This window comes from Malus sylvestris, chromosome 8, assembly GCF_916048215.2.
Source record: "Malus sylvestris chromosome 8, drMalSylv7.2, whole genome shotgun sequence".
NCBI lineage: Eukaryota > Viridiplantae > Streptophyta > Magnoliopsida > Rosales > Rosaceae > Malus > Malus sylvestris.
Genome location: NC_062267.1, coordinates 13,319,804 through 13,391,892, shown reverse-complemented (window position 1 = coordinate 13,391,892; position 72,089 = coordinate 13,319,804). Strand labels below are relative to the sequence as shown.

The following is a 72,089-nucleotide window of genomic DNA, read 5'->3' as shown; positions in this document are numbered from 1 at the left end:
AAGTGTAAAGTGAATAGTACTGGGATTGACTTTTTAGTGTAAAAATGTGGTTTTTCGTTAAAGTAAACAGTACCAGGAGCTTTTCATTAAAGTTCCCTTAAAAAAATATTACAAATAAGAGCAGACAAAGTGGGCCGGTTTTGATCCTGAGCCTCAACCCCTAGGATCGGCTTCATGTGGTGGTCCAACGTAGGCCCGGATATCTAGGGACCTTAGTCCTTTTCCTTTTTCGACTCTTCTCAACTCTCACTGGCCCAAAGTTATGATTGACTACCTACCATCTAAATCCATATTAATTTCTCTATCCTAAGTAGGAATCGATAACGGTTATGGCAGACGGGTAACCACGGTTATTTATCCATAACTGTTTATTCTCATACCCGTATAACCATTTACCCATTAGGTAATTGTATAAACGGTTATATACATACCCATAACCATTTATAAACAGTTAACCATACCAATAATCATGTACCCATTTAACCGTAACCGTTTAGTACCTGTTTACCCATTTATTATTTTTAAACCCGTTTATCCTTTCTTTTTTTACCATTTACTCATTTTTCACCCATCTACATGTTTTTTTAACAACTTGAAAATTAAAAAAGAAAAATTTGTCATAATTTTCTTTTTCTAACAATTAAACACTGTTATAGATACATTCATCATACATTTCCGTATTTTAATTTTTTAAGTCCTTATATCATTCCAATAATTGAAATAATAGTTTACAGACAATATTTTTAACTGTTAACAATGAAGGTAATATAAAATTTGCTAAGTATTATTGGGTTACGAAAACTGTTAAAAGACAGTATTCTTAGGTTATTTAACTCAGAATGTAAAATATTAACATAATATATATAATGGACCATGAAATTTAAAGTGGTTAAGAAAAACTATATTATATTAGCTATAAAAATCATGCACTATAGTCAATAACATTGATCTAAGTTTTGTCTGATAGGGAACATGGTTTGTGTTAATTTTATATATTTAAAATAAATGGATAAATGGTTACCCGTTTATAACCGCGGTTAATACTCATAACCGTCCATTTAAATTTCAGGGGTAAACGGTTATACTCATAACTATTTATTTATCTAAACGGTTACCCATAACCGTAACCGTGAAATTTAAATGAGCGGGTAACCGCGGTTACCCATAACTGATGGGTATTTGCCCATCCCTAATCCTAAGTATTTCTCAAGAAGATTATTGTACAATAATAAACAAGGACCTTCCCCTACAGTATCGTCAATGCAGTAAAGTTCAACCACGAAGTTTGGGATGGATTGGTGTGATTTCTCTACGTCTAGGACACCAGAATATCGAACCAGGAACAAAGATAAGCAATCATTTTATGTATAAATTATATATATATATATATAGATATATATATAGATATATATATATATATATCTATATATATATCTATATCTATATATATATATATATTAATGTAGAAGTTATAAAGAGTCGTAGAAAAGAGAAAACTTAGGAGAGTATGTGGGTGAGTTTAAATTGAAACTAAATTACCTTTATGCTCTTTGTTTTAGGAGTAATTATTAAAACTTTTCATTACAAATTTGAAAATTTTGATATTCATTTTTTTTGGTCGACAAAAAAAGTTCTTTTTATATGTTTCCATAATTTTATTGATCCACGTACAATAACGAGGCTCACCTCTATATCAACATGTGTGTCAGTTTTCAGTGTCCATATAAAATTATTATTTTTCTTTGAAAATGAAGCATTACCTCCCTAGTGATTCATGTCCAAAGGCGAGGGTAGGTAGAAATAAGAATGACAAATCCATAGACGAGAAAATCTTTAATAAAATCAGTTGTATACAGTTGGTGATAGGAAAGTCTATTTCCTCGTAGAATCGAAAGGCCACCAAAGAGGAAAATATCTTAATTCAATTAAATGTGTAATCAGTGTACAAAATTAAAGGGATTAACTACAAAACTTGTATATATTTAATACAATCATTATCTAACAGTCTTATATAATCATGTAAATATATATATATATATATATATATTTAATACAACAACTATCTGACCATCTAGATGATGATTGTATTAAATATATACAAGTATTGTAGCCAAATTCAAAATGAAGATGTGAGTCCTTCTAATAAAAGTGTCATGGTCACGATGCGAGATCTATACAATCAATGTGTCACAGTCGTTAAAATATGTGTGACGATCAACTATCAAGTAGCAAAGAAAGAGACTAGAATAACAGCTCATCCATCTAATCATCTTTTTCTTTGTGAGGCTCACTCTCTCCTCTTAGTGTAGATAATATCGTTTGTTAAAAAAAAAATGAAGATGTGAGTTTTCTCATCAAAGAAAAATGTGACTATCTTTATTCCACTAGCCCTAGCTATAATTAGGCTTGGCAATTATTGACATGACCCGATTACTCGACACGACACGACACAACACGAAATTAACAGGTGTTCGGGTTGACACAATAACGAATTGGGTCATTATTGGGTAACTTGATAAGCACATGTTAAGATAACGGGTTGGATCGGGCATACACGTGGGTAACACGATACACGATAAGCAAAATATTAATTTTATAATCCTAAAAAAATACTATAATAATTATATATATTAATTTAACAATTTTATACCCCTAAAACTATAATTATACATATATATATTAAATTAAATATTAAAAATTGGTGACCATTGGATCGCCTTAAATATACATACCATTCAATTTCTTAAGTGTTATACGTACAAAATAAATAAATCTAAATCTACTTAATAAATATATATATATATACACACACCATTGAACTTGATGGGATATGAATTCTATGAAACTAATTTCAACGATCCAACCATCAAACTTGTTTGTATATGCTTCGAGATCGCATCAGCAAAAAATCGAAAAAACAAACATTCAGAAATCAAGTATCAGTATAAAACTTTTCGACGGTTATCAACGAAAAATCACGATTTAACGGTTATTTTAACTCCGATTTTGATGATTTTTTACAACTACACTCTTTAACCCTATATGAATATAATTAATGAACTCAATCTTCAATTTAAAATATTTACACTAGTGCATACCAAAAAATATTATGTTATACTTAATGAAAATATGAATAAATTCTTAAGTGTTAGTGAATCTATTGTTTTGATGGGATACGCATTCTACGAAACTAGTTTCAATGATCCAACAGTCAAACATGTTTGTATATACTTCAAGATCGCATAAGCCAAAAATTGAAAAAAATAAACATTCAGAAATCAAGTAACGGGACAAAACTTTTCGACAGTTGTCAACGAAAAATCACAATTTAACGGTTATTTTAACTCAATTTTGATGATTTTTTTACAGCTACTCTCCTTGATCCTATATGAATACAATGAATGAATTCGATCTTCAATTTAAAATATTTACACTAATGGATACCACAAAATCTTATGTTACACTTAATGAAAGTATGAATAAACTCTTAAATGTTAGTGAATCTATCGTTTTGATGAGATACGCATTCACGAAACTAATTTTAATGATCTAACCGTCAAACTTGTTTGTATATGCTTCGAGATCATATACGCTACAAATCGCAAAAAACAAACATTCAGAGATCAAGTAACAAAACAAAACTTTTTGACGGTTATCAACAAAAAATCACGATTTAACGGTATTTTAACTCCGATTTTGATGATTTTTTTACAGCTACACTCATTGACCCTATATGAATACAATGTGTTTATACCATATTTAGGGCCTCGTATATTTGGGCCTTGGGCCTTGTATTTAGGCCTCACACTAAAGCCCATACTTTGTAAAGGAAGAGGAGCCCCTTATTCTATAAAAGGGGACTCCTACCCTCGTTCTAGGAGAGCCAAAAGAGCCAAGCCTAAGAAGGCTAAGAGAAGCTATCATTACATTCAGGAGAGACCTCACACCACCGAGGCTCTCCTCTCCCTTCTCTTCTTTCTCTCTGGGGGACTTCCCCTCAAACACTTGTATCCATACAATTACAGAGAAACAGAATCAACTACAGTGTGGACGTAGCCCAAACATTGGGGTGAACCACGATAAAATCCTTGTGTTCTTTGTGTTCTGAGTGTTCTTGAGCGTTTGTGCAGATTCACGGTCGGATTTACGTTGTTCCAAGACCGCCCCGGTTTTGTGCATCAACATTTGGCGCCGTCTATGGGAATCGATCAGGTGAATATGATGATACTGATTGTGAGGGGAGCAAAACAAGGAGAAAAGAATCCCTATCCGAATCAGCTGCACCTCCGATTTCTCCACCGAACCATTGCTTTGCACTCTTCGCTGTCTCCGTCTCTGCTCTCATCGCCAGTCATCTTCTCTCATTCTTTAAACCTGCAAAATTTCCAAATTTCAGCTTCCGCCTGCAAATCGCTAGGGTTTCCATTGATTTCGCTGCAGAAGGAGGTTTCTGGTTCCCCGATCGTCCCCTTCCTCTTTTTCTCCCTCCCGCGAGATTTTCAATTTTTCAGATCGGGCAGTGGCAGATCGCGTAATTTTTTCGAAATTTCGGCGAAAGTGTACGGATGAGCAAGGGAAGAGGAATCAAATCTTTCCTCTCTCTATCTTGTCCCTCTGTCTTGATCGGTGAGCGAGTGATCATCGCCTCTCTTCTCTGACTTCTACCTTCTTTCTTCGACACTACAGAGAGTTGACCTTCATCGGAGGAGAAGAGCTTTGCCAGTGCTCCCTCTTGTGCTTGCTTATGTTGCTCGTCAGATTTCTAGTCGCCGACTTCAAGTTTATTGCATACAGCACTTCCCAAGGCATAGTCCCCGACCAAATCAATGTCCATTTGGGTTTTGGATCCAATAGTTTGTTCAGCGATGGCAGGATTCCAGTTGGGACCAAATGCATCGGGCGGTCACTGAAGAGTCCCCACGGTGATGTCTCTCGACTCACCCAGTCACTCATTCTATCACCGAGTCACTCACTCACGGTGCGTTGGGAGATCTGCGAAATTTTGGTTTTCTGCGGAGTCGTGGTGGATAAAGATATTGAGAGAGAAAGAACGAGAAAGAGGAGCGACACGACGCCATAAATGACATGGAGAGAAACCTATAGGAGCTGCACCAGGTGTTCCTGGACATGGCAGTGCTGGTGCAAGCGCAAGGAGCAACAGATCTCGAACACGTGGACTGCAATCCGACCCAGATCGCCGAGTCGGGTTTCATGGGGGCTTCACAGAAGGTCCAATAACCGGGAACCACCCAAAGATGGGTCTCTCCAGGGGTGATTTTTCTCGGCTGGGATTTTGGCGTTTTCGAGGATCTCGGCGCCGAAGACGTCTTGATCTTTGACCTGAAACCCGAGGTTAGTCACGGATGAGCCAGCGGGATAAAGAAATGTTCCTTCCACTGTGGATTCTGGGAGTTCCGCATGGCACGTGTCCGGGCAACGTGCCCCTTCATTTTTTACCTCAACAAAGGCAAGCGCACCAGAAGATGCCCCATCATTTTGTCGGCACCAAACGTCTCCACTTTCCAGTGTGGGAGAATATTATGGAGCCTTGGGTGGATTCGTGGACCATGCAGCAAAAAAAAAAAAAAAAAAAAAAAGAAAGTGGAAAGCAAAAGCAAAGCAAAGTAAAAGAGCAAAGCAGAAAGCATGGCTACCCTTTCAACATGAGATTTGCGGTGGAAAAGAGCAAAGCAGAAAATATGGCTACCCACTGAGATAATTACAAAAGAAAAGTAGAAAAGAAAGAGAAAAACAAAAGTAAGGAATAAACATTCTACCAGAATGATGTAATTTATTATCTTTCGGAGACATATGTATAAACCCCATCCGAGGGTAATATGTATAAACCTCATCAGAGGGTAAAAAAAAAAAAAAAAAAAAAAAAAAAAAGAAGAACAACGACAAGCCCAAAATAAATGGGTTGGACTGGAATGTTGTGGAGGGCGAAGGCCCATAAGCCCAAAATCGCTCCAACCAGGCGATCAAAAGTACGCCCAGTATTCCAAATTATACATGAGCATTACTCATGTCATTCATACATAAACATTCATGAGCATCACTCATGACAATCATACATAAACACTCATGACCATCATTCATGTCAACATTCATGAGCATCACTCATGTTAACATTCACGAGCATCACTCATGACAACATTCATGAGCATCACTCATGTCAATCAACATAAACATTCATGAGCATCACTCATGTCAATCAACTTCAAAAGCTTCATTTACAGAGCTCTAGCTTCAAAAGCTTCATTTATAAAAGCTCCAGCTTCGAAAGCTTCATTTACAGAGCTCTAGCTTCAAAGTTTCACCTGCAAAGCTTCACCTACAAAGCTTCAGTGCAGGGTATACAAATACCGCCTTTGAACAACCGCTACTTCGGCCCATACATGGATTCAAATTGAAGTCTCCAGCCAACAGACTCTATTGACTAAAGACTTGGGGGACTACATTATGTACCATATATTGGGCCTCAACTGGGCCTCATAAAAAATACTTGGGGGACTCTAGCCCATCACTTATGTATTGAGGAGTGAGCCCTTATTCTATAAAAGGGACTCCCTCACTTTCATTAAAAGATCACCCATGATTTATGTATTGAGAAGCGATCCCTTATTTTATAAAAGGGACTCCCTCACTATCATTAGAGAGCATCAACTCTAGCCCATCATCTATGTATTGAGGAGTGAGCCCTTATTCTATAAAAGGGACTCCCTCACCTTCAACGCCACAAGCCGAGCCAACCAAGGCAACATAAGCTACAAGCAGATCGGCCTCGCAACATGTGCTACTTCTAGTTGAGCATCATTTCAGATTGGGCACCGCCTCATATCAAGCATTAGTTCTAGACGGTATCTAGTTACTTCGGCCCACACATGGACTGAATTTCAAGTCTCCAGCCAAAAGACTCTCTTGACTGAAGACTTGGGGGACTACTGTTTATACCATATTTAGGGCCTCCGTATTTAGACCTCGTATAAATACTCGGGGGACTCAAATGTAATTATGCAATAAGGGAAGGGGCAAATATGTAATAAGTGAAGAGTCCTTATTCTATAAAAGGACTCCTCATCCTCACAATTAGGGAGAGGCCAATCCTGAGAGGCCAATTCCTAGGCCTGAGATCCCCTCTCTCACCCTCAGAAACTCTCAGAAGCTCTCACCCTCTCCCTCTCTATTCCCTCAAATAAATACATAATCAGTGTGGACGTAGCCCAAACCTTGGGGTGAACCACGATAACTCTTGTGTCATTTACATTTCATGCAGATTCACGGTCGGATTTACGTTGTTCCAAGACCATCCGGTTTTGTGCATCAACACAATGAATAAACTCGATCTTCAATTTAAAATATTTACACTAGTGGATACCACAAAATCTTATGTTATACTTAATGAAAATATGAATAAACTCTCAAGTGTTAGTGAATCTATTGTTTTGATGGGATACGCATTTTACGAAACTAGTTTCAACGATCCAACCGTCAAACATTTTGTATATACTTCGAGATCGCATACGCCAAAAATTGAAAAAAATAAACATTCAGAGATCAAGTAACAGGACAAAACTTTTCGACGGTTATAAAAAAAAAATCACGATTTAACGGTTATTTTACCTCCGATTTTGATGATTTTTTACAGCTACACTCCTTGACCCTATATGAATACAATTAATAAATTTGATCTTCAATTTAAAATATTTACACTATGTTATACTTAATGAAAGTATAAATAAACTCAAAGTGTTAGTGAATCTATGGTTTTGATGGGATACGCATTCTACGAAACTAATTTCAACGATTCAACCGTCAAACTTGTTTGTATATGCGTCAAGATCGCATACGCCAAAAATCGCAAAAAACAAACATTCAAAGATCAAGTAACAAGACAAAACTTTTCAACGGTTATCAACACAAAATCACGATTTAATAGTTATTTTAACTCCGATTTTGATGATTTTTTTACAGCTATACTCCTTGACCCTATATGAATACAATGAATGAATTCAATCTTCAATTTAAAATATTTACACTAGTGAATACCATAAAATCTTATGTCATGATGATCGATGAAAATTGAGAATTTTGTAAAAGAATAACATGCAAGCTTTGAATTCTATTGGCAAAGTTTAAACTTTTGAGAAATGATTCACAACCTTGAAAACAAAAATTCCTTCATTTTGCATATCCTTGCACATTTAATATTTTGTAGTGTATGGATGTTTGTTTATTAGGCTTTTATTTTCGAGTGTAGATGTAATACTTAAACAAAAAAATGTGTTTTGATGTTTTGAAATAATATTTATGTGGTAATGTGTGGTATGTGCAAATTTAAGGAATTTTTTTTTTCTTAACGGGTCATAACGGGTTGGGTCACTTTACCCGACCTGTTAAAGACCCGTTAAAATAACGGATGTGACACGACACGATCCGTTAAAATAACAAGTGTTACACGAAAACGCCAACAACACAATAGACACGACCCGTTTGCCAGGCCTAGCTATAATGCTAAATGCAAATCTTGGGATACGTTGAAATTTAACTAGATTATATATCCTTAAATTTCCTATTAATCACAATAATAAAGTTTATTAGTCAATACTAAAACAATGTGAACTTGGAACTAGATCTACTTAATGGGTCCAAATGTCTCATTCAACAAATTTGGTTGTTTTCTTAGATATGCGACAAGCATAGAAGTAGCCAGCAGCTTCAACTCTCAAACAAATGCCAAAACCAATTGACATGATAAACACAGCATTACCTTTGTCTCCTCGTTCCCAATTCCCACCGCAATAAAACAAGCACGCCTTTTCTTTTCCCAAATTAAACGACTATTCCAATGTCTTTTGGGCACGGGACGAACTGCATGCATGATTAAGTATCATTGTCACTTTGTCACACTCCCTCAGCAATTTGCATGGATTCGTCCCTACGTATCGTTCTAGTTCCAGTAGTATTGTGAGGGAAGAAAAAACTTATACATAGTAAAACATTATTAGATCAAGACGCCACAATGAGAGTTAATATATTCGATATAAGTCTTTCATCTCAATTACAACTATGCAAGTTTCGTTCTAGAGAGAATCAAAGTACCTAATAACTCTCTGCAATAGATAATACTTATCTTTCATGTTTAATTTGGAGATCAAGGTAGGAATTAGAGCAAGAAAACGAAGCTTGACTTTTAGAGTTCATGCATTGTTGCACACTTGTACGTGAAGTTGAAGTGCCATGCATGTAATAGTGTGATAACGACACTGCATTCTGCATATATGCCATCTAGATCTCTTTGCAATTCACACTTGTATTATCAATATTGACATGAATGAATTTAATATACACAAGCATATATTATCCAATGGAAGCCACCACTCATACGGATAATACCCCAAAATTTGAAAAACAATTGTTGTGGTTGATAGAGAATGACAACCAGATGATTTGATCTTGAGCTTGTTTCTGAAATAAATTTCGAATCAAATAGCTGCACTTTCTTTAGCTTACCTGGAAAATGACATGCTAACCTATGCACTTTTATTGGACAGATCGGACGGTGGCTGGTGGCAGCATTTAATGAAGTTGTCTCAAGATAAGATAATGATCGATCTAGATTATTTAACAAAAAAAAAAATTGATCGATCTAGATTCTAGACCACTTCTTTTCAAACAGAAAAATTTAAAATAATGCTAAAAAGATCAAAATTTTAAATCGAATTTTGTAAGTCAAATAATTTGAATTTTGTAAACTAAATGATCCTTTACTATAGTGGTGGAAATGAGTTGTCTTTTTTGCATTCTGGTATGAGTTCAAAATCCGTCGGCTCCTTAATCTAACATCTAACAACTATAAAAAAAATGGATGTGATAATTAGATTATTACTTAAATGTTGATGATTAGATTTTATTTATATGTTGATTAATATGCTTTTGCAATTTTGGTTTAAAAATTTAATCTCCTTAGCATTATTCAAATTTAAAGCTTTAATAAAAGGGAAAAAAAATATTTTTTTTCATAAACAGTTAAATATTAAAGTAAAAAAGAATCTGTAACATATCACATCGTTTAGGGGAGTAGATCCTGCAAGCCTTATATGTATATTCCCATCTCTACCTAGCACGAGCTCTTTTGGGAGCTTACTGATTTCTGGTTCCATCAGAACTCCGAAATTAAGCGAGTTCGATAATGATTGAACCCTTTCAAGGTGCATAATTACTATTCTTTTATCTGAAAAAATATATTATTCTTTTCTACCACCACAGTAAACTACAGTCCGCCAATAAGGAAAGTATTTGACATTTTACTCAGCGTGCTCAATGATTAGGGTTTCGGATTTAGTTTATTGGGCTTAATTGTTTGATTATTTGCAGTGTTCGTTTTAGCTTCATTCAGCGAAATATGTTTTTTTTTGCAAAAGATTGATGACCCAAATTAATAGTTTTAAACTTCAACGATTTGTTTTTGGCAAAGATAACCCTTGAATAAAGACTTAAAGTAAAAGCAATTTCGCTTGTTGAAATACATTACGTGATAAATTATGTCTTGTACCATTAACTTTTGCTATGCGATTATTTGCAGGAACCCTTTTGGCTGGCATGGCTAATGAACCGTCCTTCAAACTACAAGTTGACTTTATATTGAAGCGACTTATAAGAAAATTGTAAACCGAAATATTACATGGGTACGTTAAAGCCAAGTATTTTCCTATTTGCATGCCACTCTCGGGTAATATCAGGAGCAGTCATGCATATATCCAGCAACCGAAGAAAGAGACATGAAATGTACCGTCCATCCTGAATTTAATTCGCCAAAAGCAACTTTACATATGAAGTGAATCTTCAATATTGAATAGCATCTCTTAGATGGTTGTTTTCAACTAATAATTATAAGCTTTCAGATGTGACACAACACAACCCAACCTATTGTTCAATGATACGAAAAAATAATTGGGTTTGACCTAGCCTGCCCAATTTTCTTCAAAACTTCACTGGCCGCCAGATGAGGTTTGGGTTAAGAACTTAAGATTAGGGCTGGGCATTTAAAAAAAAAAGAAACCGAATGAACCGTCCGAACCATATCGACGGCTTATATTGGTTTGGTTTGGTTTTTTTATTTTTGTTTTTTAATTTTCAATGGTTAAACCGAACTGCACTGACCTTAATCGGTTTGACAATCGGTTCTCAAAATTCTTGGGATGAGATTAACTGAACTGACCTGCATATATTTAATTTAAGTTTGTAATCATAATTAATACGTGTAGTAATATAAATGGTTAGTTATTTATGAGTTACCGTGTTTTTACCACATGAAATAAAAAATCTAATTAGTTTAAGAGTCCCTTTGGAGAAGGACAAGGGGACCATTTGGAGAAGGCAGCTGCTGTTGCTTTGGTGCTCTCCATGGGCTGCTTCATTTGTGCTTTCCTTTGAGCAATCACTCAAATTGGTGCTACGTTATGTAGCTTTTGGATGAGAAATTTGTTATGTATTTTCGTCTTCGTACAAACCTAGAACTGATCCAAACCAACCTACCAATGTTAGTTAACCGACCTAATTGGTCTTAGACCTAGCTTGGTCGATTTCGGTTTGCAATTTTGACCCAATTGACTAAATTTGTTTGATTTCGATTTTGGCCCAAAACCGACCAAACCAACTCACGTCCACCCCTACTTAAGATATACGGGTTCATCTGTTTGGGTTCTTAATACTTTATATGGGAGAGAGAGAGGTGTCCTGGTGAAAATCATAACCCTATACGGTGTGGGAGATGCATGATTTAAAGCATGAGCCTCATGGTATCACATGGAATGCTCAATAATAAAGAGGTAGAGCTTCACCCATCGAGAAAATACAAATCAGGCAACGTGTACGTATACGTAAGATGGTTTATTGTTATCAGTTGATGCGACAATTTCTTATTTATCATAAATAATAAGATTTGAATGAGTTCAGATATGCATGAACAAATGAACCTGCTACCACGTCAGTTTGGATAACAAATTGCACATACAATTTGCACCAATTCACCACAACCATCACATCACCAATGCTAGCATATGCAAACAATTCCACTGAACTTTTTCATGGATTCATGAATTGTGAAAACAAGTACCGAAATTAGGTAACATGTTTTAATAGAAACATGAAAGGGCGTGGGCACACATGGAAATGTTCATGGAGAGGCATGCATGTAAGATTGCATGGAAAATGAATGGACGTAAATCACCTTTGTTGAAAGGGGATGACAATTTTGATTGACTATGAAAGTGAAGACCAAACCATGGATCACATCTGTACGTGGGCAGACACCGTCTCTTCTGATAGGTACTTGGTGGAAAGAAACATTTAGCTAAATGTTTACCCATCTAGGTTTTCCAGTATAGAGCTACCAATAATTACAATACATTACGATGAAGGTCTTTTCCTTTCTTTGTTGTTTATCCCCATTTAGATTTTGGATCTTGAACTTCACTTTTTCCGTCCTTTTCTCGGGTTCGACTTCATACCTCATAACATAATATAATTTTTAATGTCGGTAGATTGAAGTTCCTTAATCAGGTCTTCCAATCCAGACTGTCAACTAAATAATTCTAATGTGAAAAAAGTGTCTTCTCAAAAGAATTATTTTATCCCTATTTGAAAGAAAAAGTTGAATTCTTGCACAAGACCAAATCATTTCCATTTTTGCTCATCGTACATAATTCTAGTGTAGCTTAAAGATGGTTTAAAGTTGAATTCAGAGCTAGAAATTTTTTACTGGGTGGGGATGGTTTAAAGATTTAAATCTTTATAACCAAAGAAACTTGATATTGTATTTTTCACAGTATTACCTAGCTTAAGAAAATTTTCACAAGGTGAGCCAAGAATTTTCGTTATCACACAAATACGTGTTAAGATTCTAACAAATCCAAGCAAAGAGAAAAAGAATGTAAGAAAAAAAGATGGTTTGTAAATTGTATTATGTAATTTTATATAATAAAGTGAGAGAATTCGGATTAGTAACTATATATATAGCGGGCTACATTCGAAAATCAATAGAAATTACATGTAAAATTTCAATTTTCACTGAAAGCTACCTGGGCTATAGCCTAAGGTAGCCCTTAACGTGGCTCCGCCAGTGGTCCTAAACCTTTTGGAACGTAACTTTCATAGACAATTTCCAGTCCTAAAGTCATAATGTTGGAACTAAAACCCTGGATTCTAATCTGATTCACTTAAAAAAATCACCACCACGCCTTCTATACCGTGCGAAGAGGAGGATTACTACTTTAGCCAACTTGACTTAACCAAATTTTCAGTTATATGCATCAATTAATTATCGATATAACAATATCATGACACAAAATGTCCTTCCATTTTATTTTTATTTTTATAAAATATAGAAATTATCCCAGCACAAATTAATTGTGGACTAATCCCTCTCTCCATGTAGGCCTGGTTCCGCATGAGACGTACATTTGTCTCGGAAGTCAAATGTACGCCAAAGCAAAAGTAGAATTGGAGGTTCGACGCTGAATTAGGTGTTCCGAACCTTTGCTCACTTTCAACTCGACGCTGAATTGGAGGAAAAAAAATTGTCAATTGAAAGGTCGTGATTGCTATCTAAACCATTTTGTTTCACCAAGCCCAAATAAATTGTAGGTACACTTAGGCCCACGGTCGAGGAGTTTCCATGGCTCACACACAGAAACCATCTTCAACTACACATTTTACAAACCTAAACACCCAGGGCGAAAATATAATAACAAAACTATCACTCTTGGCAATTTAAAATTGATGTAATTTCACAGTTTCGAACTATAAAATTGTAAGCAATCAACATCCACATCCACATTTCGGAACCGCTCCTAGCACAAAGCAACTTACATGACACAAGTAGTAGTGCACAACCAACATGACCCCGTGCCATGTAAGTTGTCCTGCCACTGCATTTCATAGCCAACAATAACCTTGCTACAGCCTACAGAAATAACAAAGGGCAACAAAAGCTAGGCAACCATTCTTGGTGGCCACAGAGATGGCAAACATAGGTACTGAGAGAAACAGCAAAACTCAAATCCATTTTGATCCAATCATATTTTACTCAATACGAGTAGAAGGCAAAAAACGAGCATTATAGAAAGAATTCATGAACCGTTGTAGAGAAAGCAGCTTATTGCAATCAAACGTATTAAAGTTGAAAGTTGGATCACACATTATTATTGGAAAACAGACTCCCAGAATATGACAACCATGAAGTAAGTCTCAATTTCGATCCTCAAATGGCCAACAATTTGGAAAAGCTTCTAGGACAGAACACAATCTTCCCTCAGGTATCGAAACATCTATCATAAACAATGCTAACATTTCATCCCAAGACTCGTTCCAACAGAGAAATAGCTACAAGAGGCAATAGCATGCTTATGGAATGGTGCGCTGATAGAGTGGCAAAGCTCCCAAAGCCTCACGCTCTTCTCTCTCCCTCTTCACCTGCAAACATATGCATAATTAAGCAGTTTGTGACAAATTACGTACCTAACATATTAAGCAGTAGAACATCCATCAATTTCAAATCAATCTCTATATTGGTTATTCAACGTCTTCTGTCAAGGGCATGCCAGAGAACAGAAACCATAACAAAAAGGGAAACTGACGTTTTTTTCCACCCCCAAATTACACACATGTAGCAAATTAGCAAAATACATGTACAGAAATACCCTTCACGTAAACAAATGAATGTTCCATATAAACAAATGAAAACGTGATACACAAAGTACTCTTCCCCATCAACTTGTTTCAAAAAATAAAGAGTCACCGGAAATCTTATGTTTTAGTTAGACAATCAAACACAGTTGGTATATAGGACTTAGGAGCTTCATGGATGACAATACAAACACAAGCTGAAGCACCCAAGAAATAATTGTAGTGAGGGAGGAAATGAACGGTACTTACCAGAGCCAGCATTTCCTGAAGGTAGCTCCTGAATGGTGTTTGCTGTGCCTGCAAAATAGACAATGCCATTTTAACAGTAGACAAAAATACGGTGAACACGAACATTACAATATGCATCGGAAAACACATTCAAACACAAGATTCTACACACACTACTACAATATGCATACGAATTCACAAAAAATGATAGAATTGTTAACATAACCATTCGAAATACACAATCTTTGTTTCCAATTAACATTATATCATTCATGATTCTGTTTTGCGTCGTATTAAATCATTATCGATCATAAAAATGCAAAATTGGAATCAAATTTCTCATAAGACAATCCGGTACCAATCAAATTAGGGATTCGATTCTTGAAACGAAATTAATAAGTGAAATGAAAAGAGGTAAAAGCATAAGGCACCTGAAGATGCTCGGGGAGGTATTCGTGCTTCATGGAGAGGTCCATGGCGCGCTTCAGGCGCTGGTTACGAGCGTCCACAATCTCCCTCGGCAGACGACTCAGAGCCTCCTTTATGTCCAAATCGTAGTAGGGATCGTACAGATCGTCGTATCGAAGCCCTAAATTTTCATTACCAATTTAGCATAGTTCAAATCTAATCCAATCAAATCGGTCTATACATACACAGATACATATACATATAGAGAGAGAGAGAAAGAAGATAGGGTTTGTGAAAGAGGAGGTGTACCGTAATGGCGGAGGCGTTGGGAGACGGCCTTCATGTGCTGGCGGGCGAACCAGTTCTTCCTTGGATCCACCAAAGATTTCAGCAACGACGCCATTTTTGCCTTCTCTCTCTCTTGCTCTCTATCTCTTTCTCTCTCTAGGCTGAGTTTCTGGACGAATAGTCGAGTTTCTGAGGGCTGCGATGTTGTGGTGGCTATGGCTATGATGACTCCAGAGTTGACACGTCGTTTTGGATCGGGTCCTAAATCGGGTCGTTTTATGGGCCACCAAATAATCCTATTGTGTAATGCAAGGATATTGGGTCTCAAGAATGGTGTATGTATACATCACAACAAAATGGTGTAGCGAGACGGAAGAATAGAATTTTCACCAGGTAAATTCTAGGGCTGGGCATGGGTTGGGCCCAATTTTGGAGGAATCGGACCGTACCCGTTTTAAATAGTATTGGGTAAAAGGATTTTGAGTTTGGGAATCGAACCTAACCCGGCCCGTTTGAAACGAGGCGGTTTGGGACGGGTTCAATTACTTTTTTTTTTTGATACAGAGCTCCAGAACATTCCACGGTTCCAGATTGCTCCCTTTACTCACACCAGCAGCTGAACGGTGGTGGTCCCCGTCTTTCTTGCTCATCTCCCCCAATCCTAAATCAAGGTCTTTGTCTTTTGACTCTGATTGATGATGATGGCGCGAGGCGAGGAGATAATCTGGGTAAAGTTTTATCAGTGCCATCAGATAACACTCTGGCCAAAACTGGTATCTCATACTGGTAAGCTCTTTCCCACTCTGGATTGCTCATAATATACCTAACCTGAAAATCGATGTTGTGGAGGGAATCAGGGCCGGAAAGTAAGAAAGCGGCCTCAAGTTTTTCTTTAAGGCCATCTCACAAACAGCATTCGGGCTTGGAGTAGAGAATGAGTGCTCGTGAAGGCTTTGAAAAAGAATATGGAACGGCAAAAAAGGTGAAGACCCACCTCACCAGATGAACACCAACTAGAACCTGAAAGACTTGCGGATTGGTTCATGAAGGAAGGCGCGGAAGGCACAAAATGTGCAGATCGGCATCGAGATTTTGTGATTGCGAGATCAATTGCGACGCCGCTCGTGAACCTGAATTGCAGACGATGCAAACGTTGGACCTGATTTGCAGACGGTGTAGTCGTTGGAGTTTCAGGCATTGAAGTTTCAGATGATGTAGATTAACGTCGAGCTTATGATGAATGGAAATCAGGGAGGCACCTTTGTAGTTGAACATGATGAGGAGTGAGGGAGAGAGTGTGGTGTCTGGTGGTGTGATTTTGTTGGATAGGTCATAAGGTAAAACTAACAGTTCAGATTGGATGTAGGTTACTCTTCAATCTCGTCAATCCATTACAATTACAAACGGGCCAGTCCAGGTACCCTTTTTTCTATACATTTGGACTCGCCCTGCCCCTAAAATTTCAAAGCCCCACCCCACCCCGTTTCTCTTTTTAAAAATTAGGAACCAGCCCGTACCCGCCCCAAACCTTGATTACATGCCCTGACCCGCGGTTCCTATACCTGTTTGCCTACCCCTAGTAAATTCCATGTTAAATAGTTCAGAGCTTCCACACAACATGTGGAGTAAAGCTTTATTTACTGCAAACAAAATATTGAATAAGGTTCTGCATACGTAACAAGTCTCTTTAGGAAATCTGGAAAGGAAGAATTTCCCACGTATTGCTATTGAAGCTATTTACAGTTTTGACATATACCAAATGGATGTGAAAGCTATTTTTTTTAAACAGAGCATAGAACAACCTGAGAGTTTTGTGGTAACAAAAAAAAGTGTATAGGCTTGTGAGATCATTATATGGACTCAAACACGCACCAAAGTAATGAAATAAAATTTTGATGATACTAAAATGCATGGCTTTAAGATCAATGAGTGAGACAAATGTCTTCATATTATGAGTAATGAGAACTCTTATGTTATTGTATACTTATATGTTGCTGATATGCTCGTAATACGAACTAGTAAAGGATGTAATTAAATCTACAAAGAAAATGTGTAATTCAAGTTTTGACATAAAAGATCTTGGTCAAGCAATGTCATTGTTTGAATTCAAATAAAGAGAAACAATGATGGATACATACTTACATAATCCCATTATGTAGAAAATGTGTTAAGAATGTAACATCCCACATCGTTCAGGGGAGTGGATCCTGTAAGCCTTATATGTATATTCCCATCTCTACCTAGCACGAGGCCTTTTGGGAGCTCACTAGCTTCGGGTTCAATCGGAACTTCGAAGTTAAGCAAGTTCGCGCGAGAGAAATCCCATGATAGGTGACCCACTGGAAAGTTCTCGTGTGAGTTCCCAGAAACAAAACCGTGAGGGCGTGGTTGGGGCCCAAAGTGGACAATATCATGCTACGACGGAGTAGCCCCTGAGATGTGGTGGGCGCTCGGGCCAGGATGTGACAATTTGGTATCAGAGCCAATCCCTGGCCGGATGTGTGCCAACAAAGACGTCGGGCCCCTAAGGGGGGTGGATTGTAACATCCTACATCACCCAGGGGAGTGGATCATGTAAGCCTTATATGTATATTCCCATCTCTACCTAGCATGAGGCCTTTTGGGAGCTCACTGCTTCGGGTTCCATTGTTAGGGAATATTCCGTCAGTGTGCCAGGCACGTGGGAACTTAGAAATTTTTTCTAAAAATATGGGGATGTTCGTGGGGTTGAGTAGGCCACGATGGTATATTCATATATCCCAATTGAGCAACGTATGAGAAGTTATTTCTTAGTATTGATTATGTGCTTAAAATAATGTTAAAATAATTGTTTCACATATAGGTGAGACGTTTCTTGAGGGCGCTCAGTCAGGCGAGGCTCGAGGGTTACGATCTTGCCACATACTAGTGAGTAGGGGTGGAAAAAATTCCCAAAATTCCCAAACCAAACCAAAAAAATACCGATCCCAAACCAAAAATGTCCCAAACTGATGTTCCCAAAATTTTGGTATTCCCATACCGAAAAAATACCGAAAGTTCGGTATGGGAATCGGGATTGCCTTTCCAATATTTCGGTATTCCCATACCGAACCGAAAATTTAATTATTTTATATATATATATATTATTTTTTTAATTATAATTAGAATTAATTTGAACCGTTTGATTTTTCAAAATAATCTATGCCGTCCATCTATTCCTTGTTAGGCTTTCAGGTTTCACTTTCAGCTTTGTTTGTTTGTCCCCGTCAAGGCTTCCAGGTTTCATTTCTCAGTCTCTCTCTCAGTCTCAGGCTCTCAGCTCAGTCTCACTCAAATCCAACTCCGGCCAGCCATTGACTGACCCACCACCACACGCGGATCATCCCTCGCCGTCTCTCCCTTCCTTCACGATACAGAGTCACAGCCACCATCGATCTAAGGTCTCTCTCTCACGATTCTCTCTATCGCGACTCTCTCTTGCGATTCTTTCTCTCAGGAGTCTCCGACTCTCTCACGCGATTCTATCTCTTAGATTCAGAGTCTCAGACATAGGTAAATAAATATGGGAATTAATTTAGGGTTTGAAATTTAATTTACGAATTCTAGGTTAGGGTTTGTAATTTTAGGGTTTGTAAATTTAGGGTTTGTTTGGTTTCACAGATCAGATTCTATTTAATTGATCTAATGGTTCAGTAGGCTGTGGTTTAATACTCTGTTTTAATAGGCTGTGGTTGAATTGAATACTCTGTTTGGTTTCACAGATCCGATTCTGATTTAATAGGCTGTGGTTTAATACTCTCTCAGATTCCGATTTAATACTCCCTCATATTCTGGTTTAATAGCATATGTGGAGGTTATTCTCTTCTTGTTTGTGTGGTGAGCAATGCATGCTCGACAAGATTCTTCAATTTTTGAAGGGTAAAATGCATAGTTGAAGGGTAAATTAGCGAGGACCACAAGCATTGGTCTAGTTCTTTTCTGGATCCATCCATGATTGGATCCACAGAAATGGTGATTATAGTAATTAGTATTAATTACTAAACTATTTTTTGGTTGCAAGATGTGGTGATTTATATAGGATAAACATGGAAAAACCAATTAGGATATGAGGGAATTTTTATTAGAGTAAAACCGCTAAAACTAGTACATCTGAGTCATTTGTATTAAAAAGTTAGCTTTTCGGACCTGTTTCTTGGACATAGATTCTTGATGATTCTGGTTGATATTGTAATTTAAAGGTTATGTACCTACGGTTTGGTTATTCAGTGTAAGTGAAGACTTGTTTTGCATTGTATTTATTTTGGAGTACTGATAAAAGTCATATGCTTCGGAGTTCTTGACATCAGAGTTGTTTCCATGTACCCCTTGAGTTAATGATTTTGGTTAAAACAATAGTTGTTTGTGATTTCCTAATCTAGTTACTAATGATTTCCTTCAGGATGTAACTGCAACAAAAGGAAATGAGTTTGAGGACTACTTTCTGAAACGTGAACTGCTGATGGGAATATATGAGAAGGGATTTGAAAGACCATCTCCTATTCAATTTTTGAAGGGTAAAAGATGAGCACTACCAATTTGGGAATCTAGCTTCTGAGGTTAAGATATTCTTCAGTTCCCTGTCCTGCAGCAGTTTTATTGATAACTTATCTTCAAAACATTGTTAACATGTGAATTTCTTTTAACAGATAGTTCAGAAATAACAAATAGATCATTTTCTAATAAACCATATTCATCAAAACATACAGCAAGATATGTATGTAGACATATATCTTTCTTCTATAAATCTAATGACTAACTGATTAGATCTTCAAGCATGACATTATCTGTGCTTTTGGATCAGATCCGAGTGTACTGCACAGTCTGCAACACCACTCCACTCCATTACCCGTTGTAATAATAAGTGTATTCGGTCCTTGGTTTGAATTGAGGCTTTTTAAGGTTAGTACTATATCTTCATTTTGCATTCACATGTTTGTGTTGGTTATGTCGTATGGACATTAGTTAGATATGAATAAATATGAATTCTCTTTATGAATATATATGAATTCTCTTTAATTGTTTCCTCTTACTTTGCACATATTGAATATGTTAATGTTATTGCATTTGAATTGGATATGTGATTTATTGATTGGAATTTGGATTTATGCTGAACTGTGGTTGTGATATATTAATGTGCATTGTTATTTTATTTGTCAAAATAATCTATGCCGTCCATCTATTCCTTGTTAGACTCAACCATCTACATCAAGTGGAAGAGTACAAGTACCAACAAGAAGGGAGCAACCACAAGCATTAACAAGATCAAAGGGCCGAAGGGGCCGAAGAGGCCAACAATCTTCCTAAACATTAAGCTTTGCTTTTTTGCTTTTGGTTTGTAACTTAATTATTTTGAAACTTTGGCTCGTAACTAATTTTTTTGCTTTTGAGTTTGTTACTTTATTTATTTTAAAACCTTGGCTTGTAACTAATTTTTTTTGCTTTTGGATTTGTTACTTAATTTATTTTTATTGCATGCATGTGTAGTAGAAATTGAATAGGTAGATCACATATGTTATTGTGCACAGATTCAGATTGCACAGATTCAGATTGGTAGATTCAGATAGGTAGATTGCACAGATTTGTGCACAGATTCAAATTTTAGTCTAACAACAGATTGGGCTGCAGATTGGCAGCCTGCCCAAAAGCCCAAATTTTCAATATAAAGGTTGAATTTTAGCCCAAAAGCATAATATGTCAAATTTAGTCCAAAAGCCCAAAACCATTTCGGGATTCCCGATTTGTCCCGAAATCCCGAAACTATTTTGGGATTTCCGAAAATTGGGATTCCCGAAAATTTAGTTTGGGATCGGTATTGAAATTGGGATTCCCGAAAATTTCAGTTTGGGAATCGGGACAAGGGTTTCGGTATGGGATCCCATACCGAACCACCCCTACCAGTGAGTGTGCTTTTGGTTTTCAATATATATATATATATGCTTGGTATTTTTCCCAGAAAACTTATTTAAATGGTTTTATGCTTCGAATGCCATGCCAATGTTTATATATAGAATATACGTTTAGTAGTCGCATATATTGTTGTTGGTTCTGCGGACGCTCAGGTAAGTTTCAGGTGAGTTTATAGATGGTGGATGTGAGTTATATGATTATGATTACATTGATGCATTTAGAGCTCATAAACCTGCACCCCGGTGTTAGTGCTCCCGCTCGTGGCCAGGGCACAGTCCTTCACGTGATGTTTACCTCCCGCACCGCACACTGACCTTGAATCCAATTTTGGTGCACAATCCTGTCGTATAGACCACTATAGGTGGTTTCGACTCGTAAGTGACTCGTGATTATTCGCACAGTCTTCACGTGATCGTAGCACTTGAGAGTATTTATTTACACCCAGTCCTGTCGTATAGACCACTTTAAGTGGTTCCGACTAATGTGCATGCATATTTGATGAGCTATAGATTCAGCCGTACGTGCCACCTTAGGTGGCTCTGGCTGACATATTACTTTTCATTGAATTACTTCACTTGATTTACTTACCTCATTATGTTGAGATACTTGGCATGGTATACATGTGGATTTGGCTATTTCAAGTGTGGTTTCAAGATAGATATGTGGTCTATTTTCTGGGAAATTATATAGGTTTTATGGCGAGGGGTTATTACTTTGTTAAGTGGAATGGTTTTGAAAAGCTTTGTTTTGCCCACTCACACATTTTTGTTTTGCACCCCTTCAGGTTCTAGGTAGAAACATTCTTGTTGGTGGCTTATGAGGAGACTATGGCGGTTCTAACAGACGATACCTAATGTAGGACCATCTCTCTGGTATTGTGTAATTAATATTTGTCCTGCTAGACTGCACTTAGGCTACCTATGCCCTGATTATGTGTGTTTACACCTAAATCTCATCACTCGCACCTATTTATTCGTCTAGTGTAAATTAGTTAGCTTGATTTTTATTTACTCACATTTTTATATCTTTATCACTTCCGCACTGCGCACATGGCTATGTCACCCTCACGTGACGGCCATCATGCCTTGATTTAGGTCGGGGTGTGTCAGTTTGGTATCAAAGCCAATCCCTGGCCGGATGTATGCCGATGAGGACGTCGGGCCCCTAAGGGGGGTGGATTGTAACATCCTACATCGTCAAGGGGAAGGGATCCTGTAAGCCTTATATGTATATTCCCATCTCTACCTAGCACGAGACCTTTTGAGAACTCACTGGCTTCGGGTTTCGTCGGAACTCCGAAGTTAAGCGAGTTCGAGCGAGAGCAATCCCAAGATGGGTGACCCACTGAGAAGTTCTCGTGTGAGTTCCCAGAAACAAAATCGTGAGGGCGTGGTCGGGGCCCAAAGTGGACAATATCGTGCTACGGCGGAGTCGAGCCTGGGATGTGGTGGGGCCCGGGTCGGGATGTGACAAAGAAAGTTTGGCCATTTTGATTGCAAACTTGCCACAACACCTTTTGATCCTAGTTCTAAATTGAGAATGCATGTTCACAAGTAATTGGTACTTTGATAAATATCATGAATGCTACAATGCCTAATTTTGCTTATGGTTTAACAAGTATACAAGCAATCTTGGACAACAACATTGGGTTAGCTTAGTCAAAGTGTGAAGATATTTGAAATACCCCATGAACTATTGATTGCATTAAACATACCATCCATCTTATTAGCGAGTTACAATGATGTAAATGGGATTCTGGGGGTTCATAAATTGAATCAATTACTGGATACGTTTTCACTTTGGGCTTGATGATGAATAGGGATGTCAACAGTTCGGTTCGGAGACAGAAAAACTATATCCATCCCCATAACCACGAAAATTAACTATATCCATGACCGCAAATTAACCATCGGGTATTATCCATAACCATACCCACCGGATAACGGATTCTCCATCGGTTAACGGTTAAATCCATCTTTTTCAATATAAAAAATAGGGTAAAAAACTGTTTAGATTTAGTACATCAAGTTTTTTTCGTCTCAGAGTCATACCTAAAGTGTAAATTTTGGGACAGTCTCATACATTCGTTAGTCAAACTGTTAAGTTTTTCGTTAACTGTGACGTGGCGCACTGACTGGGCGCCACGTGTCATCCATGTGTTTTTTTTTTTTTTCTTTTCTTCTTCCTTCGACTGCAACTTTTTTTTTTTTCTTCTTCCTTCTCCTTCTTCCTTCCTTCCTCCTTCTTTTCCCTTTCTTCCCCTTCTTTCTTCTTCTTCCTCCGAAATCTGGGGAAGTTTGTTTTTTTTTTTTTTTTTTTTTCTGTCTTCTTCTTCCTCCTTCTTCCTTCCCCTTCTTCCTTCTTCTTCCTTCTCCTTCTTCTTCTTCTTCTTCTTCTTCTTCCTCCGAAATCTGGGGAAGTTTGGTTTTTTTTTTTTTCTTTCTTTCTTCTTCTTCCTCCTTCTTCCTCCGATTGCAATTTTTTCTTCCTTCTTCTTCCTTCTTCTTCTTCTTCTTCCTCCGACTGCAATTTTTTCTTCCTCCTTCTCCTTCTTCCTTCCCCTTCTTCCTCCTTCTTCCTCCTTCTTCTTCTTCTTCTTCCTCAAAAAAAAAAAAAAAAAAACACTTTCATCTTCCCCCAAATTCGAAGGAAGAAGAAGAAGAACGAAGAAGGGGAAGGAAGAAGGAGAAGGAGGAAGAAAAAAAAAAAAAAAAAACTGAATCTGGGCAGATTCGGAGGAAGAAGAAGAAGAAGAAGAAGGAAGGAGGAAAGAGAAAGAAGAAGAAGAAGAAGAGAAAAAAAAAAAAAAAAAAAAGCTTCCCCAGATTCGGGAAGAAGAAGGAGAATGAGAAGGAAGAAGAAGGAAGAAGGGGAAAAAAGGGAAGGAAGTAGGAAGGAAGGAAGAAGGAGAAGGAAGAAGAAAAAAAAAAAGAAAAAAAAAAGAAAGTTACAGTCGGAAGAAGAAGAAGAAGAAGAAGAAGAAGAAGAAGAAGGAAGAAGAAAAGAAAAGAAAAGAAGAAGAAAAAAAAAAAAACGTGGATGACACGTGGCGCCCAGTCAGTGCGCCACGTCACAGTTAACGAAAAACTTAACAGTTTGACTAACGGATGTATGAGACTGTCCCAAAATTTACACTTTAGGTATGACTCTGAGACGAAAAAAATATGATGTACTAAATGTTGAAAACCACGAAACATGAGGGTAGTAAACAGTCTTTTACCCTAAAAAATATATTCGTTCAATTAACGTATGATAATATAGTAAATATTAATTTCGTCATTAAATATTTGATGTATAAAATAATTTAATGAATGGATCTTGTGGAGCATAAAAATTAAAGTTAAACATTGATAATGTTGGCCGATCTTTGATATCTCCTATAAGTACCATTGAATTCTCATAGAGTTTGATTCATATCAAAACTTATGAACTTTCCCACAAAATGCAACTCACATAATGCAATTTTTGTATTTACACTCAAAGTAAGGGATTTGACGAATAATGAATATACATATGTGTGGGTGTGTGTGTGTGCGTGTATCTATATTCATACTTTAATATTATGAATAACTATATTATATATTATTTGGTTCGGATTCAGGTACGGATATGGATTGAGGATCCTTATAACCATATCCAAAACCATAACTGAATAATATTCATAGTTTTTTCCCATACCCAAAATATACTGGAATTTTCATATCCAAATCCAATCCATTCGAACGGTTATTCACCGTTATCGGGTTTAACGGTTATAATTGCCATCCCTAGTGATGAATTAAAATATATAAAATAAATATATATTTCATTAATAAAGACTAGGGTCTTGGTTTTTGGGTCTCTTGGTCTATACTGACTTGGTTAAAATTTAAGGAAAACTAATGAAAATAGTTTGAAAACTTTGAGTTTTAATAATAAGGACAAAATAAAGGGTAAAGTGAATAGTATCAGGTTTGACTTTTTAGTGTAAAAATGTGGTTTTTCGTTAAAGTGAACAGTATCGTAGGCTTTTCGTTAAAAGCCCATAAAATTTAATTAAAAGATTACTTATTAATTTCAAATTAATTCAAGCAAATGTGTTTGTTTGAATGGGGAGAAAACTCTTAAGAAACCAAAGGAAAGCTCTGATGATCTGTTGGGCTATTTGGAAGGCACGGTACTTGCTTTGGGAGTGTGTGTGTGATCCTCCAGATTCTATCGTCTCTCGAACTTTGTCTTGGTGGCAGGACTTTATCAATTCGGAGATATCTCGATCCCCATGCCATGCCCTTCCTTGATTACATGGAACCTCCCTCCATTTGGTTCTCTGAAGATAAACATCGATGGGGCTTGGGATTCCTCCAGGTCATGGGCCCTATTTGGTTTTATTGCTCGTGATGCTGATGGTCTTTTTGTGGCGGCTATGGCCGGTTTGCTGAATGATGTTCTCTCTCCCCTCCATGCGGAGGCCCTCCTTGTCTGTTTGGCTATGATTTGGGCGACAACTAGGGGTTCTTATAGTTATTGTTTTGAATACGACTCGCTTCAGATCGTCAACTCACTACGTGACTACTCTGTTAATCTTTCCTCCGTTGGTCAGATCATTGAGGACATCAAAGCACTGCTCTTGACGATCACTGAGGTCTCCCGTGTTCGCCGTCAAGCCAGTGGTATTACCCACCGACTTGCTCGTTATGGTCTTTCGCTTTCCAATGAAACTGTAATTGGGTTGAATCCCCAACCGTTTTCATTATGGACTTACTGGTCGAGGAAACTCCTCAGCCATAGTATGCCTCTTTTGTAACCCGCAACTTCTTGAATCTAATACTACTATCGTTTCTTAAAAAAAAAAGTACTGTTCTTATTGGTTCATACCCTGTCAAATAATTGCTTGTAGTTCTTATTGGTTCTTACATGGCCGGTCCCAAGCCCGGATAAAGGAGGAGGGGGAGGGCGTCAGGTAGTCGACAGCCGGCACTCCATGATCACGTCGAATCCTTATGAAAATGAATCCAGAACAAAATCGCGCTAAAGCTAGGGCGTCACCCGTAAGTGGCGCGCTGTGTGGCCTGAGCACAGTGATAAGTGAGCAAGGGTCGCTGTATCTCCATCGGCACCCGGATGCAGTGTTAAATGAGCAAGGGGGCCATAGAAACTTCTTTTCGAACGACTCCACTCAAAGTTGTTTGGGAGCATATGCTCCTATCAACTTTACCCGGGACACACAAAAGAAGTACTTTGATCCTATTAGACGGGGGAGGGTGAAGAAGCTAGGACAGAAGGGTAGAGTTCAAGAGAGCAAAATGCGTTTAGGAACGTGGAATATAGGAACCTTAACGGGAAAATCTATGGAAGTAGTGGAAGTTATGGTGAGGAGAAGGATAAATATTATGTGCCTACAAGAAACTAAGTGGGTTGGTAGTAAGGCAAAGGATCTAGAAAACTCAGGGTTTAAACTTTGGTATTCGGGCACAAATAGAACGAGAAACGGTGTTGGCATCATCGTGGACAAGACCTTGGTACAAGATGTTGTAGATGTCAAGAGGGTAGGAGATAGAATCATGGCAATCAAGATTGTAATAGGACAAGAACTTATCAATGTGATTAGTGTGTACGCACCTCAAGTAGGGTTGGATACGAGTTCGAAGGAGAAATTTTGGGAAGATCTTGGAGACTTGGTGCAAGGAATTGCTCAGACGGAGAAGTTATTTATAGGAGGAGATTTAAATGGACACGTGGGCAGGGAGACAGGCAACTATGGAGGTTTTCATGGTGGCCATGGTTTTGGGGAGAGAAACGAGGATGGGGAAGCTATCTTGGATTTTGCAATGGCATATGATCTCTTCTTAGCCAACACCTTCTTTAAGAAGAGAGAAGAACATGTGATCACCTACAAGAGTGGGTCGTCAAAAACACAAATAGATTTTCTTCTAATGAGGAAAGGGGATCGTATAACTTGTAAGGATTGCAAAGTTATACCAGGAGAGAGCGTGGCTAATCAACATCGCTTGTTGGTGATGGATGTACATATCAAAAGAGTAAGACAAAAGAACAAGACTTGGAAGTGCCCAAGGACTAGATGGTGGAATCTAAAAGAAGAAAAACAAGCCATTTTCAAAGAGAAGGTAATCACCCAATGTGTGTGGGATAGAGAGGGGGAAGCTAGCCAAATGTGGGATTCCATGGCTAGTTGTATCCGAAAAGTAGCAAAAGAGGTATTAGGAGAGTCCAAGGGCTTTGCCCCACACCAAAAGGAATCTTGGTGGTGGAATGAGGAGGTACAAACAAAGGTGAAGGCTAAGAAGGAATGTTGTAAAGCCTTATACAAGGAGAGGACTGATGAAAATGGTGAAAGGTATAGAAAAGCGAAGCAAGAGGCGAAGAAAGCTGTCAGAGAAGCTAAGTTAGCGGCTTACGACGATATGTATAAACGACTAGATACCAAAGAAGGAGAGTTGGATATCTATAAACTATCTAGAGCAAGGGAAAAGAAGACAAGGGACCTAAACCAAGTGAGGTGCATCAAGGATGAGGATGGAAAGGTTCTTGCTACAGAGAACGCGGTTAAAGACAGATGGAGAGGTTATTTTCATAATCTTTTCAATGAAGGACATGAAATGAGTGCTTCTTTAGGGGAGTTGAGTAACTCAGAAGAGTGTAGAAACTACTCTTTTTATCGTCGAATCCGGAAGGAAGAAGTGGTTGTAGCTTTGAAGAAGATGAAGCATAAAAAAGCAATAGGCCCAGACGATATACCAATCGAAGTGTGGAAACTTTTGGGAGAGACAGGTATAACATGGCTCACTGACCTTTTCAATAGGATTTTGAAAACGAAGAAGATGCCAAATGAGTGGCGAATGAGCACTTTGGTGCCTATCTACAAGAATAAGGGCGACGTACAAAATTGCATGAACTATAGGGGTATTAAGCTAATGAGTCATACAATGAAGCTCTGGGAGAGAGTCATTGAGCATAGATTAAGGCAAGAGACACGGGTTTCGGACAACCAATTCGGGTTCATGCCAGGGCGCTCAACCATGGAGGCAATCTATCTCTTACGAAGATTGATGGAAAGATATAGAGATGGGAAAAAGGATTTACACATGGTCTTTATAGATTTGGAAAAAGCGTATGATAGGGTCCCAAGAGACATTCTTTGGAGGATTTTAGAGAAGAAAGGAGTACGAGTAGCATATATCCAAGCTATAAAGGATATGTATGAAGGAGCAAAGACTGCCGTAAGAACTCATGAAGGACAAACCGAAAGCTTTCCCATAACTGTAGGATTACATCAAGGCTCATCCTTAAGTCCTTACCTTTTTGCGTTGGTAATGGATGAGTTAACACGACATATTCAAGATGATATTCCTTGGTGTATGCTTTTCGCAGACGATATAGTGTTGATAGATGAAACTCAGGAAGGGGTAAATGCAAAGCTTAACCTTTGGAGAGAAGTGTTGGAATCTAAAGGTCTTCGCCTAAGCCGATCAAAGACAGAATATATGGAGTGCAAGTTCAGTGCAAATGGAGGCCAAAACGAGTTAGGGGTGAGGATCGGAGATCAAGAAATACCAAAGAGCGACCGTTTTCGTTACCTAGGATCTATCTTGCAAAAGAACGGAGAATTAGATGGAGATCTCAACCATAGAATACAAGCTGGATGGATGAAGTGGAAGAGTGCATCCGGCGTGTTGTGTGACCGCCGTATGCCACTGAAGCTCAAGGGAAAATTTTATAAGACGGCAATAAGGCCGGCGATGCTGTATGGCACAGAATGTTGGGCGGTGAAACATCAACACGTACACAAAATGGGTGTAGCGGAGATGAGGATGCTTCGTTGGATGTGTGGGCACACGAGAAAGGAAAAGATTAGGAATGAGGATATCCGGGGTAAAGTAGGAGTAGCCGAAATTGAAGGAAAGATGAGAGAAAATCGGTTACGGTGGTTTGGACATGTGCAAAGAAGGCCTACTGACGTTCCGATTAGAAGATGCGACTATGGGACAGAGGTGCAGGGCCGAAGGGGTAGAGGAAGACCTAGGAAAACTTTGGAAGAGACTCTAAGAAAAGACTTAGAGTACTTGGATCTAACGAAGGACATGACACAGGATCGAGCACAATGGCGTTCTAAGATTCATATAGCCGATCCCACTCAGTGACTTGGATTTTCCAAGTCTCCAACCGAGAAGTTTTCCTCATTCGGGAAATTAAGAGAACACTACCCCAACCTACATGCTCCACTCAGAAAGCTTCAACATACAAGCTTTAACAAAAGAAAATTCAAAGAACTTAGCGAAGAAGGCTTTGGTGTATTTAACACAATACGTTGAAATGAAGGAAAGCTTATTTATTGATATCCCCGATAAGCTACAAATATGTACATATACATGAGTCAAAATAAGCACACAAGAGGGAGCCTTCACAAAGGTTGCTTAGGAGAAGTCTCAGCAGTCGGTAGAGCCCCAGAAAGAGAAGGCATCGGAGGGGGATCATTTGGAGCCTCAGTACTGGACAGAACCCTAAAAGGAGGAGGCATCAGAGGTTGATCATTTGGAGCTTCATTACGCGGTACAGCCCCAGAAGACGAAGGCAATAAATGCCTTTGGAACAAACCCACAAATCTCTGATGATCAAGTAAAACCTGACCATCAGTTTCCTTCATCTGGTCAAGCTTCCTCTTCATGTTTGTAGCATAGTCATGTGCGAGCCGGTGCAACTGTTTATTCTCATGCTTGAGCCCTCTAATCTCCTGTTTGAGACTCATCACTTCAGCCGCCAATGATTCAACTTGGCGGGTTCGAGCAAATAGGCGTTGGGCCATATTAGACACAGAACCTGCACACTGAACACTGATAGCCAGCGAATCCTTAACAGCTAACTCATCAGACCGTTTGGAAAGTAGTCTGTTATCTTTGGGAGTGAGAAGGTTCCTGGCCACCACCGCAGCGGTCATATCATTCTTCATCACGGAATCCCCAACGGTAAGAGGACCAGTAGGGGAGACGAAGGATGGGCGCCATATGTTGTCTGGAGAAGGCGGGGCTGCCTCTTCAACAAGGTTCAAGTCAAAACGACGGTCGGAGGGGCCAGACATTTTCAAAGGTGTTGAAGAGAGAAGAGGTCGGACAAATCAAGATCTTAGAAGTGCAAGAATGAAGCTTCTACTGGTGGAGATTCAAGTGTGCTTTGGAACTTAATGCCAGCCCCTATAAAAATCTGCACTCGACGAAGCTTCAGAAATCGAAGAGGCGCCTGCTCAGAAATCGAAGAGGCGTTTGCTTTCTCAAAAGCTGGGCTGCTTAGAGATCACGATATCACGAGGGTTGATCTCAGAAATCGAAGAGGCGTTTGCTTTCTCAAAAGTTGGGCTGCTCAAAGACCACGAAGGCCGATCTCAAAAATCGAAGAGGCGCTCGCTTTCTCAAAAGCTGGGCTCCCCAGAGACCACGAGGGCCGATATCAGAAATCGAAGAGGCACCTACTTTTCCAGCCTTTTCCAGCCTTGTCAGCACCTGTCACACGCACACTCAGTTTTGCGGAAATTATGGGCATTCTGTCAAAGACTTCTGGGGAAGTAGAAAACACATGAATCTTACTGTTCAATCACCCACTTCCCACACGCAACAATAGCTCATGGGTACCACAGATAACTTTGCCAAAGTTCTCTGCCAAAGTTGAGCACGTGAAGCTTGCAGCTCCCACTACATCGCTTTGACCAAGAAGGGTAAAAGAATAGCAAAGAAACAGCACTAACAAAGTTTAGACCCATAAATTTTGAAGGTCTAGCTACCATATTATTACCCACAAGGGTAAAGGAACAGTACCACTGCTGGATAATTGGAAAGTCCCTGTGTGTCAACCTCTGTGCTTCGTGGCAAGGTAGACTAGCAAACATGCCCAACCTTTACTCACATTCGAGAAAACACTCCCAATAAGATTGCTTGCTCCAAAATCGAAGAGGCACCGTCCTCCGAATCTCGAGAGCCAGACTCCCAACATGACTACTTTCTTAAAAATCGAAGAGAGGGTAAAGGAACAGTACCATTGTTGGATAATTGGAAAGTTCCTGTGTGTCAACCTCTGTGCTTCGTGGCAAGGTAGACTAGCAAACATGCCCAACCTTTACTCACATTCGAGAAAACACTCCCAACAAGATTGCTTGCTCCAAAATCGAAGAGGCACCGCCCTCCGAATCTCGAGAGCCAGACTCCCAACATGATTACTTTCTCAAAAATCGAAGAGACACTGCTCCCCGAATCTCGAGAGCCAGACCCCCAGCATGATTGCTTTCTCAAAAATCGATGAGGCATCGTTCTCCGAATCAATCGAAGAGGCGCTCGCTTTCTCAAAAGCTGGGCTGCTCAGAGACCACGAGGGCCGATCTCAGAAATCGAAGAGGCCCTACTTTTCTAGCCTTGTCAACACCTGTCACACGCACACTCAGCTTTGCAGAAATTATGGGCATTCTGTCGAAGACTTCTGGTGAAGTAGAAAGCACATGAATCTTACTGTTCAATCACCCACTTCCCACACGCAACAATAGCTCATGGGTACCACAAATAACTTTGCCAAAGTTCTCTGCCAAAGTTGAGCACGTGAAGCTTGCAGCTCCCACTACATCGCTCTGACCAAGAAAGGTAAAAGAATAGCAAAGAAACAGCACTAACAAAAGTTTAGACACATAAATTTTGAAGGTCTAGCTACCATATTATTACCCACAACTGTAAAGGAACAGTACCACTGCTGGATAATTGGAAAGTCCCTGTGTGTCAACCTCTGTGCTTCGTGGCAAGGTAGACTAGCAAACATGCCCAACCTTTACTCACATTCGAGAAAACACTCCCAATAAGATTGCTTGCTCCAAAATCGAAGAGGCACCGTCCTCCGAATCTCGAGAGCCAGACTCCCAACATGACTACTTTCTCAAAATCGAAGAGAGGGTAAAGGAACAGTACCATTGCTGGATAATTGGAAAGTCCCTGTGTGTCAACCTTTGTGCTTCGTGGCAAGGTAGACTAGCAAACATGCCCAACCTTTACTCACATTCGAGACAACACTCCCAACAAGATTGCTTGCTCCAAAATCGAAGAGGCACCACCCTCCGAATCTCGAGAGCCAGACTCCCAACATGATTACTTCCTCAAAAATCGAAGAGACACTGCTATCCGAATCTCGAGAGTCATACCCCCAGCATGATTGCTTTCTCAAAAATCGAAGAGGCATCGTTCTCCGAATCTCGAGAGCCAGATACCACAGACCACTTTTTCAAAGTGCTCTGACAGAGTTAAAACATGTGAAACTGGCAGCTCCCACTACCGTGCTATGACCAAGCAGGGTAAAGGAATAGCATTACTACTTGTTGTTAGGGAGACTCCTATATATGTCGACCTCCATCCCCAACGGACAGGCAGACCTGCAAAAATGCTCAACCCTTCATCATATCTGAGAGGGCACTCCCAACGAAGCCTTTCGAAATATTCAGCTTTCTTTCCCCCCGATAATACCTCTGCAAACAAGCTATACTAGAGCAAGAATATCTCATATCATCAGGGTTAAAAGCAAGAGTATCCCATATCATGCTTTTTTCCTGTCTTTTCTTTTGGCCTTGTTTTTACCTGCAAGACAAGGAGAAAGAGAGCAATCAGTCAGCACTTGGAATCAAGCTTCCAGCCAGGAACTGACTGCCTGGAACCCCTTACCTGATTACTTACCTGGCATTGCTCTCGAGTACTCATCTTCAACATCTTATGTTTCCAGGGAAGATTCCGCATCTGCTTGAGGAACAGATAGGGCAAGTGCGAAGGATACAAGGAAGCATGTGGAGACAAGCGTAACAGCACACGTGCCGATACATTCATTACTCTGTCAAAAGCAAAAGTATCCCATATCAGCAGGGTGGAACGTACTCTAGATTTGATGGACTTGTTTTGACCCTCAAATTCTTCAGTCGGCCTTATACTCTGGAGGAAACCAGAAAACCCTCCAGCTCAGTTCAAGAATAAGCCTGTGGAAAGTTACTTCTTCAAAAGCAAAAGTATCTCATATCATCTCTTCTCATTTTTCTTCTCTTTATCCTTCATGCTGCTGCAAGATGGGGAGAAGGTGAACAATCAGTCGGAGCTCTGATTGCTTACCTTGTCTGTCACCTCTTTCAGCAGACCCCCTAGCTCGGCGACTTGGGGGACTCCTACTACATGGTTTGTATCGCGCTTGACCAAGCCTGAAACTACAAGTAAGCTTCAAGTGAAATTGATACATTACCTTGTGCATCTCCACCAGTTAAAGATACCACCCCTGGATGGAGGAAGAGTACTTCCAGAGAAGATGCCACATCTACCTATGAGACAGATAAGGCAAGTCAAGACGACACCACACTCCGATACTTAGAAGTTTCGTGATTACGAGATCATTCTCCCACAATATTTCCTAATGTCATTTGTACTAAATCATTCACTTGTACTCACTAAATGAGAGCTTGAACCTATGTACTTGTGTAAACCCTTCACAATTAATGAGAACTCTTCTATTCCGTGGACGTAGCCAATCTGGGTGAACCACGTACATCTTGTGTTTGCTTTCCTATCTCTATCCATTTATATACTTATCCACACTAATGACCGGAGCAATCTAGCGAAGATCACAAAAAGCGATCGTTTTCGCTACCTAGGATCTATCTTGCAAGAGAACGGAGAATTAGATGGAGATCTCAACCATAGAATACGAGCTGGATGGAAAGAGTGCATCCGGCGTGTTGTGTGACCGTCGTAGGCCACTGAAGCTCAAGGGAAAATTTTATAGGACGGCAATAAGGCTAGCGATGTTGTATGGCACAGAATGTTGGGTGGTGAAGCATCAACACGTACACAAAATGGGTGTAGCGGAGATGAGGATGCTTCGTGGGATGTGTGGGCACACGAGAAAGGATAAGATTGGGAATGAGGATATCCGAGGTAAAGTAGGAGTAGCCGAAATTGTAGGAAAGATGAGAGAAAATCGGCTCCGGTGATTTTGAACATGTGCAAAGAAGGCCGACTGACGCTCCGGTTCGAAGATGTGACTACGGGACAGAGGTTCAGGGCCGAAGGGGTAGAGGAAGACCTAGGACAACTTTGGAAGAGACTCTAAGAAAAGACTTAGAGTACTTGGATCTAACGGAGGACATGACACAAAACCGAGCGCAATGGCGTTCTAGGATTCATATAGCCGACCCCACTTAGTGGGAAAAGGCTTTGTTGTTGTTGTTGTTGTTGTTGTTGCTGTTTTTTTTTGTTTTCTTGTCGAGGATAGATGGTCAGCTCAAATATTCGAATTTGTTTTCTTGATAAATTTATGTCATTTTTTCAAGAAATTAAATAAGCTTTTCAGCAAGTGGCTCTTTATTACAGTGGTGGAAAGGAGTTGTGCCCTTGCACGACGGCATAAGTTTAAATCTCGTTGATGCCTAATCTAATCAAAATCTATCATTTGACAAAAATAAAAAGCCATTTTAGATTTTTATTTAGAAATAATATTATTAAAAAATTTAAACCGACGACCCCTTGAACACTAAGGCCTCGTTTGGCACGCCGTATAAAGCATCGGATAGGATAAATAATACGGGAGCACTTGTTTGGTGCACTATCGTACTAAATAAGCACCCGCTTAATTATCCGGTCTATCAAATTTTATACGGTTGACATCGTACTATTAAAACACCACAAAAGCTCGGGATAATTAGTCGGGGCGCTATCCCCTCCATCTTCACTACCGCCACACCAAACCGACTGCGTCCGTGCTGCAGATGTCCTGCTCCTGAACTTCTTCAAGCATCGGATCCACATGCTGGTAGTCTAGATCCAGATATGGATCCATTTCTACGACCTGAGTTCAGATCCGGATTCTCCATAGCCTTTAGGTTCGAGAGCAACCTCGCCATCCTCCCTGCTCACCTTGGTCTCTCGGTCCTGGAGCTTGCTCGCAGACCTCGCAGGGGCTAGACGCAGGGTGATGAGAGTCGCAGTTGACGCAGAGGAAGACGGAGTCGAAGCGACAAAATAGAGTTGTCGTCGCCGGGGAAGAAGAATAAGGGAGAGAGAGGGAGGGAGTTTGGGGGTGCCGCGGAGAGAAGCGGGGAAGAATTATTTGGGATGCTTTTGCAGCTGGGGAAGAAGAAGGAAGAGAGAGGGAGGGAGTTTGATGGGTGCAGAGAGATTTGCGGAAAAAAAAAAAAGAAGATGATTTCACTTTTTTTTTTAAAGTTTTATTCCTCTTATCTGCTATAATACCAATTTTAAGTTTTATTCATCTTATCTGGTATAATACCAAACACAGTATAAATAATACGATCATTAATCCGATACTGCACCAAACGCTCGACTAATTTAGTCAGTACTATCCGGTGGCTATTTATCCTATCTGACAGAAATAGTCAGTACAGTCCGAGTTGCCAAACGAGGCCTAAAACAAGATGATCAAAAGGCGGATGATCTTATTACTTTTTTGTTTTTAACTCTTCAAACGAATAAGATATTTGTTCAAATTATCCTCTTTCAGACCGAAACACTTGTTTGGATTCTATGTGTTTTTCCTTTAGCACTTTAAAAGTAGAAATCAACCATTCTATAAGATCATAAAATATTACGTTAAATTCATCAATATACTAACAAAAAATCCCCGTCACCAATCTAAACTTAAATTCAAACTTCTTATTTAAATCGTTGACATTCGATGCATGCCTGGCTCATGTAAGATCACTGATGCAATTAAAGTTTACCCTGTAGAGAACCTGTCCAAAGAAAAATTAATGGACTCTAATTTGTAGACGATGCTTTAAAACAAAGAGAAAGGTGAACTTGACACTGATATCTCCTTCATCCATTGGTTCAAAATTCAGATTCTTATTGCCTTCAATTAATTCATACATGTACAGCATTTATATGTATATACTTCTCCAATCACACTCAAGAAAAATATTTTTTTAGTGTAATAGTTTTATCGTCATGTGATATTACTAGGTCATGCACGTCTTATAATTTAAATGAACAACAACAACTTTTAAGTATACCATTAATAACAAATGCACGTGGGTTTTAGAATTTTTAGTGTCCAATTCGTTTTATTTTTCTAAAGGAAAATGATTTTCACACATCTTTTTCAACCTTACATCTTTTAGTCATTGATTTGAATAAATCAAATACTATCAACGAACAAAATTAAACATGAATGTGTGAGAAATAAAATAATGTACGGTTATCATTTGCCTTAAAAGATCCAATACCTCTTTTATTTCATTTCCCTTCAATCGATATCTTTTCTATATGAATAGCAGAATATTAATTGAATTATAGTCTAGATGAATTTAATATAATTGGTTAGATCTAGAGCAGGTTACCTTCTCTCTGCACTCATGGACTCACTGATGAACACCATGTATATTAACGGGCAATTGGCATGTAACTTAAACACTATATTGATGCCACTTAGTACTACTGTCTAGTGGTGGAAAGTTTGAACCATATTATCGCTAACCCATTGTGAAACTAATTCCCCTCCACTTTAGTGTAGATAATATCGTTTGTTATAAAAAAAAACACCATATTGATGGACTATTTGTTCATCGTCTTTATAAAAGCTCTTAGTTGTTGTCAAATGAAAGTGTAGACATGGAGCGCCAATTGGGAGGTCTTGTGGTATTACTAATATACGTATTATTGTTGAAAGTATGAATTCTATATTTATAAAATAATAATAATAATAATAATAATAATAATAATAATAATAAAAAAAAAGTGGTATTACATTCAATCCATAATTAGTACTATTACTGTGGAATCGTCTAATAATAATAAAGTGGGGATAAGAATTTCTTATTACGGTTAAGTTGTACGAGATCATCAGGGTGAGCCCTTGATCTGTGTTAGTCCTTCAGCCAACGTCGTGTAACGTTGTACACACTACAACACACAAAGGCTCTCTCCACGTAACGTCCGGGAAAAAAGAGAACAAATCACAGAGAAACCGAGAGAGAGAGATAAAGTGAGCCAAGAATCCTAGAGAGTGAGGCACACACACAGACAGGGAGAGAGAGTTAGCAGCTTCCATTGCTTCTCTCTTTTTCCTTTTTGGTGGGTCTTCACTCTTGTCCAACATTGCTGATACCAAAGAGGAGAACTTTTGCGTTAAATCTTAGAGAGAGAGACACGAAAAGTGAGCTTCAAGGGACTGAAGGGAGAGAAACATGGAAGATGATGACTGCTGATCGGAGTGGGAATGATGAGGAAGGGGTCAATGGCAATGTGGATGTCAATGTGCGGGCAGGGGTGTGGTGGAGGAAAACAGGAGAAGGCGGAAGAAATGTCGAGGGACGGCAGCCATGCCAGCCAGTTTAACCTCATCGATGGCATTTTGCCGTCTCTTGGCGCCACTGCTCCAAACCGTCCCAAACACAAGTTCCGCCGTTTCATCATCTCCCCATTTAATTATTATTACAAGTGACAAATCTATCTCTCTCTCTTTCTCTAGCAATTTTTCAATTTTTCTTGTTGGTTTTACACGTCCATGTGTGTTATCAGTTGGGTTGATCTGATATGAATTGCATGCAGCAAGTTTTAAATTTAGGCTGTGTTTGAATCTTGGACTGTATTTGTATAAATTCATGGCGGCACAAGATCATGAAGAACTAGAATTTATTGCCCAATTTTGTTCTCTTTAAATGATGTTTCAATCGTTCATGGTTTTTTTTTTTTTTTTTTTTGGTTTTGTTTTGTTTTGTTTTGTTTTGTTTTGGAGACTTTAATTTTCTAATTGTAGCTCCATTATTGTTTTATGGATAATTGCGCGATGTGGGTTATGCCACTTGGTCAACCAATGTACCTTGCACTCAGTTTGATCCCCGCTCTATAGATCAGAGCAATTTAGAATATTGTCCTACCAAAAAAAGAAAACATAATTCGAGTGTAACATTTTCTTTTGGTTTTTAATTTGCAGACTTTGGCAGTCATTTCTTATACTCCTGGTTTTCTACACTGCTTGGGTGTGTCCCTTTGAATTTGGATTCTTGGACAGAGCAAAAGGACTTATTGCCATAGCTGATAATGTTGTCAATGCACTTTTCGCTATCGACATTGTATTGACATTCTTTGTGGCCTACCTTGATAAAACTACTTATCTCCTCATTGACAACCACAAGCTCATCGCTCTGAGATATGCCAAAACATGGCTGGCCTTTGACATCATCTCCACAATCCCTTCGGAACTTGCTCAGCGTGTTCTGCCTCCCCCTCTCGAGACTTATGGATACTTCAATATTCTCCGCCTTTGGCGTCTCCGAAGAGTCGGTGCAATGATTTCCAGGTACAAATTACATCAATGGAAGTTCCATCACAGCAATCTTATTATACATTTGCATTTATTTATGAATTGTTAACTGAATTCATCGTTATTTTATTCATGTTTGAACTCAGCTTAATCCAAAGGCAATGCAGATTATATTTTTCATATTCATTTGCAGGATCTGATCATTAAGCTCTCATGTTGTTTTATATTTTCTCTGATATTCTAGATTGGAAAAGGACAGGAATTATAGCTACTTTTGGGTTCGATACTGCAAGCTTATTTTCGTGAGTACTTTTCGACTAATATCTAGTCTTTTTTTTGAAAGAGAGGTGATTATCTAATATAACTGTGATGTGTATCTCATGATCATCAGGCTTTTGATGTGTTTGTAGGTTACACTCCTCACAGTTCATTGCGCAGGCTGCTTCTTCTATTTCCTTGCTGCGCATTATCGTAACCCAAGAAGGACATGGTTTGGGCTTATCGAAGAAAACTTTCAACAATTACCTTTATGGGACCGGTATGTGACCTCAATGTACTGGTCCATAATCACGCTCACAACCACCGGCTATGGGGATTTTCATCCTGTAAATTCACAGGAGATGACATTCGATATCTTCTATATGCTCTTCAATCTTGGGCTGCAAGCTTACCTGATCGGTAATATGACCAACTTGATTGTCCATGGAACTGCTCGAACCAGACAATTTGTAAGTACAAGCTTTTGTTTTTACACAAGTTTAATACTTCTTACTACTAAATTATGTAGAGTTTAACTCAAGAATTTTAGATATGAACTTCATTCTTCTGACAAGTTTGCAAGTATAGCAGTTTTCATGTTTTGGTTTCCCATTTTTGGACTTGTTTTCTGGACTGCAGAGAGACACTATTCAAGCTGCAACAAGTTTTGCGCGTAGGAACCAAATACCTGATCACCTGCACGAGCAGATGCTTGCTCATTTGTGTTTGAAGTACAGAACTAATTCAGAAGGGCTGCAGCAGCAAGAGGCTCTCGATGCGCTCCCTAAGGCCATTCGATCTAGCATCTCTCACTATCTCTTCTATCCACTTCTTGATAGTGTCTACTTGTTCCAAGGTGTATCAAGAGATCTACTTTTCCAATTGGTAATTATTAAGATTACACTATTGGTACTAATTGGTGGTGTTTGATACAGCGCATTGTCGTTCTAGTCTCCTGCAATCTTATATGCAAGAAATAAACTTTGTCTAACTTCTTTTTGGTTGAATTTTGAGGTCTCTGAGATGAAGGCTGAATATTTTCCTCCAAAAGAAGTTGTAATCTTGCAGAATGAAGCACCCACTGACATGTATATCGTGGTCACCGGCTCTGTGGTAAGAATCAGAAAATAGCATTCATGCAACTCCTCTTTACACTTGAATCACAATTCACAAGGCACCTATTGCCTTTCTTTTACTCTTCGGTTTCTTTTTATTTGGAAAATTAGCTTCTGATTCTTGCAACTTGCTAACAGGAACTTATTATGCATAGGAATGGAGCAACACCGGCAAGTTTAATGATATAAAATATGTGATCAACGTTGTCTTCCAAAACATAAACTTGGTGCTTTGTCTATGACTGATGGACTTCTTGTTGAATGACTGCAGGTTGTTCGTGAAGCCAAGACAGGAGACGTTGTTGGTGAAATAGGTGTGCTTTGTTACAGGCCTCAAATGGTCACAGTTAGGACGAAAGGACTCTCCCAGCTTCTGCGTTTGAACCGTACAGCTTTCTTAAACCTTGTTCAAGCAAATGTTGGAGATGGAACGATAATCATGAACAATTTTCTTAAGGTTTGTAAGTTACATTAATCATTTTTTGGTAGTCTTTAATTTATGGGACTCAGAATTTTGATAACAGTTCTTTGCCTCTTTCTTATGCATATTGATGCAGCATTTGAAAGAAATGAAGAATCCGCTGGCAGAAGGAATTTTGAGGGACATAGAGCATGTGCTGGCTAGCGGTAGAATGGATCTGCCTCTTAGTTTATGCTTTGCTGCACAGAGGGGTGATGATATGTTGCTGCATCAATTGCTCAGGCGGGGTTCAGATCCAAATGAGATGGATGATAATGGACGAACAGCTATGGTGCGCATACCCTATCATTATTGTGCAAACAGACACCATTTTGTCCACGATAGCCTTTGAATTTGAGAGTTTGGTGCTTACTTTGTATGCGTTATTTTCTTTTGTGTTTCAACAGCACATTGCAGCATCTAATGGAAATGAACATTGTGCCCTTTTACTTCTAGAGTATGAAGCCGATCCCAATATACAAGGTACGAACATGTTTTCTTGTCAGACAGTCTGGTGCGCTATGTTTCTATTTAGGTGACCTTTTATTTGAGACGTGGTGTGAGATTGTCACGCTGAATCAATTGTTCGTTACTTTGCATGCAGATTCGGAAGGAAATGTTCCTCTATGGGAAGCAATATCAGGGAAGCATGAGTCTTTGATTAAACTTCTCTTGGACAATGGAGCGAAGATAAATTCTGGCAATGTGGGAAATTTTGCTTGTTCTGCTGTTGAGCAAAACAACTTGGAGCTGCTTAAATACATTGTCAAGTATAACGGTGATGTAACACTGCCCAAGAACAATGGGACTACAGCACTTCACACGGCAGTATGCGAAGAAAACGTAGAGATAGCTAAGTTCCTCTTGGAACAAGGAGCTGAGGCTGACAAGCCAGATAGCTACGGATGGACTCCTAGGGCTTTGGCAGAGCATCAGGGACATGACAAAATAATGGAACTGTTTCAGCAAAAATCGGAGAGTAAGAAACCAAGCAAGAAACTAACTGTTGTTCCTATGCCAGAGGATCCGATACTATCACGTCCTGGGAAGTTCAGAAGTGAGCCTACATTACCTCCCTACGCACGGGATGGCAGGCCATCCAACTCAGATATGACATCTGAAAATACTCTTAGAATGGATAAAAGCTTTCGCAATTCACTGTTCGGTTTCATGTCAACCGCCAATACTAATACCGGTAAGCATATCTTCAATTTTCTCCATAAATTCTTAGAAAGATGCTATAATTTCCTCATTTTTTTTTCTCTTAATAAATCACTTACATAATGTTTCGTAAATCCCATAATATTATGAGTAAAAATGCGTGAGTAAATCATTACTCGACCTACTAGAAACTGAGGCCTTTAACCAAACTTTGAATTTTTTTGAACACTAGGTGATGAAAAGTTTTGACAAAGCTGAATTTGAAAACATGCAGGTGAGAAAGATAGAGACAATGTCACATCTACAGGCAGTTTGACAAGGAGCACAAGTAGGAACAGCTATCCAGCCAGAGTGACACTTAGCTGCCCGGAAAAAGGCGAAACTGCTGCAAAGCTTGTGCTTCTGCCTGACTCCCTTCAACAACTACTTGACCTTGGTGCCAAGAAATTCCAGTTTTCAGCCACAAAAGTTTTAACCAAAGACAGAGCTGAAATTGAAGATATAGAGCTTGTTAGAGACGGCGATCATCTTGTTCTTGTTGGTGCTTCTGAGAAATAATTATCCAGAAGGCCAGAAAATCATCCCCCAGATGGCATGTCTATCTTCCTCTCTTGCATACTCCGTGTCCCTTAATTTGCCCGAAAACATCGTGAATCCGCACGTGATTTTCTCGCTGTATTTCTTGTTTTCCAAGCTAGGCATAATTCTTAGTCCTCTTTTCTGTAATTTGTTAATATCTTTGCTATATTGAGTGTGCTTGATACAGAAAATCAGCGGTCCACTGTTGAGGAGCTTAATCATATCACAAGCACAAGCTCAGGTCTCAGTCAATCTATACTGATCATAATCCACTGTATCGTCAAATTCGGGGTGCACCTGCACAATTTTACACTGCAATATGTCATTGAACCGATTGGAAACGTGTAAAATGATGTAAAATTGATTAAACAAAGACGGATGGAAGGAGTTGGATTTTTTTCTTACATGAGAAAGCCCGTCTTCACTACTGAAGCTGGTTCTGAGCTTCAACTCTCCTCTGCTTATTGTCGTCTCATCCAATATCTCAGCATCATAGAAATCATCTGTACCGTCATCATTTCCAGGTCCGGGTGGTACTTTTTCCTGCTCAAACATTTCAATGCCATGAATCGGAATCATTTAAACACATTCATACAAGCCGGAAGAAGGTGAAAATGACTTACATATGGATCACCGGGAACTTCTTCCCACTCACAAGAATCGAGTTCTTGAAGATGGGCAGGATGGAAGAACCTGGGCAGCAAATGTTCCCTTCTGCTTATAAGAAGGAAGAATGGCAGAGGGAACAATATTCCAGCTATAGGTATCCATGTCACTCCGAAATATATCAGCAAGTACACGAGTTGGAAGAGCGTAAATGCAACTATGTACTTGAACGGTACTAACTCCATGAATGAAGCATGAAAACTTTCCAAAACCCTGTCCAAGAAAATTACAGAATTAGAAGACGAAACAAGATTATGATAAGCTACTACATACTCATAAATTGCAGTTTAATCAACTTTCTGAAACTAACTGACTTGTATGTCGGTTAGGGCTGATGGAGAGTAGCAAGAGCCTCTCCCAGAACTGATTACCTGGGAGATTATCAATCGCCATGTAGGCAAAGTATCCCCAAAGAACTGAGGTAGGAATCTTTTTATTACGATGATTGCGAATATTGAGCCTCCCACAAAGAGTGACTGCAGCAGGTTACTCACTCAGAGTTGGTTGCGTTCAGTTTCATGCATTCCTTGGCACTCTACCATTTTCTTTCGGATCACCAGACGCCTTAGAACAGCAAGACTCTTGGTGTGCACAGGGACTGCGGAAGAACCCCATTTGAAGGAGGAAGTCCAAGCAACCCACACATCAATGTCTGCAACATTGAAAATGTAGCAGCAGAGTTATAAACATATAGATTACAAAGAAAAAGGAAAAGCAATAGAAGATATGAAGTCGGAAAGCATACCGTTATTCCCAAGAGAAACATGTCATAGTGGTATGCAGATGGTTTCTGAAGATTAAACTCCTCCTTTTGTGCAAGCTGCGATACTACAACAACAACAACAACAACAAAGCCTTTTCCCACTAAGTGGGGTCGGCTACAAGCTGCGATACTACACTGATAAAAAATAAAAAATAAAAGTATAGACACGCTATCATCACAGCCGGCATGAATGCAGCGAAGATGTAGATGACGGGTACATTTGGCATATCCTGCAATTTAAACATGGGAAATGGATATACTTAGATATTAATTACTCTGGTATCAAGCCTTCGATTCCAGCTAAAGGCGAAGGGCAAAAGCTAAAAACGAAATGATTACCAGACGTGGGCTAAATCCAACAATACCTTGACCACTGTCCAATGGGTAAGTGATTGAGGGTCCCAGGGAAACGGACAAACAAGCCTCCTAGGAACTCCATGTGGAACTTTACCGGGTAAATCATAAGACAGTGCTGTCCACACGAAGACCGTAAGATGAACCCCATAATCTGCTATATAACTTGGAAGCCAGCCTGTATCAATCAACGAAAAAGACCAGCATAAGAACAACCAAAGCCGTTTTAAGTACAATTTGATTGTGCATTCTTTAACTCATCTTCTGTGATCATGTTACTAATGGCTTGACCGATTGATTCGAATGGAACATCATCACCGTACACTAATTCACGTCTTATAAGATTGTTTATCGACGAGTTTAAATAACATCCTTACCCTACTCACATGTTATAAGATCGGTTGTTGACTGTTAACCGACGAGTTTAAGTAACATCCTCACCCTACTCTCATGTTATAAGATGGGTTGTTGACTGAGTTGCATCTTATTGTTGGCGTAGTATTGCGGAAGCCAGGGCCATTATTCGCCGAGGTTCGAGATGGAGAGTCGGCGACGGAGAGAAGGTTAGAATACGGGGGGACAGCTTGTTACCCCGTGCACAGTTCTTTAAAGTTCTAAGCCCAGTTCCGACGGGTGTTGCGCCTACCACTACGGTCAATGGGTTATTAATGGAGGATGAGGGTTTCATATGGAATGACTTGGTTAATGGTATTTTTTATTAGTGTTTGATTTTGGGTAGATTCAATGGAACAGTAAAACCATACACTAAGAACAGAGGTTTTTCACTTAATATCAATATATTCAGCTTGTTCTAAAAGCAAAGAACCCAAAGAACATGTTTTACCGTTGGAGGAGAATGAAGCAGTTTCTCTCTCTCACAACATTACAAAAACATCACAACCATTCATTTCTAAGCCATCATGTAAGATGCTTACACTTGTCATGAGATATGACTCATTAGAATCTAATCTAAATACCATATGGAATATGATCCAATGGCTTACATTAAACACTGCACAAAGCTTATAATGAACCTAACACAGCAAAGACATTTATACATCAATACTCCCTTCTAAATGTTTTGCTGATTTTACTCCAAGTGCATCTCTCAAGTATTCAAACCTATCTTTAGGAAGAGCCTTTGTAAACATGTCTGCCAATTGCTCCTCTGTCCTACAGTAGTGTAATTCAATGGTTCCATCTTGAATAGCATCCCTAATGAAGTGATATTTTCTGTTGATATGCCTTGTTTTCTGGTGAAATACTGGATTCTTGGACATGGCTATGGCAGAGGTGTTATCACAAAGCAAAGGTGTAGCCTCTACTTGTTCTTCCCCAAAATCAGTCAACACAAATCTCAGCCACATTGCTTGTGTTGTGGCTACTGCAGCAGATACATATTCTGCTTCTGCAGTGGATAGTGCCACACTACATTGTTTAACAGAAGCCCAAGAGAATACCCCCGAACCAAAACTGAATGCATAGCCCGAGGTACTTTTCATATCATCCAAGCTTCCTGCCCAGTCACTGTCACAATAGCCTATCAACACAGCAGCTTTGCCCTTCACATACTCAATTCCAAAATCCAGTGTCCCTTGTACATATCTCAGTACCCTTTTAGATGTTCCCATGTGCTTCATGGTAGGTTTATGCATAAATCTTGCCAACAAGCATGATGCATACATCAAATCTGGTCTAGTAGCTGTTAGATATAACAAATTACCAACCATTCTCCTGTATAAACCTTCATCAGCTTCCTCACTTCCATCAACTTTGGATAACCTGTCAGTAATAGCAAGTGGAGTTTTCACTGCTTTACAATCCTTCAAACCAAATTTTTCCAGTAAAGACTTGGCATACTTCTTCTGATGAATGAATATGCCATTATCTGTTTGAATGATGCCTAAGCCAAGGAAATGATGCAACAATCCCAAATCTGACATTTCATACTGTTTCATCATATCATTTTTGAATTCTTGAACCATCTTATCAGAACTCCCTGTGTAGATAATGTCATCTACATACAAAGATACAATAAGCACACCTGCATCACTGAATTTAGTATACAAAGTAGCTTCACTTTGACTTCTCTTGAAACCAGACTGATTGAAATATGTATCTATCTCATCATACCAAGCTCTGGGAGCTTGTTTCAGACCATATAAGGCCTTTTTCAGTCTGTAAACTTTGTCTTCTTTCCCTTTGACTTCAAACCCTTGAGGTTGATCAACATATACTTCCTCATGTAATGTACCATTCAGGAATGCCGATTTAACATCCAATTGGAACAATTTCCATTCCTTTTGAGCTGCCAGTGCAATCAAGGTTCTAATAGTATCGAGCCTTGCCACTGGTGCAAAAGTCTCATTAAAATCAACCCCAGGCTTCTGAGAATAGCCCTTTGCCACTAATCTTGCCTTATTTTTCTGCACTGATCCATCCAGGTTAAGCTTTGTCTTATAGACCCATTTGACACCAATTACTGGTTTATCAAACGGCCTATTAACTAACTCCCATGTATCATTCTTTTCTATCATTTCAATTTCTGCAGACATAGCTTTTCTCCAAGCTTCATCACCTGATGCTTCTTCAAAACACTCCGGTTCTATCACACATAGATTGCACCTTTCATATATATCTTTCACACTTCTGAATTTTAGAGGTGTGTGATCAAACTCTTGAGATTCAGCAAGATTTACTTGTTCCTCTTGACTTGAATGAGAACCAACAGTTTGATTTTGTTGCTCCAGTAAGGATTCTGTACACCTCTCATCTACTTCACTTTCAACATTACTCCCTTCATCACAATGTTCTTCATTAGAGACTGAAATGGACAGATTCTTCTCAGCATGAGTTTTCCAATTCCAGCAAGAGTTCTCATCAAAGATTACATCTCTTGAGATAATAATCTTCTTGGTTTCAGGATTGAATAACCTGTAACCTTTCTCACAAGATCCATAACCAATAAAAATGCATTTGACACTTGTTGCATCCAATTTCTGCCTCATTTGTGATGGAACTTGTGCATAGCATAGAGATCCAAACACTCTTAAATGCTTCACTCCAGGCTTCCTTCCACTGTAAGCTTCAAAAGGAGTCTTCTTGTTCAAAGCTTTGGTGGGACATCTATTTAGAATATAGACAGCAGTGTTGACCGCTTCTGCCCAAAATTCAAATGGAATATCCTTCTCCAACATCATACACTTAGCCATTTCTACAATGGTTCTATTCCTCCTCTCTGCAACACCATTCTGCTGAGGGGAATAAGCCACTGTGAGCTGTCTCTCTAAACCAAAATCTTCACAAAACTGAGAAAATTCAAGTGAAGTATACTCTCCTCCTCTGTCACTTCTTAATTTTTTCAGTTTATATCCACTTTGAAGTTCAACAGTTGCTTTGAATTTCTTGAACACACTGAATGTCTCAGATTTATTCCTCAAGAAATAAACCCATCCCATTCTTGTACAATCATCTGTGAAAGTGATGAAATATTTGTTTCCAGCCTTGGTAGGTGTTTGCATGGGTCCACATATATCAGTGTGGATCAATTCCAATGGTAAGACAGCTCTCCATTTAGTTGCCTTGGGAAAAGCTTCTCTGGAATGCTTACCAAGTGCACAGCCTTCACACACTGTGGTGTTCACTTCCATCTCAGGCAGACCAGTTACCATTTCATGCTCTTGAAGCTGCATTAGAGCATTCATGTTCAGGTGTCCTAATCTTCTATGCCATATTTCAGCAGATTGACCAACACTAGCCCTCATAGCAAGATGAATGCCTGGTTGTAATTTCAAAGGAAAGCTTCTATTGCCTTTCATTGGAACTTTAATAACTAGATTTGAGCATGTAGCATCATCATAGATTCTGACTTCAATTCTTCCAAAAACCAGGTAGTATCCATGCTCCATCATCTGTCCCACACTTAACAGATTCTCCTTCAAACCAGGTACAAACATAATCTCTCTTATATATCTTCTGCCTTGCTTAGTTTCAACCATTAAGTCACCCTTTCCAACCACATCAACTAGTTGTCCTGTACCCATTTCTACTTTGGCAGTTACTCTTTTATCTAAATTCACCAATAGATCTTCTCTTCCTGTCATGTGGTTACTACAACCACTGTCAATATACCATGTATCTTCATGCTTTTTCACAGTAGCTGTCATACACGTATAAAACATAGTTGGAGTATTATCCACTTGTCCAACATAATTTGCTTGTTGAACTGCTTTCTTAGATCTGCAGTCTTTGGCAAAATGCCCTGGCTTATCACAATTATGGCACCTTGGTTTTCCTTTGAACCAACATTCTCCAAAGTGGAGTTTGTCACAGTATTTGCAGGAATTTTTAGCTCCATCAGGGGATGTAGCAAATTTCCCTTGCTGATGCACAAGTTTGTTATCCCACTTCTTACCCTTAGACTTCCAATTCTTTGTGGGTTTAAAGTTTTGATTGGCATTATAGTTAGTCTTCCTGGGAGCTATACTTAAACTAGCAAATGCCTTTTCATTTCTATCTTCAGAGTGTCTATCAGTTCGTTGTTCATACCCCTTTAAGGTAGCAACAACATCCTGCACATCAACACTCTCCAGATCCCTAGTGTTTTCTATCACAGCAACAATACTATCATAAGACCTAGGCAAACTTATCAATAGCTTCTGCACAATTCTTTGATTTCCTATATCTTCACCATAACTTTTCATTTGTGACATAAGATCAAATAATCGCACAACATACACAGAGAATGCTTCATTTTCACCCATACGAGTGTATTCAAAATCTCGCCTTAAACTTTGAAGTTTCACAGATCTCACCTGTTTATCCCCAATAAATTCTTGCTTCAGTGCATCCCAAGCCTCCTTTGACGTCTCCAGTATGGTGATTCGTGGGAAAATTTCATCGGACACAGAACCTTGAATAATCCCGAGAGCCTTAGCATCCTTGATCATGTTCTCCTTCAGCTGCTTTAGTTCAGTGGCAGTGAGTTCTTCGTCTTCTTTCTTCATCGGAGGATTATACCCCGTTTCAACCATATCCCACAGATCATGAGATCTGAAAATGGTCTTCATCTTTATCTGCCAGAAATCAAAGTTTTCCCCATTGAAAATCGGCGCCCGAAGATCAGCACCACTCGATCCAGCCATATTAGACTTGTTATCGAGTTACCCAGTGATTTTTAGATTGTTCTTCAATCGCAGCAAACTCGATTCTCTGTCGAGTTCCTTAGCTACAACCCTTGTCACAGATTCACGCCCAGATTGAGATCCAACCTGGCTCTGATACCAAATTAGTGTTTGATTTTGGGTAGATTCAATGGAACAGTAAAACCATACACTAAGAACAGAGGTTTTTCACTTAATATCAATATATTCAGCTTGTTCTAAAAGCAAAGAACCCAAAGAACATGTTTTACCGTTGGAGGAGAATGAAGCAGTTTCTCTCTCTCACAACATTACAAAAACATCACAACCATTCATTTCTAAGCCATCATGTAAGATGCTTACACTTGTCATGAGATATGACTCATTAGAATCTAATCTAAATACCATATGGAATATGATCCAATGGCTTACATTAAACACTGCACAAAGCTTATAATGAACCTAACACAGCAAAGACATTTATACATCAATATTTTTAGTGAGGAGGAAGCGCACTAATTTTGAGTATCCTTCTTAGTTATTTCCGGACTTCGGATACTTTAATTTGGACTAAAGCGAAGAATGGTACTTTCACAACGAAGTCTGCTTATCATGTGGCTCATTCAAGCGGTGAGGACTATGGGACGGGACCTGCAAGTTCCAAAGTTGGATGATTCAAATGGTGGGAGAACCTTCGAAGCAAAGTTTTGATCTTGCTTTGGTGTTGATTTGGAGCATCTGGAAGAAACGAAACTCATTTCTGTGGACGAGTAAGGCGATGAACCAAGTGGATATCCATTGTCGAACCCAAGCATGGCTCCAAGAGTATAGAAAATAGCATGAAGTAAAGAAGGGCAGCAAGATTTCCGTTCCACAGCCATGGATAAAACCTGAGGTAGGTTGGCTTAAATGTAACTTTGATGGTGCGTGGAATGAGCGGGATGGGATTGGAGAGCGATTGGTGCTATAATCCGAGACGACCGGGGGATTTTTTTGGCAGCCATGGCTTCGAATTTGCCGGGGGTTCTTTCTGCATAGATGGCAGAGATTATGGCAGCGAGAGCTGCTGTCTTTTTGGCACAGATGGTGACGTCCCATGCTGTTGAGATACAAAGTGATGCAGCAGTAGTGATTAATGCATTACAAGCCGAGACAACAAATTTGAATGGTGAGTTTTGGAACAAATTTGAACGGTGAGTTTTGACATGTTATTCAGGATGCTAAACATATGTTGGCTTCGTTTTCACAATGGAAAGTTACGTTTGGTCGACGAGAGACGAACACGGCAGCACACAGATTGGCATGATTGGGCTTAACTTTGAGTAGTCAACTTTCTTGATTTGAAGAACCACCTGATATAATTTTTAAAATTCTTCTTGAGAATAGTATAATACTTAATATGGTGCAAGACGCTCTTTTTTTCCTTCGATTGGGTTGAAAATCCCGACAATATTTTTATTGAGACCCATTGTTAGCAGCACCATATCCTCTGCTTTATACGATTTATTCCAAATAAATAAATATCGTACTTCTCAAAAAAAAAAAAAAAATCTTCAATTTAATGCACTATATATAACATCATGGTATTAAATTTATATTTAAATTTCAAAAATTTCCTTTGTGCTGCTGTACATTAATGAACATAAACTTGCATACTAACTACTTTTTGGCTTCTGAAGGTGTCCCCAGGCAAAGCCCGGGACTAATCCTTCGAGGTACGGTCGGGCGCATATGCGGGACCTCTCCCAAGAAACTTTTCTGCATCCACAAGGGCTCGAGAGCGAGACCACTTGCTTGAGCGACCTGAGCCCCTTCCACTCTGACCAACCTTCATTGGTTGCATACTAACTACTTTTGACAAAAGCACTTCTATACAAATTGATACGGTATAAATTTTCGGAACATTTCGGCCGAATTAATGCTACTTGAGCTTTGATCTGTATTTCATATTTTTCCGCTAAGAAACATAGTCTCGGTGAAAGGGCAGAGAATAGCAGATGCCTAGCACATCAAGTGAAGGGCTTCACGATTCCGGCCAAGCAAAGTCAACGCCGTTGCTGCTATGTGGTGTCCAGTTAATCCAGCAATAGCTAGCTGCTCATTTGGGGATGCATGCTCAATGTAGTTGTCCGGTAAAACAATTGGTCGCCACTGGAATGTCGATTTCAGGCAGAGAAAACAAAATATGAGGAACGATGTGTTAACATATAATGTGCCATTGACAATCAATATTGAAGTGAAAATAAATATTACCTTAATGTTTCCATCAAGCTGTCCGTTGAGAGAAAAGAACTGTGCAACATGGGATCCAAATCCTCCAATAGAACCTTCCTCAACCGTGATCAGATATGAATGGTTTCGACAAAGCTGCCTAAGAAGCTTGACATCTAAGGGCTTGCAGAACCTTGCATCAGCAACTGTTACATCAATGCCCAGTGTTGAAAGAAGAGACCGAGCCTTGAGGCAGTTCTGAACCATTGATCCATATCCAAGCAATGCCACATCTTTACCCTCCGCAAGAATTTTCCCTTTTCCAATCTGCTCAGCCGCGCAAAGAAGTCAAATTAAACGCAGTGGCACAAAGAAGTTAAAAAACACATAAGAAGTAATCCTCTGTATTAAATATACCAAGTTTATATACCTACTGGGAATGATTAATGACGGTATACTTGTTTTTAAGCAATGAAGCGGTATTACCTCAATGGGGGTCCCACTGCATACGGAATGGTCCATCACAACAATGGCGCCCCTTGGATATCGGAAGCAAACTGGACGATCATCAATGTAGGCTGCAGTGGCCACCATGTTGGCAAGCTCATCTTCATCGGATGGTGCCATGACGATCATATTTGGTAAGCATGACATAAATGCTATATCGAATGCTCCACAATGCATGGGACCATCAGATCCTACCAACCCTGCACTTGTAATGACAAAACGCACTGGAATTCTTTGCCGATCTACGTCATGAACTACCTAAACAGGCCATGAGAAGATATCAGAGACATTATCATCATATTATTATATTATATCATAACTTATTTATTCCAAAACTAATTAAAATATAATTACTACCTGATCATAAGCTCTTTGTAGGAATGTAGACGGGATTATGCAAAATGGCTTTAGTCCTCCACATGCCAAACCAGCCGAAAATGTAACTGCGTGTTGTTCTGCCATTCCCACATCAAAAAACTTGTCAGGAAATCTTTCACGAAATAGCTGAAATGCTGTTTCCATATGCATTCCTGCATGAACAGTTACGATATCTTTGTCCTTCTCTGCCTCCATCACCAAAGCCTCCACAAAGCAGTCGCTATAAGTTCTACGGTGGATTTTGGACTGTAAATCATCAGAGTTATTCAAACCTGCAGGTTTGGGAAGTGTAAAATAGCATATATGTCAGATCAAATCGAACGTGGCTTTTCATCCTGTACAAAATGAGAACCAATCATTGTAGTCAGCAATCTCTTATACTCGCTAAAGGCCTGAACAAAGGCAAAGCCTCAGATGAAAAATATAAAACCAAAGTATATTGGGCTGAGTTAGACTATGTTCAAGTCAACTCATGAATCCTTAAATTTACTGCAGAGTTTTGTACAGCATATGAAATGAACACCAGAGAAGGAGGGAGATGAGCAGTAATATACCTTCTACCCCACTCTTTGGGTTGTTTTCAACTTCCCGATTTTCTTCCGTTATCACATGAACCAAAACAGGACCCATTGAATTAAGAGATGCCACTTCTTGTAGAACGCAAATCAGGTCTTCAACATTGTGTCCATCAACAGGGCCAATATAATACAATCCGAGCTCTTCAAAAAGAGTTGATCCTAGTGGACCGACCATACCACGTGCATACTCATCAACTTTAGCTGCCAATTCATGCATGCCTCCACCAATTCTTTTAGTAACACCCTGAAAAAAAAAGGGGGAAGAAAAATAAATATTTCATAGAACAAAATGCACAAGGCACAAAATCTGACTCATAGCAACAGAAAATGTTCGATATTTTCAAAATCACCAAAGCCCAATACATTTTTCTCTCAGATGCGTGCCACACAAAACCAAATAACTTTTCTATACTCAGATTGTCTAAAGTATTGCCCAAAGTTAAATATATTTTTCTGTAAAGATATCTCTCATTTCAAAACTTCCAATATATCTTAGTTCTAAGAAATCTTTAAATAACGTTTAATGTCTCAAAATCTTCCAGTCCTAGAGGTATGATAATAAAAAACACGGAAATACCTTAGCAACTTCTCTAAACCTTCGAAAGGATTTACTTGACTGGAGCTTGCTTAGGGTACTAGACAGAGCACTAATAGCTGTCTTTGGACCCTCCTCAGTCTTTGGGTGTAAAGAGTGCCGGCTGTCATTTAAAATAACTACCATATTTGAGTCCAAATAACCTGCATTACCCATCGCCTCATAGACCTGTCCAGCCATCGTAGTCCCATTGCTGATGACTGAAACAATACGTTCCCGTTTTCCTTTAATATCCCGTGCAACTGCCATGCCTGTAAAGATTATAATAGCAGTCCAGTTAAAAAATAATATAGTTTTAAATCCAATTTAGCTGGCCAAACTTGAAACAATTGCTCTTACATCATAATAAATAACGCTCAGAGGAATGACCATATACTATCACTAGCTGCATAAATGCCATTGGGTCTAAAGCAGCATATACGGTTAACAGAATGTCCAGATAAGGGTGTTGCAAGTTATGTTGAATAAAAACATGAACTTTTTCCGAAGACAGCGATTTCATCACAGGATAAACGAAAAAGAAGCATACTGGAAGTAGACATTACCCAGTCCAGCAGAAACGCTACTGCACCCATGCCCTGGCCAGAATGGATCATATTCACTCTCAGGTCGAGATGAAGGACCAGAAAAACCATTATTTCGTCGAGCTGTATGTACAAGGCCCCGCCTTCCTGTAAGTATTTTATGAGCATATGTCTGCCAGAAAAAGAGAAAACTTTCAACATTTATATCATCCAATGACAATGTATAAATGTGCAGAAACTACCCATGACTGATTTTCATTGCGTTCTGTTTTAGATGTGTAATTTCTGTTATGAACTATGAACAGCCTAATGGAAACAGTATCGCAAGTTCTCCATAACCTCAACCGCCTTTCTTAGAATTAACCATTTCTACAAAGAGAAAGGTATATATTTATGATCTTACTTGTTCTACGACATCCCAAATTATCTTGTCCACGGGAGCATGAAAAACATGGTGTATTGCAACCGTCAACTCCACCACTGCCAAACTGGCTCTGAAAGACTTTCGCGTTCTCAACATTATAGATGTTAACTCTGAACGGATTTCATCAGATAACTGTTTCAGTTCCTGCACTGATCATTCTGTGATGAGTAAAGAAGTTGTGAACGGAAGTGTAAGCACACAAAGCAAGTATTAAAATGCCTCAGAACTAACTTCAACAGACAAGTTCTTCAGGTGGATAGGATTTTCAACTGAATCAAGAATGGGGGTTAACATTTCTTCCAAGAACCATTCATCATCGTCAGGTAGAGAACATATTCGACTTGCAATTTCCTGCATTGAGAAAACAACACACATTACTGCCTTTGTAACGGCGGATACAATGAATAACTATTGTAACGGCGGATACAATGATCTAGACTTAAATTAACTTAAAAGCAAAACACTTGATGATAATGGCGATAATAAGATTCAGGTTTTTGGGTAATCAATACTTTAGAATTGCCATTTTGACTCCAAACCATTTCAAACTACTCAGTATTAATCACTACATTGCCGTATCTAAGCATTTTCTGTTTTAAAAACAATTATTTTCTAAAATTAGTGCAAAGTTAAAAATAGTTACAAACAAAACTTAAAATTCCACTCAAGAAAAATCTCTAATTACCAAAATCAATAAATTAACAAGCACCTTACAAATTTACACAAAATTTAACAATTCAAACAAATATAGATTTTGTTTATTCTGCAACCACAAATACAGTTAAATCATGAAGTCTCCAAATTCTAAATTTTTTTCTTCCTTTCTTCTCCAGTTTCTGCAGCATGTAAAGTAGGTAAGAAGGGAGGTGACCGAGATTACCTTGGATGCAGGGGGAAAAACGGAACTTGGGTACAATTTATGTCCTGGAAATTCCACATGCAGTGGGAAATTAGAGCCAAAGAACTCCACTTTGTGAGGAAAAGCCCCCAACTTTCCATGGCAATGGGAAGTGATTCCAAAAGGGTACCCAGCAGAAGCAGCACCCATCAGATAAAACGCAAAACCAGCAACCCAAATTCAATGAATTTCAAGAAACGAGCTGAATCCGAGAGCTCACTTGCAGAAAAAACACACACCCAGCTACCCAAGTTCAAAGCATCTAAGAGCTGAGTATGTAAAGAGATGGGACTTTGAAGGGTAAAATTGTCCGAATGCGTCACATGAGACACCAGAAAAGTTGCAGAAAAACAGGGCGGGGAGAGCAGAAGAAGAAGAAGAAGAAGCTGGTGGAAGGGAAGTAAATATCAACAGGAAGCGAACAGAGGATCCGGAGGGGACACAAGAAGCGTAGGTTAGGAGAGTATCTTTCTGGATAAGTCCAAAATATATGTGAGGCCAAAGCATAATCACCTCAAAAATTAGAAAGCTTTAAATTAATAATTAATCCCATTATTTAATTTTATAATTATAGACGATAATTTCATGATGCAAAATATCCAATTAGTTTCCATTGCCAACTGAATTGTAATTTCCTAGTGTTGAGAACTCCGAAGGTATCACAGCGGTTCACGTTGGTTTTGTTAATCTAAACACAATTTTTGAGTGTTTTGTCGATTAACTAGGAGTTGGGAATATTTATGTGTTCTCTTGGTTAAATTAGATTGCGAGATTCGTACACAATCATATCATTTGATGTTCAATTTGTTAGAGAGTATGCCGATGGAAACAAAACCTTTCTTTGTTAGTTTATAACTGGGTTTTTGTTTATTTGTAAGAACGGTTTGAGTAAGATATAGTTCGTTTAGTTAGTACACTTGTAATGTGAAATGTCTATTTCAAAATATTTTGCATCTCTCATAAAATGTAAAATTGTGAATTAGAAAGGAGAAGTTTAGTGTTCGTATAAATTTCTTCATTTAAATGATAAATGTGTTATGACTGTAGATAAACTTGTCATTCTTGTCGTGTTTTTCGTACTATTTTCTTAACATATTTAATATTTTAACGGGTTGTGTCATATAACTTCCGTCAAAATGAACCGATAATATGACATGACCCATTAACATTAACGAGTAATATGACCTGATTGCACGATTTACCCGTTAAAGAGAATATGTTTTTAATCAAAAAATAATCAAATGAAAAACATAAGTGATATCACGTTCAAGTTTTACGGTTAGTGAAAATATTGCTCTGAGTTTAAAAAGTCTATAGAAATTATATATATTGACTCATATTTCAGTTAATCGTGAACATTGGAACGTGATATCAATGATCTGAACGATTCATTTTTCTGCATCCGCTAAAAGATCATGATTTCAAAAAAAAAAAAATTCTGAAAAACGAAATCCGATGAAAAGAATAGATCGTAAACGACAACCGATGATTAAATTTCGAAGTTATCCCCTTTATGGAAGTTGTGAAGATTGTCACTACGAGTGATTATATGTTTTTTTTTTTTTTACATTTTTCACAATTCTACATTAATTATTATGATTTTTTTAATTAATTTTGCACTCAAACAATAAATAGTATTCATAAAGGTTTTGAGGGTTTTAAAAATATAAACGATGATGTAACCAACGCTTATGCGTGGAGGATGCAATCACGAGTGTTTTTATATTCTTTCATATTTTTCACACTTTTACATTAATTATTATGAATTTTTATTTATTTTGAACTCCCCTAAAATCATTGTTCACGAGAGTTTGTAGGGTTTGAAATCTAATGTGCTTTAGTATAAATGAATTAAATGAATTTTAGTGTGCTTTAGTATTTTTAAATGCTTTGGTACTTTTAATGTGCTTTTGGATTTTTTAATCTCACTTATGTGAGATCAAATACTATGACTATTGTAGTTAGCTTTTTTTAGTAATTTAAAAATATCAAACTATTTTTTTTTTGGAAAAATTAGGTTCTCATTCCTATTTTTCCTACTCTATCGATCAAACCCTTATTCATTTTCAATTTTTAATCAAGGTCTTTAGATTTTAATAAACATCATTAATTATTTTAATAATAAAATATTTTTTATTTCTAAATATATTTATTTAGTGTTAGAAACGTTACTTTTGGTATATTTATATTTATGGCTAAATTTTTTATCATATATTTTGATTTAATTTATACCCATTTTAAATTTGCAACCCTTTTTTTTTATTTGTACAAATTTTCTTTTAGTTTTATTTTTTACCCATATATTAATTCTTTTTGTGCCCATGTTTTTTAAACTTTTATTTGTACTTGTACCCATATTTTTTAATTTATTTGTACCCATTTTAACTTTGCTAAATGTAGTCATGCTAATTATATGTATTTATTTTATGTTTTAAAATATATCAATAGTAATTTTTTAGAATATGTTAATAATTATGTGGGTACATTATTTTTTATTTTTGCTATAATTTTTGTGAAGAACAATATTACTCTAAAATTGATTTTTAAGTATTTATTATATTTAAAAAAAATATTATTTGAAGTTGTTTAAATTTCATAATTTGTGAGGCCTTAAATACATGAGTTAAATCTCTTAAATGAGACTAAGGACCTCGATAAAAAAAATTTAAACAACCTTGTTTCTCATTTTCCAGATTTGCCAACAAATCAATAGAGCGACACTAAGCCTGGATAAATCCTTGCTATCATTAGCATCCAGGGATGACAACCAATTAAGTAAATTAAGGTTTTGATTAGTAGAATGAAGGTTCCCTATTGAAAGAGAATTCCAAACCTATTTAGCACAGACACAATGAATGAATAAATGATTTTGGTCCTCTGGGTTGGTATTGCACAACGGACAAATATCATTGATTGTATTAATGAATTTATGAATTCTGTTTCGAGTTTGAAGCTTATTAAGAATAAGAAGCTAACTGAATAGTGTGGATGCAAATTTCTTCCTCATTGATCTTGGACAATTTTGCACCTACAAAACAATTAACACCTTAGGTTAAGGCCAAGAGCCTCACGCGTCCACGACGAATAGGGGGGCTTTGGCCGAAGAACCTCCGATGTCAAAGTTAGAATTTAGAGAGAAAGAGTGTATAGAGAAATTTGAGATTTTTGCCAAAGTGTTGGAATGGAATTTTGGTGAAAATGGGAGCCTATATATAGGGATAGGCCGGTCCTCTTTGGAGAAAAGAGTGGCCAGCCATAGGTTGGTTTTTTGGAATGAATTTTGGTTTAATTAGCCAATTTATTATGATTAATTGGCTAATTAAACATAAAGGGAATGTTTTGGTGTTTATGGGATTTATTAGCTAGCTAATTAGTGTAATTAAAAAGGAGAAAATGATAGAAAAAGGTAGAAAATATGATGGATTCTTTCTTGGATGGGGTTGGCCGGCCATTGATATGGTTTTGGGATTAAATGGGTGACTTAATTGATATTTAATGGATTAATTGGGTAATTAATCCATTAATTAACCAATTAACATAATAATTTGGAGGTTACCTTGCAAAATGGAATTTGATGAGATAGACTTTGAATTGTTTACCTCTTTTGGAGCATCTTTGACTTTGTTGAAAAAAGATTGTTGACTGCGTGCGCGTAGAGATCCCGGTGTACCTCAGGGGTATTCTGGTCCTTTTTGTCCAACAATCCACGTGTCGCCTTGTGATTATTTTAGGCTCCACAAATGCCTCCACACCTATGGGCTGCTCGTAGAAAAGGGCAGCAGGTGTAAAGATCTTCTTGCTTTAGGAACTTAGGACTACTTCCTATTTTGATGTAGATTCTTTTTTTAATAGGAAATCAGATCATTCTAGGAAAGGGAAAATAAATTTCTCTCAAAGCCTATTTAAGTCCACCTTAAGTGTGTTATTAAATCAACTTTGAAGAGCAATTTATTATACCCTACAAGAGAGAGAGAGCATAGAGGATATTTGTTCCCCCTCCTCTAGTAATCTTCTACATCTTGCTCGTGTAAAGGACAGTCTTTCGTTGCTTTCTTCGTCTTCTCCGTGCAGCACCGATGTAAGAAAAATTTAATTTTTCTTGTCTTCTTCTTGGATAGTACTGTCACGGGGCAACCGTCGGGGTGGTGCGGCACGTCGGCTGGCAGGAGTCAGGAGTCGGCTCGACATGGGCCGATGAGGTATTGTGGCAGGGACCACGACTTTAGGCTGATCGGTTTGGTTAGAGCCAAGGGCAACTTATGCGGCTGGGGTTGCAGATTATGGCGTTGGGGCACAGTGCTAGGTGAGCCACATGGCTCATGTCCTTTGGGCTCTTAGACTTTACTCGGGCCAAACTGGCGACTGAAAGAAATGAGAAGGTCGTGGGCCTCATGGGTTGCTGGAATGTTGGGCATGCAGGCTTCCTGCCTGTTAGAATGCTGGGTTGATCTCCTCTGCTGAGTACCGTGAATGGCGTTGGCTACTTAGTTCTCTTTGCCGGAAGTAAGGTGGACTACTCCTAAAGAGGAGGTAAAGAGGATCAACGCGGATGGATTGGCTCGTCTGATTGCTGTCGTGGAACTTACTATGAATGAAGGTGGAAATAAGAGATCTTCCCCGCCTGCTCAAGAGATGCTGGTTTAGAGAAAACTGAAGACTTTTCTACTGCTCGTGAGGGTCTGCCTGCTGCCGAAAGGTCTGTGATTGGTATGACTTCTTTCGATGGGAAAAAAATAAGGTTGCTAGATCTGAGCATGTGGCGCATTCCATCGAGAATGGCTAGTACGATTGCTGATAAGGTTGCTCAGCGTAGAGGTCATGTCGTGCCCCTGGTGCCGAAGTCTATACCAAGACGTCTATTGGGAGCTAAGTCTGGTTCACATTTGGAGAGGCTTGCTATTATGAAGAGTGATAAGGCAGACTCTGCTGCTAAAGTGGTGCTAAGGCCTACTCTCTCTGCTGCAAAGTCTGACTCACCTGCTGGGAAAGAGGAGACTACTCGAGTAGGCAGCTGTGAGAAATCCACTAAGCCTACTTCTGGGGAGGCTGTTGAGACCCATATGCTTTTAAGACCAGATCTGCTTGAAGACATGGATGCTTGTGCCAAATTTGTTGATGGTGTTAGAAAGATTGTTTGCCCAAGTTCCTTTGCGAAGCATAAGACCCAATATAGAATGACTGCTCTGCTTGCCATGATGCAAATGTAGCAAGACTGACAAGGAGGTGGCGAAGACTATGGCAGTTAAAGCTTATTCCTCGGCTGAGGAGATCAAGAGGTTGGATTCTGAGCTCGTTGCTTTGAAGGGGTCTAATATTTCTGCTCCTATTTCTCTGTAGCTTGAGACCGCTCGCCAAGAAATCATTGACTTGAAGACTAGGCTTGACGCGATCCAAGTTAAGTATGAAAGTGCAGAGAATGAGATTAGATATTACATACCTCAGATTCAAGATCTTGAGTTTGCAATTTCTGAGCTTCGTTTCGCTGCTTATGCAAAGGATGAAGAGTTGATTGCTGCTTATAATCAAGTGATCCACTTTAAGAGAATCGACGATAGGCTTGAACCCTAAGTGTTGGAACTTCAAGGTGTACTGAAGATCAACGAAAGTTTGAAGAAGGAAGTGGATGAGCTGTAGCGCGTCCGTGTTGGTCTGCTTGAGAAGAATGAACAGCTGAAGGGTAAGAAGGATGAGCTTGAGGTTTTGAGACTTTCTCTATTTCTCCAGAAGGCTTGCTTGTTTTTACTTTTGAGGCTTCCATTAGTGAAGTAATTGGAGAAGTTAGTGCCCAGGTTGGGGTAGCCGGGGGTGAAGCGCCGGATGATGCCGCTGCTAAGAGCACCGCGGTTGCTGAAGGTGTGGCGACCGAGTAGTCGTGGGATGTCCAAGTTGCTGTAGTATTCTAAGTAGCCTTTAGGATTTTATTTGTTTTTCCTGGTAGCTCTTATTTTGCTTGAACTCCTTTGGCCTTTGCTAATTATTTATATACATGCTTCATTCGCTTTTCTTCATCTTCGTTTCTTTTGTTCATGTCCTAACCTTTAGACTTGATAGACTAGTGGTAGGCATGCTACTTTTTTATAAGCAGACAAGCTCGCGTAACCTATGCAGCCGTAGGTGTTGGTGTAGAACTTTGCAAAGTTGTTAGCCATAGGGTTGGCAGCCGGATACCTTACTTACAAAAGTAGACAAGTCCGCGTAATCACTAGGCTGTTAACCTTGACTTTCTCTAATTTTGTAGGTTGCGTAACAAGTATCACAACACTTTAGGACTTGGAGTAGGTTATTCCGCGCTTGGCAGAGGTGAAGCTTATCGACTACGTAGCATGTCAGCAATGGATAAAGTTTCGTATATATGCGCTAGCTTGTTTAACCTTTCACAAGAATGTGCGGTTGTATAAGTCTAGCGCGGCTTTATTGCTCGAAGGGCAAGCCGTAGGCAGTCTTCCGGAAACCGTAGGTTACCTTAGTGCACTCAGTAGCAGCTTTAGGGTTCCAGGGCAGCCGTCTGTAAGGCGTACTATGTAATGTGCTCCCTCCGTCTCTAGGGCCTGATTCCCCACAGATTAGGCCAAGAGACCAAAAATCCTTCAGTTAGCTAAGCCTTGACAAAGACCATTGTGGCTACTTCTAGGAATCCCGTCGCAAGCCATCTTGCATCTTGTTATACTAGGGCAGCCAGGCTCATCCACGTCTGGATATTTGGAGTGTAAAGTTTATCCTCCTATCTTAGAGAGCTGACCCATATGGGTGTCGGGGAATTGGTTTACTCTCTCGTACTGGAGAGCAATTAGTTTACCCTCTTGCACTAAAGAGTATGGTTGGTCCCTCGGGGGGCGTAATTCCTACGATGCGTCCCTAAGAAGGGCGCAATCTTCTTTTGAAGTGCCAGAGTGATCAGTTGTTGTAAGCATGCAGCCGAACCAAGTTGTGATTACTTCTGAATTCCTCATCGAAAAACGAGTGAAACGAATGAGAACTTAGCTGTAAGGTAGGAACTGCATAACAACTGGATACTCTTCGACTTGTAAAGTGGTGCCCGTCGAACTTCTTAGTTTTCGGGCTTTGATGTAGTGGGAAGTCATACATGTTACTTCTTCAGATTGTAGGCGCTCCACGACTTTTCGATTTTTTTATCGTTTCATGGTGGCGAGGGTGTAATTACTCTTGCCGCCTACTCTGCTGATCTTATACAGACTTTCCCAAATGAGATTCATCTTTTTGAAGCATTCTCTACGGGCAGTGATGAAGGCCTTAAGACTAGATCTCTGGGCTGGAACTGTCGGATCTTGGCCCTTTTGTTGTAGCTGGAGAGGAACTGCTGCTGGTAAACTGCGATGCAGGTGATAGTCTGTTTACACTTCTCCTCTGCTAGATTTAAGCTTATGGCCATCTCCTTTCAGTTGCTCGTCTTTTGGTGGTGCGATATGCCCATAGACATCCAAAGAGTTTATCTGGCCATTTTCTTTTCTTACTGGTGGGGGATTTCTTGTGGCAGTCAAGGATCATCTTGGTGGATGCTTTGGCCCGCGTATTGCCTTGAGAATATCTTGGCGTAGATATGTGCTGGTTGATGCCATATTTTTGGAAGAACTTCGCCAAATCTTTACCCACGAATTGTTGGCCGTTGTCGGTGATGATGGATTAATGGATGCTAAATCGACAAATGATGTTCCTCCATATGAAGTGCTCTATGTCCGTCTGAATAATGGTCGTCATGGGCTTTGCTTCTACCTATTTGGTGAAGTAGTCGGTTGCCACGATCATCATGCTTTTGCCCCCAGTAGTCTGGCTGGTGATTAGCTAGGAATCAGAATGAATTGAAAGTTTTTTCACCGCCAAGTCTTTTGTCATTTCAAAGGCCTGCTAGTAGGGCTTCGTACTCTGCTTCGTTGTTGGATGCTTTGAAACCTAGAATGATCGCCTGCTCGAGCATCGAACTGCCTGGGGTGATAAGGGCAATGGCTGCTCATGAGCCTTTGTAGTCGGATACGCCGTCGACATGCAAATGCCAAAAGTCTCCATCGGGTGGAGTAGGCGCAGCTAGAGTGTGCTCGACTACTTCTGGGGCATCGTTGGGCCGCTCTGTTGTGTCACCTAGGCTTAGCGTGAAGGCACAGTAAGGAGCTGTGGAGATGAGGCCATGTCACACGTAGCAGGAAATGCTCAACTGTGGTATTGGGCCACTCTAGAGTTGAATCATTGAGCAAGGGTCGACTAGGGCCGTGTGGTGCGCAGTAGGAGGTGGTACTCAACTGTCGGTACATGTTGCTCCTATGTAGAATCTTTTAAGGTGACGAGGATAAAACTTGCTTCCAAGTGTGTCCTTCCAGTGTTTGTTTACCCTTGGCATGTCTTTTGGGTCGAGTTGTTGCTTTCGTCAGAAAACTTTGCATCGGCCAGGGTCTACGCCTTTATCGTCACGTGTCTGGATTGGGCAGAATAGTACATCATGAGGATGACTGCATGCGTTTAAAAGTAAAACTTGAGCTTCTGGGTTGCAATAACTATCGCCAAAGTTAGTTTTTGAATTTCTAATAGCATCAATAAGAGCTTTTAAACTATGGAATACAACTGATAGCATCGAGGAGAGCTTTTAAATTGTGGAATACAGGTAGTCGGGCCCCCAGCTCTTCTTGTATGATGGTAGAGCTTATTTCTGCTTCAGATGCGACTACTCGTTCAGTCAGACTTTGAATCTCGTTCAGAGTAGTGGGGAACTTCATATTCAAGATCTCTTGGATTTGCCTTAAATGGGCATCGGTGAACTTCGTCCCAAAGTGCATGCTTTTCTGTCAGAGCAAAAGAGTCTGCCAAAGTTAGATCTTCTTTCATTATCAGTTTTCCGAACAGTGGGTGGTCTGCTGGAAGTCCTTTTTGGAAGGCTCTATAGCTATCGAGTTGTTGCATCCCACTATTTTTGCCTTCTCTACTTTGAACCTCCTCACATAGTCGCGAAGCGACTCCTTTGGGTTTTTCTTGACGTCAAACAAATGGTCAGACTTCTTTTTGATCGAGCGACATGATGAATATTCTTTGGTGAAAACCAAAGAAATTTCGTCAAAATTCCTGATGGATTGTGACGGTAGGGTGTATAACCAATCTTGTGCCTCGCCTTGTAGAGTGGTGGTAAATATCTTGCACATGAGATCATTGTTGTTTTGATAGAGGATCATTGTGCTTCAGTAGTTCTTTAAATGTCTCTCCGGGTTTTTATCCCCTTTGAAAGATGTGAAATGTGGCATGCTGAACTCACCTGGAGGCTCTGCCTGCTCGATCTTGTTCGTGAATGGTGACCTGCTTATGTTGGTCATGTTCCATTGTAGTGCCTCATCAGTGACCTCATTGCGTTGGAAATTGCGTAATTACTTAGTCAATAGTCTCTCTACTTCTTCCTGAATTTTTCTTTGTTGGGGTAGTAGAGCTCTCGGCTACCTCCAACTGTGACTTGCTGGTCTAGGCTACTCTTCTAGGTGTTTGGCTCGTCTATGCCACGAATACGGTGTGTGTGGTGTGTTCCTAGCAGGTGAGCGAATTCTTCACAGGTTGCCTATTAAACTTGAGCCGGATTGAGTGACTATTTCTCTTCATCCGTCATGCTGCCTACTCCGATGTGAGGTGGATGATGCTCCTTGTGGGCTTAGCCACAAATGAACACTTCGCCTGGAAGGTTGCTTATGTTGACTATCGGATTGTGACCCTAACCGTGAATGTATGCTTGTTTATGGGCCTAGTCGAGAGTGCACACTCTTCCGCGCTCTAAGACGGAAGTATACGCTATCTTGGGGGCCAATCGGGAGTGTACACTGCCTAGTGCTCGGTTCGTGGCTGGTCGAATGGCTGCTTACTGGGACGCTGCTGGAGAGGTTCTTTGTCTGCCCTTGTCCTACTTCGGGACACCTCATCTGGGACACGTTGCATCTCGTTACGCTGTAAGATCTGGTTCACCAAGGTCGTCTGCTGTGCGAGGGCGCTCGTCAACTTTATGACTTCTCAAGACAAGTGTTGTTTTCCATTCGAGTTAGGAGAGCTTGGAAGGAATATTTCTCCTTGAGTAGTGGAAGTGTGGTAGACTTCGGGCACGAGATTTGAGTTGGGAAATGTCAAATCAGTAGAAAAATGTGGTGCAAATGCTCCCGGTTTGATCATTGGTCTGGAAATTTAGAGCTGGGATGGTTGAACTAATCTTGGACCGATTTGGGTTACTTGGAAGGCCACGGGAGCAAATTGGGCAACAGAAGCAGGTTGGACCATTAGAGTAGGCTGTTTGGCGGGAGCAGGCTGGGCCATGAAAGTGGGTTGCTCGTCGGTGGGAGCAGGCTGGGCCGCGAGAGTAGGTTGCTCGGCGGGAGCAGGCTGAGCCATGAAAATGGGCTGCTCGGCGGGAGTAGGTTGCTCGGAGTGTGATGCACATGGGTGCGAAGCTTGGGCTTGGCTTGGCAACGCGTTGAGTTCACGTTGGGCTTAGAGCGACATGGCTTGGGTCGTGGCCTTGGTGTTATGAGCCTTGGATGGCACGGCTCAGGCCGTGGTGAAGGCACCATGGACCTTACCATGGGTGGCTACCGAGGTAGCCGCCGCGGTGGTTCCCGTGGTGGAAACTCGTGGTGGTGGTGCCGCTTCACTTATTGTTGCATTTAGCCTCACAAATCTCCGCAATCCCATTTCTTGAATATTAGAATTTTCACTTGTGGAATTTTCTAAATTGCTAGCCATTATATTTTTCTTATACATTTTATCAAAGAACCCTTGCAAGTAAAAAATTCTAATAATAAGAACGTATGAAAAATATTCAAATGGACTAGAAAACAAAGAAGAAACCTTTTTGTGCGAGAGTCTTCTACGAGTATAGATTTCAACTCTCAATGAAAGCACCAATTTGTGGATGCAAATTTCTTCCTCCTTGATCTTGAACAATTTTGCACCTACAAAACAATTAACACCTTAGGTTAAGGCCAAGAGCCTCACGCGCCCACGATGAATGGGGGGGCTTTGGCCGAAGAATCTCCGATGTCAAAGTTAGAATTTAGAGAGAAAGAGTGTTTAGAGAATTTTGGGATTTTTGCCAAAGTGTTGGAATTGAATTTTGGTGAAAATGGGAGCCTATATATAGGGATAGGCCGGTCCTCTTTGGAGAAAAGAGTGGCCGGCCATAGGTTGGTTTTTTGGAATGAAATTTGGTTTAATTAGCCAATTTATTATGATTAATTGGCTAATTAAACATAAAGGAAATGTTTTGGTGTTTATGGGATTTATTAGCTAGCTAATTAGTGTAATTAAAAAGGAGAAAATGATAGAAAAAGGTAGAAAATATGATGGATTCTTTCTTGGATGGGGTTGGCCGGCCATTGATATGGTTTTGGGATTAAATGGGTGACTTAATTGATATTTAATGGATTAATTGGGTAATTAATCCATTAATTAACCAATTAACATAATAATTTGGAGGTTACCTTGCAAAAGGGAATTTGATGAGATAGACTTTGAATTGTTTACCTCTTTTGGAGCATTTTTTACTTTGTTGAAAAAAAGATTGTCGATTGCTTACGCGTAGAGATCCCAGTTTACCTCAGGGGTATTCTGGTCCTTTTTGTCCAACAATTCACGTGTCGCCTTGTGATTATTTTTGGCTCTACAAAGGCCCCCACACCTGTTGGGCAACACAACAAACTACCGAGGCTCGAGATTGCTACCATTGGACTCGCATAGAGGGTGGGAACAAAGTCCAGTCATTTAATGATGGTGTTTTGTTCGAAGAGTTTTTCAGGATTTGCTCACTATATGTAAACGATATGCACATGATATGCTCACAAATCTGAGATAACCCAAAAACCCAGAGAGCGCAACTCTCTTTTCGAAATTAGAAAAATAACGTCATCACATGTGATGTCACCACCATATACACCATATGCACACCATATGCACACCACATGCACATCGTATGCACAGTACATGCATATGATATGCACAAAACTGGAGATTGAGCAATGAGCTGTTTTTTTCATTAATAAGAAACTTTAACGACAACCTATTGGTATAGTGGATACAATTAAAATATAATTGTTACGTATATAAGGCTACAGTGGCAATTTGAAAAAGCTTATTACATATATCAATCACCACTTAACCGTGCAAGTGGAAAACATGATACTCGTTGTCGTTATTTCATGGACACGCATGATCCTTAATGTCCTCTAAACTTTTTCTTAATTTTGCTTTTCACCGAAGACCAACTAGGTTGTGGCCATACTCACTAAAGTCAGGGGCACAACATATGTGCATCATAACAAGTGAACATTCCCGCTTCTCATATTAAGATGTAGCCATACACACCATATGCACATCACATGCACATTACGGAAAAAATTTCAAAAATTTCAGCAATTGGACACTTGAAGGAGAAATTGTTCCATCCCAGTTTGTAGCATGTCAAAACTTGAAATTTATTCCACAACTTATAGGCCCCAACATGAAACACAAAACCTATTTTAACTTCTAAGTATTAATTCATCTTACAAACAACTCATTTATTCCATAAATCATTGATGAAGGAACTTGGAACTAAACATCTTACCTTACTATGCCTGCAAAAGCTTCAGTCACCGAAAAAATGGAATTTTCCAACCAAAACAGAAAATATGGTACAAAATCCAATTCTCTTATCACCTCTCTCTCACATCTCTTTGTTCGAAATCAGAGGTATGAGGTCAACCCAAAACTCAGCTCACTCTTCTCACCTCTCTTTCGACTTCACTATCTTTGAAATCAAATGAATTAATACTTAGAAGTTAAATTAGGGTTTATGTTTCATGTTGGGGCTTATGGGTTGTGGAATAAATTTCAAGTTTTGATGTGCTACAAAACTGGGATGGAACAACTTCTAGCTCAAGTGTCAAATTGCAGAAATTTGTGAAAAGTTTTCCGTAATGTGCATGTGGTGTGCATGGCTACATCTTAATATGAGAAGCGGGAATGTTCACTAGTTATGATGCACATATGTTGTGCTCCAGAATTTAGTGAGTATGACCATAACCTAGTTGGCCTTGGCGAAAAATAAAATTAAGAAAAAGTTTAGAAGACATTAAGGATCATGTGTGTCCATGAAATAAAGACAACATGTATTATGTTTTCCACGAGTGCGGTTAAGTAGTGATTGATATACGTAACAAAAATTTTCAAACTGCCACTGTAACCTTATATACGTAACAATTATGTTTTAATTGTATCCACTATACCAATAGGTTGCCGTTAAATTTTCTCATTCGTGCGAAAAGCAGGTCGTTGCTCGATCTCCACTTCTGTGCATATCATGTGTATGTACTGTACATATGATGTGCATATGGTGTGTATATAATGTATATGGTGATGACGTGATTTCAAAAAGAGAGTTGTGAGTTCTGGGTTTTTGGGTTGGCTCAGATTTGTGAGCCTATTATGTGCATGTTGTGTACATATAGAGAGCAAATCTTGAAAAATTCATCCAACAAAACACCAGCATTTAATGATTGGGCTTTGTTCCCACTCTCAATGCGAGTCTAGTGTTGGTGGTCTCGAGCCTCGATTGTTTGCCTTGCTACCTGAAAATAGCCAGAAAACTCGCGGCCTGCTTGAGTTTCTATCCCAACGATTAGGGATGAGATTCGTGACAAGGGTAGGTATTTTGGACTCGTGAGGATGAGATGAAATTGGTGGTGGCTTTGATTTGGACGGTGTTGGTTGGGATGATAGTGCACTGTGTGTGCACAGTGAAAAAGGGAGAGAGAGAGAGTGTGTGTGAGGGAGAAAGTGAGAGAAGAGAGAATGAGGGAGAGAGAGTAGAGAAAGGGAAATCAGAACATGGGAGGAAATAACCCATTTATATACAAAGGCAATTAAGTCATTTCAAGGTGTAGGAAAAATCATATTTATGTCCGATTGTTGGGCATGTCGTGTGCATGCCGTGTGCATGTTTGAAATGTCCTATTTTTATCCTAAGATTAAGAAATTGTCCTATTTCTGGGTATTGCTTAAAATATTTGGGATTTTACTTAGAGAGTATGCATATGTAGGTATTGACATGATGAGTAAAAAGAACGAATAGAAATGATAACTTCATTAAGATGAACTCTCATACATAAATGAGTCTTGGATGAGAACATCCTAGATGTCAGAAGGATTCTCAAGACTAATAGATGACCAATTCACCTCACACCAAAACCTTGAAGCTTTGAAACTCCAAAGCTCCCAAGCAAATCCCGAAGGATCAAGAAAGCTCTCTTCGTTCTTCGTCAACCCAACCTTCAAGATCAAGCCCCAACGGCCATTTGAAGGAACTTCCACCAATTCAAGATCAAGCCCCGATGGCCCTTGAAGAAAGCGTTCATCGTTCATCATTCGTTCATCCTAAGATCAAGCCCCAACGGCCATTTGGATCAACAACATCAACAAATCCACACATTCAACCGTTCTTCAAGATAAAGCCCAAAAGCCCTTAAAGATCCATTCATCAACTGTTCATCAAGCTCAAGCCCCAAAGGCCCTTGAAGATCCGTTCATCAACAGTTCTTCAAGATCAAGCCCAAAAGCCTTGAAGATGCGTTCATCCAACCACCCTTCAAGATCAAGCCCAAAAGCCCTTGAAGATCCGTTCATCACCGTCATTCAAGATTAAGCCTCAACGGCCCTTGAAGAAACTTTCAACCGTTCATCCAAGATCAAGCCTCGACGGCCCCTGGATCAATCGCACATCCACAAATACACACCTTACGGAGATCGAATCAGAGGATCAAATTTGAGAGAGATTGTAACCCAAAATCATCAAATACAAAATATTATTTTGTGCACGTGTTCTTGTCTCGTTTGTTTCAGGAATTTTTGTGTTTACAATATATATTAGAAATTGTTATTAATACTCCAAAAATTTTATTCTACACTCTTTATAGGTGTATTTTTATTTGTAATTATGAAAAGTTGGAAGTGCAAAATGAGATTTGGGAAATTTTATTGAAACCCATCTAACCTCTTTCTATACGCAACTTAAATTTTAAATGTTAATTGTCTATTTTACCCTATTCCATAATTACTATTAAGTACAAAATGAAATTAATAATAAAAATCAAATTTGTTAATAGACCCACATACTATAATTAAACCCTAGCATCACCCTTTGTTTATCATTCCGACTAAAATCCTAATAACTCTGATAGAGAAAAACAATTTTTTCTATTGATGGATGATGATTTTGAAGTTTTTAATCCTCCAACTAAGGTATGATGATTTATGGATATTTTGTTTGTTTGCTTTTCTTTGGATTAAATTTCATACTTTATGAATTGTATTGTATTTCTTTTTCTTTGCCTTCTGTATGCGCCCCAAAACACCAGTACAAGAACTTTTGATTAGTACTGCAAAGACATAAAACTTGCTTCTTGGTGCAAATAAAGATTGCTCAACCTTAACCACGAACTAGCGGGTGACATGTCTTACATCTTTTTTATTCAAAATAGCTATTAACATAGCAGCAAAACACCTAGCCCTATGTCACTTCAAAGTTTCTTAAAAAGTACATGAAAATGCTCGATTTAAAAAGGACTAACCTGGGGCTTGCATGACATTCTCTTGGCAAATTCAAGTCTATGGAATGATCTCTTGGATCCCATGATGGGTTGTGGTAGTAGAAAGAAAAAAAGTAACCATGGAAATGCTAGTCCTATATGACATATGCAATTATAGAGGGGCAAAAGATGCCTGTTTGAACAAAAAAAAAAAAAAAAAACATTCAATTAGAGATGTTATTTTATAAAAGAAATGGGTGTAAAGATAATTTTCTATTTTGAATTGGGTTTGAGAGGATAGTTTATTTAATAAATTTGGGTTTAAAGAGATATTAATTCTTTAATAAAAAAAACAATATGAGTGAAGAAAGTAAGTTGGGTGTAGAAAGAGGTTAGATGAGTTTAAATAAAATTTCCTATAAGATTTTTAAAGTGTTAATAACTATACAGACGATACTATCAACTTCTTTTCATAAATTCTAATTATTTTCCACTTTTCAATTTCTCCCTATTTTACTAAATGACAATTTTAAGTATTAAAGATATATAGGTTAAACTACAAAATAATTAACTCTCCTCAAAACTGTTCAACAACCATGGCATGTGGACAGTTGCTAATATATATATATATATATATATATATATATAAAAGGAAGGTACATAAAACACGGAGAATTGGATTTGCTTAGACGTATAGAAATTAGAAAGAAGTTAATGAGTAAGTTACGTTTTGAATGGGGAAACTTTATTTTTTATTTTTTATTTTTTATTATCAAAGGATAGAATTGTATTAATAATCAAATACGAATGGAAATATTTGCATCTTCTGCTAACATTAAACAAAAATTGAGGTCTTAATTCATTCTAACCATAACTTCCACCATTAATTAAGAATGTACGCCGCCACCATATAGACTACACAATTGCATTGTCGAAGGGTAAAAATAAACTTCACCAATTGGAATGATTGCATTATATTCCAAATATCAACTAAATAGACCTCCATCAACACATTTCAGACTCCACCTCCAGTACCTCCCCGGACGCATGAAATCCCCTTAAAACACACACCTGCAGCCCATGTCTTATGGCTGCCGCCTCAGCCATATCTGATGACAAGAAGTACTCCCCCCATT

General features: G+C 39.0%; 4 protein-coding genes, 1 long non-coding RNA gene and 1 pseudogene across 6 annotated transcripts; 3 read left to right on the top strand and 3 right to left on the bottom strand.

The window, feature by feature from the left end:
* Positions 1-14,142: 14,142 nt before the first annotated feature.
* Positions 14,143-15,819, bottom strand: LOC126633174 (cytochrome b-c1 complex subunit 7-2, mitochondrial). The gene is made up of 4 exons (XM_050303726.1): positions 15,634-15,819; positions 15,348-15,505; positions 14,938-14,985; positions 14,143-14,475 (listed from the first exon to the last, which is right to left on the bottom strand). The coding sequence occupies exons 1-4, from the start codon at positions 15,725-15,727 to the stop codon at positions 14,407-14,409; spliced, it is 369 nt and encodes a 122-aa protein (XP_050159683.1). The 5' UTR covers positions 15,728-15,819; the 3' UTR covers positions 14,143-14,406.
* A 4,611-nt stretch (positions 15,820-20,430) lies between these two features.
* LOC126633201 (uncharacterized) lies at positions 20,431-21,107 on the top strand. The gene is made up of 2 exons (XR_007626980.1): positions 20,431-20,529; positions 20,821-21,107. It is a non-coding gene; the product is annotated as an uncharacterized LOC126633201 (long non-coding RNA).
* A 4,688-nt stretch (positions 21,108-25,795) lies between these two features.
* On the top strand, positions 25,796-26,320 carry LOC126631381 (uncharacterized). The gene has a single exon (XM_050301526.1). It carries the CDS (start codon positions 25,796-25,798, stop codon positions 26,318-26,320), a length of 525 nt encoding a protein of 174 aa, XP_050157483.1.
* Positions 26,321-37,472: 11,152 nt separating this feature from the next.
* Positions 37,473-42,575, top strand: LOC126631038 (potassium channel AKT1-like). The gene is made up of 12 exons (XM_050301195.1): positions 37,473-37,985; positions 38,482-38,847; positions 39,056-39,113; positions 39,222-39,539; positions 39,709-39,954; positions 40,084-40,182; positions 40,323-40,355; positions 40,456-40,641; positions 40,742-40,936; positions 41,052-41,127; positions 41,249-41,839; positions 42,080-42,575. Exons 1-12 carry the CDS (start codon positions 37,765-37,767, stop codon positions 42,361-42,363), a joined length of 2,673 nt encoding a protein of 890 aa, XP_050157152.1. The 5' UTR covers positions 37,473-37,764; the 3' UTR covers positions 42,364-42,575.
* A 411-nt stretch (positions 42,576-42,986) lies between these two features.
* On the bottom strand, positions 42,987-44,441 carry LOC126631380 (probable boron transporter 6; annotated as a pseudogene).
* A 6,440-nt stretch (positions 44,442-50,881) lies between these two features.
* LOC126633286 (probable 1-deoxy-D-xylulose-5-phosphate synthase, chloroplastic) lies at positions 50,882-55,889 on the bottom strand. 2 transcript variants are annotated; one of them, XM_050303859.1, is made up of 10 exons: positions 55,406-55,889; positions 54,757-54,876; positions 54,505-54,669; positions 54,123-54,273; positions 53,560-53,828; positions 52,959-53,226; positions 52,384-52,676; positions 52,006-52,284; positions 51,562-51,846; positions 50,882-51,459 (listed from the first exon to the last, which is right to left on the bottom strand). In XM_050303859.1, the coding sequence occupies exons 1-10, from the start codon at positions 55,571-55,573 to the stop codon at positions 51,310-51,312; spliced, it is 2,148 nt and encodes a 715-aa protein (XP_050159816.1). In that variant the 5' UTR covers positions 55,574-55,889; the 3' UTR covers positions 50,882-51,309. The 2 variants fall into 2 exon arrangements, with proteins under 2 accessions (XP_050159816.1, XP_050159817.1); XM_050303860.1 differs by lacking the exon at positions 55,406-55,889 and having other exon boundaries at positions 54,505-54,674.
* Positions 55,890-72,089: the final 16,200 nt, after the last annotated feature.

Excerpts from the sequence above, each read along its gene's own strand:
- LOC126631038 (XM_050301195.1), top strand. The coding sequence starts at position 37,765 with ATGATGAGGAAGGGGTCAATGGCAATGTGGATGTCAATGTGCGGGCAG. Across the intron at positions 40,937-41,051 it reads ATAATGGACGAACAGCTATG|CACATTGCAGCATCTAATGG; the intron begins GTGCGCATACCC and ends GTGTTTCAACAG. Across the intron at positions 41,840-42,079 it reads AACCGCCAATACTAATACCG|GTGAGAAAGATAGAGACAAT; the intron begins GTAAGCATATCT and ends GAAAACATGCAG.
- LOC126633286 (XM_050303859.1), bottom strand. The coding sequence starts at position 55,573 with ATGGGTGCTGCTTCTGCTGGGTACCCTTTTGGAATCACTTCCCATTGC. Across the intron at positions 53,227-53,559 it reads GGTTTAGAGAAGTTGCTAAG|GGTGTTACTAAAAGAATTGG; the intron begins GTATTTCCGTGT and ends TTTTTTTTTCAG. Across the intron at positions 51,847-52,005 it reads GCAGTGGGACCCCCATTGAG|ATTGGAAAAGGGAAAATTCT; the intron begins GTAATACCGCTT and ends GCGGCTGAGCAG.
- LOC126631381 (XM_050301526.1), top strand. The coding sequence starts at position 25,796 with ATGCCATGCCCTTCCTTGATTACATGGAACCTCCCTCCATTTGGTTCT.
- LOC126633174 (XM_050303726.1), bottom strand. The coding sequence starts at position 15,727 with ATGGCGTCGTTGCTGAAATCTTTGGTGGATCCAAGGAAGAACTGGTTC. Across the intron at positions 15,506-15,633 it reads CCAACGCCTCCGCCATTACG|GGCTTCGATACGACGATCTG; the intron begins GTACACCTCCTC and ends ATGAAAATTTAG. Across the intron at positions 14,986-15,347 it reads ACCTCCCCGAGCATCTTCAG|GCACAGCAAACACCATTCAG; the intron begins GTGCCTTATGCT and ends TCTATTTTGCAG.